The sequence below is a fragment of the Trifolium pratense genome, linkage group LG2 (assembly GCF_020283565.1).
Source record: "Trifolium pratense cultivar HEN17-A07 linkage group LG2, ARS_RC_1.1, whole genome shotgun sequence".
NCBI lineage: Eukaryota > Viridiplantae > Streptophyta > Magnoliopsida > Fabales > Fabaceae > Trifolium > Trifolium pratense.
In genome coordinates, this window is record NC_060060.1 from 52,486,935 (window position 1) to 52,550,318 (window position 63,384).

Sequence of the window (63,384 nt, forward strand, 5' to 3'; positions counted from 1 at the left end):
CCCCTATATATATATATATATATATATATATATATATATATATATATATATATCATGAATTGCTATGGATACTATGTTTCACTTATTCAAGATTAAAGACATATTTATACATTTGTTATTAGTTTTTTTATTAGTTAATCTTTTGACTAATTTTTATTGATTCATGATGCAGGGAACCTCAACACTTGATAAATGCTCCGTCTAAAAAATCTTTTCAAGAAAACCAGAAGTTCCAATCACATATACTTTATATTATGTAAATGTGAGTATGATAATAATTTAAGACTGAGTTAGTATATAACTTCTTAGTGATTCAGATTTTTTACGCTTTCAACATAGCTTAGATTTCTTGGTGAAGCACATGCTACGTAATATATGATTCAAATTTTAAGTTGTTGCATTGCAGAACAAGCTATGTGTAAATTTTTTAAGTATATGAGTGATACATATGAGAGCAATGTTTGTATATTTCACATTTATTTTTTGTTGTATGGCCTCTAAAGCTCAATCATACACAAGAATATCAACATCTAATAAAAAATGAAAGTTTTATTATGATAGCATAACCAATTAGTTTGGAATTGTCAAATATTCACAATTTATTAATGTCACATATATTCTATTTGCTCAAACAAATTCACAATTTATTAATGTCACATATATGACCCGTGCGAACGCATTGATAATTTGTGAAATTTTTTTTTTGTCAAATATTATTTAGGATACAATTTTTCTTTACACTAAACATTTATATTAATTAACATTGTTATCATTTATATTTTTTTCAACGTGTTACTTTAATATTTTATCTATGTTGTGGACTAATGCACGTGAATTACAATTTTTATAATTACATAAAATAGTTTAAATAAAAATCAAGTTTAATAAATCGTTGTTTACAATTTATATACTTACCAGAATAGACAACACAGATCACACAAACGGGTACGGAACGTGCCCGTTTGGCCACTAGTGATACATAAGTTAACAACTTTTGTTCATGATAAAAAATTAGTTTCATATAATTTTGTAATGAATTTTTTTTAGAAAGTATCAAAGCTACAAAATGCGAAAATAAAAAATGAAGACCTCATGCTTACTACTCAAACCTTTTACTACTAGACTAAATGTAGTGGTTTATTTTAAGGAAAATATTGAAATCTTCCCCGTTTTCCTCTTTTTTGATGCATTTAATTTAACTAGTAGTCAGACGGACACGTTCCGTCTGTGTGATCCGTTTTTTCTATTTTACTAGTAAAAAATTATATTCTAGATTTTTCATATACATCTACATTTTTTTTTAAGTAAAGAAGTTATTGAAGTTAAGAAAATATAGAAGTTATAAAGTATAGCAGTTATAGAAGTTAAGTAAAAAAAGAGCAAAAACAAATTTAAAAAACAAAGAAAAAAATTGTTAAGAGTATTTATGGTATTTTAAAAAAAAGGCTGTGTTTTGTTGTTTTTATTATTAGTATATATAGATATAGATATAAATTTAATTTAAAATTTAAATTTCTCAGTTGGTGTTGCATTGCGTGATCATTTTCTGCGTTGAGACCTTGATATGCATTCTCAATAAAATTCGTCTCTGCTCTCTCATTGGTTCTCATATAACCGTTTTTCTCTCTCTCATTTCTTATCTATTCTCTCTTTTTCATTTCATTCTCCTCTATCTCTTTCTCTCTGCGTTGGTTTCCACTTTCTTCTACAACACTATGGCTTCAACTCCACCTCCACCAGATTCTCATCCTCAGCCTTCTTATTCAAGTAACTCCGATGATCTTTTTCCCTTTTACTTGTTGATTATATGAAAATCTTGGTAATTATAATCAAATTATTATAATGATAGGTTTTAGGGTTTATTTACAAACATTTTGAGATTCTCATCCTCAACCTTATTATTCAAGTATCTCCGATGATCTTTTTCCCTTTTACTTGTTGATTATACGAAAATCCTTGGTAATTATAATCAAATTATTATAATGATAGGTTTTAGGGTTTATCATTTTGTGCTTTTACAAACATTTTGAGATTCTCATCCTCAACCTTCTTATTCATGTAGCTCCGATGATCTTTTTCTCTTTTACTTGTTGATTATATGAAAATCCTTGGTAATTATAATGAAATTATTATAATGATAGGTTTTAGGGTTTATCATTGTAGAATTTCCGAAATGTCTGTTGTGCATCTCTCTAATGTATGTGGAATATATATTATTAATTGCTCTGTTATGGATGTGTATGAATGAGAGTGTCTGGTTTGCTTTGTGTTTTTATATGATTCTCTTTTGGTAAACTATGGTAGATATATAGAGTATTAGAAAGAGAGAGATGCTTGTTGTATGAGTTACATATACCTTGACTTAAATATGTTGGAAAACTTTTGCATGCGCTACAAAACTAATAGTGGAAATTTCTGCTTACTAACAGGGGAGCGTTATTTGGAGGCTATTTTACTTGAGGCTGATAAGCTGAAAAATTCTGAGGAAGCTTATCAACTTGTTTTTTCGACTGCACTTGCCACTTCTCTTTGGCATGATCAAAACTTGGGATGGCCTATATTGGAGTTTGAAGGGAGGGATGCGCTTCTGGAAAAAGCCTTGTTATTTGCAAGTGATGTGTCAAGCAAATTTCGTGATTGTGCAATTGAGGAAGCTAAGCTACTATCATCATCAATTGATCCCAGCATTTTTGAAATAGTGAATAATATGAAAGCTTTTCGCACGCATGATTCTTTTAGAGGGATAACACTGTGTTTGAAGAAACTTTTGGATTTTCATTGTAATGAAGATCTCTCTGAATACGATTGGCCGGAGAATATGTTTGGGTTTGATGATAATTGTATTGAAGACATGATGATGAATAGGAAGCTTTCTCTTGAGACATTTATTTACTGTTGGACATGTTTGAAGAAAAACATGGAGGCTTTAGTAAACTGTCTTGGCAGTGAGTTCAATGGTGACAGTGAGATTGACAGGTTTGTATTGAGCTACTTGGGTGTGTGGAATCTGGATGGCACTTATGTTCTGCTCATGCCTGAAGCCAAGTGGGTGGAGGAGCTGGCCGATAAAAGTCTAAAGAGAAATGGAAGTCTAGTCTCAGTTGACTTTGAAGATTTGGTTACTTCTGCTGGGAGAATTTGGATTGAAGAAATGTCAGTTTTTGCAATGACTTGTTGCGACCAACTTGAGAGCATTGCTGATTTTTTATATCAGAAAAAGTATCCTTCTAAAGCTCTTTGCTTCATGACATTTCTGCACATATTTGAGGTGATTCGATTTCTCAAACCGTATCTGCGTAGGCTTCAACATACAGAAGCATTAACAATGTATGAGCAGCTTCGGAAACGCGCCGTTCATGTGTTTTATGTATTGGTCAATCCTTTGGGTTGGGATACATCGATGACCAAAGACATGGCTTTGGCAAGGAAAAGTGAAGCTTGTTTAGTGGTTGCCACAGAATATATGCGTGAAAAAATAAAGGGAAAAAATAGATTGAATGAAAGTGACATGGCACTTGTTGCCCAAATGGTGCTTTCCACTCCAAATTTGAGAAAAGAGGTTTATATAAATCTTCAAAAGAAATTAAAAAACAATGAGGTATGGTATAATTTCATTGGAACATATGTAGAAGAGGTCAGTGAATTAAACCAATTGTTGTCACTTTATGAAGTGGTTAAGCATACCAAGATGTGTAGTAAGTGGAAGGATCAAGAAGAAAGAGTAATGTCTTATCGCCAAATGTACATGATTGAGAGGCTTCTAACCTTAACATCACTTGCCAAGGGTACAAGCTACCTTACTAAGTCAAATTTGGCAGACTTGATTGTTCAGTATGATGAACAATCAAGCTTAAGATTGAGTTCCTTGGGTAGTATAAAAGCTAATCAATTGGAGGACATACTCATGTTCTTTGCCAAATTTTTGGTTGAGTTTACTAAAAACTTAAATTTGTTCCCGGTTGAAGACTTATGTTGTCTTACTTTAAGAGCAGTTGTTTGGGCTTGTTTACTCTATCTTACCTTTGGAGGAGAACACTTAGATTTCTTGAAGTGTATGTTGCTGGATGACAATATAACTTCTCATTTGCCATCAACCTTTAAGAAAGCTTTGGAAATAAGAAGGAAAGAGGATATCATTGATGTAAAAATGGTTGCTAGAGCATTCCAAAAGCTTAACAATCCTTTGATGCTGATTCAAAGCTTAAGGAAAGAGGATAACTCAGTAACTATTTTATATGCTGATTCAGATTCAGATTCAACCTTTGATGCTGGTAGCTCTTGCTTTTGGGATGCTCTGCAGGACTGTTCTTCAAAGATCTCACATATTCAGGTAAGGGACTCTTTTATTTTTTGTTTGATTTAGTATATGTTTGTAAGGGCCTGTTTGATTGTTTAATTGTTTTGTCAATTTAGAAATTTTTGGATCGAATGCTCCCATTGTTGTCTTCGTCTGTTCAAGACCCGATTTGCATAGCCAATCAATGTCAAATGCGGGAATTCACCCGGCTGATAGGTGAAATGGAGCAACTTCATGAAGAAGTTAAACATAGGTGATATAATTAACTTACATGCCAATTTTTTTTAATGCCAATTAGTTTGTTTCTTACTCATGTTATTGTGTTGTGTGTATATACTTTTAGTCCCTGCTGTATGGATTTGGTGGTCAAGATCTCAAAGACAATACTTTTAAGACGATCAAGAATGACTGGCATTTTGGATCAACATATCTTGTTGTGTAAAAAGAATGACGCCGATGAAGAAGAAGAATGGGAGACTGAAACTGATGAAGAAAATGAAGAGGTGAAAAACGATTACAAATACGAAGGAGACTTCAATACTGATGATGATGAATGGTAGACCATGTATATTCTGATAAAACAATTTAAAGTTCATATAAAACAATTTCTTGTGGTTGTATATTCTGATGAATGGTAGACTTCAATACTTTCTAGCTGTTCATATAAAACAATTTTTAGTGATCAATCCCTGCACCGAGTTGGGATGTTTTCCTTTAACTTCAAAATCCCTTAGTATCTTTATTATTTTGTATAATTTGTTTCTATTTTTAAATTTAACCATTTTAAGTTCCTCCCTCAAATATTTTATTGAAATATTTTATGGATGAAAGCTTGGAACAGATGATGATAGGTTGAAATTTGGTGCACAACCAAAATTAGGCAAGTTTTGAGGATGTTGGTTGGAAAATTGATTTGGATTTGGATAATTGTTGGAATTTTGATAACTGTTAGGATTTGGATAATTGTTGGGATTTTGATAGCCAAATGGAAAATTAGAAGAATTTTGGGTGTTGAAATTATTATTGGGATCCATTTCACACAAAAAAAAAAAGACTAAAACTTCAAATTAAACACTAATAGAAAGATAAACAAGATTAAGATAGTGAAAAACTTGATTTTTTTTTAAGATCATTATATTGATCATATATATGTGACTCGTGTGACAAGTATCAAATGGGGTATAACCTATGAGCCAACTTAGTCCAACCCATGTCACCGACAGATTAGCTCAAAAAAATGCTCATATTTTCTTGAGTTGTTTTGATCCGGATCACTTTAACTAAGGAGTCAAAGTGCATCTAATTAATTTAAACTTTTACGTGAGTACAAAATAAATAACCATGCATACTAATAGGACAAAATTGTGAAACTACTTAGATTTTTTTTATCGCAAATGCATGCTAAATAGTGTTTTTAGACACTCTTTAAATCTTTAAATAATACTAATATTTTATAAAAAGAAAATTATAAAATATGTGAAGTCAATCTGAAATGTTCAATATTTTAAATAGACTTTTTAAAAAATGTTCCAAAAATATTGTTCAGCAATATTTTTATATATATTCTTTTTTTTTGAACAAGCCAAAATGAGATATATATAAACAAAAAGTCTTCTTAGCACAAGACGTGCCAAGAACGACCAGATAAAGTTACACTAGAGTCAAAGAAATACAATAACCAAAAGAAACTATACAAGGCCTAGACAAAGCATAGGACTAGACCACCAACTATGGCAGTTCAAAGCTAAAGTACTACTCGTCGCTTTCAACCACCTGTAGGAAAAAATCTTGATCTTGTCCAACATATGATGCACTGAGTTTGTTGAGCCTCTGAACAATCTATGGTTTCTTTCGGTCCATACAACCCACACAACAGCAAGCCATATAAGCTGCATGAAAGAACGTTGTGCTCGAAGACCCCCTGCTGAACCTGTAAACTGAACAAAGTGATCGGAAAGAGTCTGAGCAGTCACCAGAGAAGAGCCAATCCAGGAGCTGACAAGAGACCAAAGGGCACCAAAAGTGCTGCAAGAAAGGAATAAGTGATGAGCCGACTCAACCCCTCTGCAGCCAGAAACACAATGATGGGCCGCCTCAGATAAGATCCCTCGAGTAACCAGGTTTGCTTTGGTAGGTAACCTGTCCCGCAAGAGTCGCCATGCAAAGATAGAAACCTTCAAAGGAACCTGGCGGTGCCAAATAAGACCTGACGCAACATCCAAAGTAACTGCATCCCGCGTCGTCAAAAACAGATATGCTCCACGAACAGTATAACCATCAGCCAAGTCAGACTGCCACTGCCACCTATCGGAAACATGATCCTGCAAAGAGAGGGTAAAAAGTAAAGTCTGACATTCCCCCAGCATCTCCTCCTCCCACGCCCTCAACTGACGCCTCCACACCCACGCCTCCCCTCCAACCCCCCATCCATGCATAAACATCTCAGCCACCGTGGCCGATTTATTTTCTGCTAGATCAAACAGCCTCCCAAACCGCTCCCGCAAAGAGGTCCCATCCACCCAAGGATCAGTCCAAAAGAAAGTATCGGACCCATCCCCCACCTTTCTCGAAACATACTCTCTGAACCACCCTCCCCCTGCCTCACCTCCACCATCCCGAATATGCGCCAACTCCCTCCACCATGTCGACCCACGAGCTCCACCCTCACACAGCCTGCCTCTCTCCACCCCGTAACGACCTGCCAACACTCGGAACCACAAACCCTCTCTATCCACTAGCATCCTCCAACACCACTTGCCTAACAGGGCTAAGTTAAACTCCCTCAACTGCCTAACCCCCAAACCCCCGTACTCCTTACGTAAACAAATAGTTTTCCAGTTAATCCAAGATATTTTCCTATCATCCTTACTCCCCCCCCCCCCCCCCCCCAAAAAAATTTAATCAAAATAGATTCGATAGAAGAAATAGTACCTGATGGAGCTTTAAAGAAGGAAAGAGCATAGACAGGCAGAGAGGTCAGAACGGATTTAAGCAGAACTAGACGACCACCAAAAGAAAGAAAGCGACTCCTCAAACCCGACAAACGATTCTTCAAACGGTCCAAAACCGGTTCCCAAAAACCTAAACGCCTCAGATCACCCCCAATAGGAAGACCCAAATAAAGGAAATGAATCTTTCTCACTTTACAACAGAGAGCTGACGCCGCCTCACCTAACCAAGAATCAGGGATGTTAACCCCAACTAGCATGCTTTTTATATATATTCTTAAAATTGTTGTTGTCTCTAGTTAGAGACGTTGTACCCAAAAAAGAGAGTAGAGACATACGTTTAATTATCATGTTGACTGTTAAATAATTGTATTGGAATTTGGTTGAAAGCAACTATGTTTAGAAAAAGTAAGGTTGCTTTAATTTTTGTTTTTGAAAAGGAAGATTTTGAAGTGAATTTTATTTTTTGGGGTATATAGTGATATTTTTTATTTTTATAAAGAGGGAAAAATTATTTTTAATAAAATGGTCTAATAATAGTATTAAGCTGACACTCATTTTTAAATTAAAGTGGTATGAAATACCTTAATGGTCCGTTTGAATTTGACTTATTTTTTAGTTTACGAAAATAGTTTATGTAAATAAATAAATTTTTAACTTAATTTATAAATTTTCACTAACAAAAATTATGTCTTTATAAGATTTTTTTTCATAAACTACATTAAAAAATAAATTAAATCATACATAAAAACTTATTTATTTACATAAACTGTTTCGCAAAAGCTAAAAAAGATAATTTGTATACATAGCATAGTTTGCCCCGTGCAACGCAAGGGTAGAAATACTAGTTTTGATATTATGTTAAGAAACATAACATCCATGAAAATACGAGAGAAAAACTTAAAATGCAATTAGTGAAAATGTTACGAGGAAAAATTACCTACTAATGAGATGGTTACATCTATACATAGACACTACTAGGTACCAATTACTACTATTTCACTAACACTATCTTATAAGTAACTCATATCTTCAACACACGGTTGAAGAATAAACCACAAAATTAGTCTTTAATTTTATAGGTGTTTTTAAAATTTCAGTATGTCTCATGATTTTAGAAACCTATTTTAGAGCATCCCATAAAATTAGAGACAAAGTACAATAGTTTTAGGCTCTGTTTGGTAAAAATAGTGGTTGGCTGATAAGCTAGCTTATAGCTTATGGCTGATAGCTGATAGCTTATAGCATATGACTGATGGCTGATAAGCTAATTAAAAGTGTTTGGTAAAATTAGCGGTTCAACTAGCTCATAGATGTAAAATGACATAAACGGACATTCCAATTTGTAATAATATTTAAGATATTTAATTAGTAAATTAAATTTATTAATTTAATATATCTTTTATATATTATTATATTAATTTTTATTTGTTGAAATTTTATTTAAGTTTATTTTATGTTATTTTTATAATTTATAAAAAAAAAACAATATATTCAAATAAAAATGGACATGGTTCGTTTCATTTTGCCTTTTTTCATGGATATTAGACTTATTTTGATCTATTTTGGGTTTTATTTAAATTTAAAACAAAAAGTAGTAGCTTATAATATTGTTTTACGGGATGCATCATGTTAAAACAGTCTATAAAAAATGTTACACATTTTTTTTGACAAAAAAAAAAATGTTACACATTGTTTTAATGTTGTTAATATTGTTAGAATTTTTTAGTCAAAAATCGTTATTAGTAAGTTTTAGTTTTTTCTATGGGTACGAAATAGTAAGCCGATATTAATATATATCTAGTTTATTATAAAGGGTAATAGTGGATTTTAGTAAAAATAATAAGGGTACAAATAGAAGAAAAAATGAAAAGCTATAAGTTATAAGCTTATAAGCTACTTGAAATAGCTTATGAAAAATAAGCTATAAGTCAGTAAAATAAGCTATAAGCTCATGGTGAAAAGACCATTACCAAACAGGTCTTTTAACTTATAAGCTATAAGACATAAGCTATAAGTCAGTTTCTATGTCTTACCAAACAGACCCTTTATTCAAGATATGACTAATAAGAATGCTGATATAAATTTAATGTACATAAATAAAAGTTTTAAGATCAATATGACTAATTATTACTTTTTTTATAAAAGCAAAATGTACGGCTAAAATATCCTAACTATATTGTCATCTCAAAAAAGACACATCTTAATGAAATTTATTAAATTAAAATATTAAGGTTGTATAGAAACCTTTGGAGAACTAGATCAAAATTAAAGGTGTGAAAATCTCTCTGCCTAATTAAAAACCTTACCAAAGAAAATCCAACAAAATAAAACTTTGTGAAAAGAAAAAAGAGCATAAAGATATATGACATCTATATATATAAATCCTAGATAGTTGTCCAATTGTCTATCTAAACCCTAATCCAAAAACCAATCAAAACCTTTCATTTAGCCACATCACTTACATCCATTTAATGTGTGGTACTAATTATAATTATAATTATAATTGTTTTGGGTTATTATCCATTTTAATTTTATTATTTTGTGTATTTTATTGTTTTTTGTTCAAAATAGTTAATGTTTTTGCTAATAATCTTTTGTCCATTATTTGTGTATATAAGGAGTTGGTCGATTGTTAGGACTACTTCCTAATGTTAGTAAAAAACAAAATACTAATGGTTGGTATGCCCGGCCTGATTTTTATCATATTCGATTTTGAGTATGAGTTAAGTTGGTTTATCTTTGCTCCAATGAGTTTCAGATTAATATAAATGACAAATTCGATAATGAAGTAGTTTATCCAACTCAGAATCATGCATTATTCAACGCCAATTGTTTTTCATGGTCAATTATATGTTGTCATTTTCAAAGTTATTTTAAAGAATGAGTTAAAAATATTGATAACCAATGTTAAGGAAGAAAATACCAAAGTAACTTCAAATGTGATGTATAAATAAATAAGAACGACCAGATAAAGTTACACTAGAGTCAAAGAAATACAATAACCAAAAGAAACTATACAAGGCCCAGACAAAGCATAGGACTAGACCACCAACTATGGCAGTTCAAAGCTAAAGTACTACTCGTCGCTTTCAACCACCTGTAGGAAAAAATCTTGATCTTGTCTAACATATGATGCACTGAGTTTGTTGAGCCTCTGAACAATCTATGGTTTCTTTCGGTCCATACAACCCACACAACAGCAAGCCATATAAGCTGCATGAAAGAACGTCGTGCTCGAAGACCCCCTGCTGAACCTGTAAACTGAACAAAGTGATCGGAAAGAGTCTGAGCAGTCACCAGAGAAGAGCCAATCCAGGAGCTGACAAGAGACCAAAGGGCACCAAAAGTGCTGCAAGAAAGGAATAAGTGATGAGCCGACTCAACCCCTCCGCAGCCAGAAACACAATGATGGGCCGCCTCAGATAAGATCCCTCGAGTAACCAGGTTTGCTTTGGTAGGTAACCTGTCCCGCAAGAGTCGCCATGCAAAGATAGAAACCTTCAAAGGAACCTGGCGGTGCCAAATAAGACCTGACGCAACATCCAAAGTAACTGCATCCCGCGTCGTCAAAAACAGATATGCTCCACGAACAGTATAACCATCAGCCAAGTCAGACTGCCACTGCCACCTATCGGAAACATGATCCTGCAAAGAGAGGGTAAAAAGTAAAGTCTGACATTCCCCCAGCATCTCCTCCTCCCACGCCCTCAACTGACGCCTCCACACCCACGCCTCCCCTCCAACCCCCCATCCATGCATAAACATCTCAGCCACCGTGGCCGATTTGTTTTCTGCTAGATCAAACAGCCTCCCAAACCGCTCCCGCAAAGAGGTCCCATCCACCCAAGGATCAGTCCAAAAGAAAGTATCGGACCCATCCCCCACCTTTCTCGAAACATACTCTCTGAACCACCCTCCCCCTGCCTCACCTCCACCATCCCGAATACGCGCCAACTCCCTCCACCATGTCGACCCACGAGCTCCACCCTCACACAGCCTGCCTCTCTCCACCCCGTAACGACCTGCCAACACTCGGAACCACAAACCCTCTCTATCCACTAGCATCCTCCAACACCACTTGCCTAACAGGGCTAAGTTAAACTCCCTCAACTGCCTAACCCCCGTACTCCTTACGTAAACAAATAGTTTTCCAGTTAATCCAAGATATTTTCCTATCATCCTCACTCCCCCCCCAAAAAAATTTAATCAAAATAGATTCGATAGAAGAAATAGTACCTGATGGAGCTTTAAAGAAGGAAAGAGCATAGACAGGCAGAGAGGTCAGAACGGATTTAAGCAGAACTAGACGACCACCAAAAGAAAGAAAGCGACTCCTCCAACCCGATAAACGATTCTTCAAACGGTCCAAAACCGGTTCCCAAAAACCTAAACGCCTCGGATCACCCCCAATAGGAAGACCCAAATAAAGGAAATGAATCTTTCCCACTTTACAACAGAGAGCTGACGCCGCCTCACCTAACCAAGAATCAGGGATGTTAACCCCAACCAGCATGCTTTTTATATATATTCTTAAAATTGTTGTTGTCTCTAGTTAGAGACGTTGTACCCAAAAAAGAGAGTAGAGACATACGTTTAATTATCATGTTGTTAGGGGTGAGCAAAATATCTGGTCACGTGGATAAAACCACATCCAAATCCAAAATCATATCCAATTAACCGGTTATTTACAAACAAATATAAACCAGTCTATCACAAAATGGTTGGTCATCCACTTTTATAAATCCAGTTTTTATTTTGGATGTCCAGATTTATAACCATATCCGTTGGATCACAAAAAATGTAGAGATCTAGATAAATACTCCATCTTTCATCACCACCATTTTCTATTAATAAATCTATATAAAAGAAAAAAAAACAAATAAAAAAAAAGGAAACAAAGTAAGAAACAGAACGAGGGAGAAGGAGAGAAAAGCTCTCTCCGCCGCCGCAAATCCGGCCAACCACCACCATCTCCAGCCAATCCGACCAACCACCACACCATCCTCTCTCTCCCCCCCGCTCTCTCCCTCTCTCTCTCTCCCGCTCTCTCTGGTTGTTTATTTTTAATTTCATTTTGCATTCCATCCAACGACGGATCTCATTGCTGCTACTCACTTCCAAGCCTTCCGAACAACCATTCTCAACGAAGGGATCTATAATTTCTACACTACTCATCGAAACCATATCCAATTAAGATTTTAGTGTGAAACATGTTTTCAATGGAATTTTGTTTTGGGTTATTGTAATGTTTATGCAGGTTTGGATTATTAAATCCTAAAACTTGAAGATACGATTCTAGTGGTGGGACAATTTTGTTGGAAGGTTTGAAGTACAGAGAAGAAGATGAAACGTATTAACAAGTAATAAAAAATAAAATAAAATAAGTGGTTACAAACAGGTAACAGGTTACATAGAGAAAACTAGTGGATGATGTGGCAAATTTTAATTGGAGTGTGTTAGAGGAGTGTGACCCTAGCAAATTTAATTGTCTTTTAAATTTCAGGTATGAGATTTTTTATTTTGGTGAGCACTCCGGTACACATATTATGTGGATGTGTACCGGTACATCGTTGATGTGTATAATTTTAATTGGTCCACATATAATGATAATTTAACAAGTCATTTTGAAGATTTCTTTAAATAGAAGTTTTCTAAATTACTCTTTTAATTTACAAAAATTTCAAATTGGGGATTATTGTAATTTAGAAACCTTAAAACATGTTTCCATAATTTCAAAAGAAATAAAAATTCCTTAAACATGTCTCTTTCTCTATCGTGTGTCTTTGTTCTCCTTTCTTTTTTTTTTGATACTTATTTTTAGGGATTTAATATGCGTATATATTTTTTTACATCAATTCTTTTATTTTCTGAAAGTATAGCACCCCTTGAATTCATTTTGATGCCTTTCTTTAAGAACAAAAAATTCTGATGTCTTTCTTTCAATTTCTTTCAATTTCTCATAAAGTTCATATTTTTTTTTTCATATCTCAATTTCGTGGTTTTTCAATTTTTGGGTGTTGGATTTTTTTGTTTTAGGTTATTAGGGTTCATAGAAAATTGTCCTTATTTTTGTTTTTGCTAGTGGGGTTACAGTGAAACACAAAACTGAAGAATTTTGGAACCGAAAATTAGAGAGAATAGAAGTATCATGATAAATTTGAAGTCGGCAAGTGGCTTGGTTTTAAGACAAAAATTTGAGAATAGAAACCGTCTAATTTGTCATGATAATGCATTTTCTTCACTACACTGTATTTTGTTGTGTGAATTTGTATGACCGATACCATGATTATATATTGAACGGTTGCATTTTTGAAGAAAATAAAAGTAAAAAGATGTTGTTAATTTTTATTTAGAAGGGTAGTATTTCTAAAGAAAAAAAATTGAAGATGTTATTGATTTTTGCTTAGAATAGTAGTATTTTAAAGAGAGAAAAAATCAAAGTTAATTTTTTTTATTGATTTTTGTTTATTGTGCGCGACGGCGGAATGACATTAGGGATCTTGTTTTAGTATTAGGTTTATGCTTTATTTATTTTTCTTGACGCAAGGTTTAGGCTTTTTTTTTAACAATATAAAACAAAACATTAATATAATATAAAAACAAACAAATTTAATTTACAAAATATCATTTGTCTTGTTGGTAAGTTATATATTTTGCAAATAAATAATGATTAAGGGTCCGTTTGGATTGACTTATTTTTGAGTTTATGCAAGCAGCTTATGCAATTTTTACGTATTATTATAAGTTTGTCAAGGTAGTTTATGATAAAATAGGTTATAAAAATACAATTTTCACTAGTGTGAACTTATAAAATAACATAAAACATAATTTATATTGCATAAACTGTTTGCATATGCTCAAAAATAAGCTAATCCAAACGGGGACCTAAATCTCAACTAACTGAACCGACTAAAATATAAAAAAAAACTAATTGGACTAACAGTTACTTAAGAATCCCTCATGGAAACCCACTTGAGTTGGTCTAGTGGTGTTGGCTTGGGTCCTTGGAGTATGCTCCTCTCAAGGTGTTAGGTTCGATTCCTTCGTGTGCCAATTTCGGTGGGATAGTTCATACAGAGCAAAAAAAAACTATGGCTTTATATGGGGCCGTGCAAGTGGGCGGTGAGATTGGTCGTCTCAGATTAGTCGGTCCTAGGATCGGATACCGAGTTTCTTTTTTTAAAAAAAGAATCCCTCGTGGATCAATTTTTTTCTCAAACAATCCAATATCACTTAATTGGAATGACACACATAGGATTCAAACTTTCGGCAAGATAATGGTTCAATATCAACTAGTTGGATTTCCTGTGACTCAAAAAACTTAGTTCATATATGACCTGACTATTAAGTCTCAACTAATAATGCCGACTGTGATTAAAAAAATCAAAATTTATAGATCAAACTCTTCAACTTGAAACATAGTTCATATGCAAAACCTAACTAATTATACTTGTTTTTAATTAAGGAATTCAATTTTTCTCAATCAAGTCGTTCAATATAACCTAATTGAACTAACAAATACTTATGAATTTAAATTTCGACAATCAAACATTTCTTTATTGATATAAAAATTTCATTTACAAAAATTTTAGTATTTTTTAAAATGAGATGAATTAAATATGAATTTAATAAATAAAAAAAAACAAGATAAAAGTAACGAATACTTTGACCTAAAAATTAAATTTTGAGCCCCTAATTTTTGGACAAACTTTTTATAATGCTTTATACATATTTTGCAAAATCATCATAAATACACATCGACTTAACAACATGATTAAAATTACATGCATACTAGGTTTGCTCTAGTATGTTAGAGGTCGTGGGATCGATCCTAAGCTCTATTGTAAATAAAAAAAAATTACATGCATAAATAATTTGTGGAGAAGATAAAAAATTAAATTCAGTAACTTTGCAGCGATAAAAAACTTATTTAACCAAATAAAATATTACGAATCACTAAAAATTAATAATTAATATTACGCAAAATTAACATAAATTATTTTTTTGTACAAATAAATAAATGTATTTTAATATATATATATATATATATATATATATATATATATATATTAATGGTTAAACATAAAATAAATATTAATCTTTATAAACTAATAATATTAAATTATTATTTTAAAAGGTAATAATATAGAAATATTAAAATCATCCACTCATAATAATAATAATTAAAAAATTTGTTAAAGTCATACGTTTCTTTCTTTAGAAAATACACAATACTAAAATCATATTATTTTATAGGATATTATAATAATTAAAAAAATTGGAGTAAATATTAAAATATTTGAATCTTGTTAAAAAAAAAGTGAAAATTTGGGTTGGAAGATTTGATACATGCTTTGATTTATTGTGGAATATGATTGATGATTATATTTATGTGATGGATATATTTGCAAATTTTAAAAAGTAGTGTTTAATATAAAAAATTTAATAAAGAAACAAAATCTGCATTAAATGTTTTTGATTTGGTAAACACATCAGCAATATATCGGTACATTGCCACATAATATGTGTACCGAAGAATTCACCTTTTATTTTTATTTTTTTTGTAAATTTTGGTTTTAAAAATTGAAAGAGAAATATCTGGTTTTAATTTGTATTTAGAAAAAAACTGGTTTTAAACCAAATTTAAGAAAATAACCAAATTTAAACCAGTTTTATAAAAATAACCGGTTTGGTAATCATAACCAAATTTATAACCAGTTATGTAACCAGTTTGTAGAAAAATGTGGTTATGGTTATCAATCTGAATCCATTTAAGTGGTTTTGGTTTGGATACGGTTTGATTTGTAAAAATATTCGACCATGCACACCCCTAGTTAGGATTTAAAACCTTATCACATTTGAGTTTCATAACTAAAGTCACATTGTGCCATGAATTCAAACTACCTGGCCTGTGAATGGAGCATTTGGCATACGAAGGGAAGGACAACCTTTGACAGAGAACCGCTCGCAGAAATTATGCAAACAGATCGACGATGAGATGCCTTAGATAATAGTTTGTAACAAGGAGGGTATCCTTTAAAAAACCGAACAAAAAAACCGACAACTCCAAGAATATAACTGTGTCATAAGAGGTAAGAGCCGCTAGCATGCAACCAATCAAAACATGCATTAAGAAAAAAGTTAACTGTTGAATCCCCTAAATAGTGGTCACAATCCAAACCTTATATCAGTTAATAATAATGCTAGTAACACACTGTTTAACAAACACACTCTATCACACTTTCTTTTATTGGTTGAAATTCACATGGGTCCCATAAAAAAATGTGAACCCATATAACTTTTATGGGACCTATATAAATTTTAACCAATAGAAGAGAGTATCTTAGAGTGTGTTTGTTATTGGAGTGTGTTGCTAGCACTCCTCCTCATCAGTTAAATATATGTCCCATGTCGACCCACTTAGTTTAGTCATCCAAAGGGGAAAATTTGGGAAAATGAGACTAAAAAATAAAATAGATGCCGTGTTTCTTTCAAATAGCTTAGTTGTTTACATTAAAAAAGAAAGACGTTGTTAGTCGGTTTGATTTAGATTCATTATAATAATATTTTGAATGAAGACCTATTTTACTTATTGTGAAAATTTAAGAGAACTAATTTAGTCCGCAAGAAAAATAAAAACATTTTTTAGTCCCTTGAAAAAGATACACCGGGACAAAATTATGGTGTGTTTGGTAAGTCCAATAAGCTAGCTTATAGCTTATTGGACTAGCCTATAAGCTTGTTTGAAAAAAATAAGTGTTTGGTAAAAAAAATTTCTCACGAGCTTATAGTTTTTTTTGAGATGTTATTTCAAGTAGCGTTCGAGCTTATAGCTCATAGCTTTTTACATGTTTTTCCATTTTTAAACTTTAATTTAATTTAATTATTTTTTATAAAATAAAAAACTACCCACTAAAAAAAACTACTCACTACATATAAATGTCCTTTTATGTCTTTTTATATTTATCAATCATTTAAAAAGTTAATTTTACCAAACATTTTAATTTCAATCAGCTGGGTTTTCAGTTATCAGCTATAAGCTAGTTTTTTAGCTATCAACTATAAGCTAGCTTATAACTTAATTTTATCAAACAGAGCCTTAGTCTTATGTAAATCGACATAAAAAAAAAATTGGGTTTTTATGAAAACATGTACCCGACTCATCAAGTGGCTGTTTAATGTGTCATGTCGTTTAAAATGGAGAGAATTAAATTCCTGAAAATAACTAAAAAGTGATAATTTAAGAGTGAAATTTCTAGCACTAAACTAATACTTGACAAAAAATATAAAAACTAAAAATTAATAATTTAATCCTCAACAATAATTAAAAAGACGATTTAGTCTTTGATAATCTAACTACTAATTGTTGTTGTTGCCATTCAAAACAAAAATGTTGTGATTGTGATAAAGTCGCCTCATTATAAACGGTCATTTTGGCATTTTTGTTGTAGAAGCAACCATGTAATGGGGATCTCAAAGCCGGAATCGCTAGTAACCGCCGGTCAGCCATACGGCGGTGAATCCGATCCCAGACCTTGTACACACCGCCCGTCACACTATGAGAGCTAACCAAGCCCGAAGTCGTTACCTTAACCGCAAGGAGGGGGATGCCGAAGGCAGGGCTAGACATTTTCTCAATATTTTTTTTTAAGAAGCTAAATTAGCCCACCCAAATTGACGCAAAGAGAATCGAACCTCAAACCTCAAGAGGAGCACACTCCCAGGTCTCAAGCCAATATCAATGCACCAACCCAAGTGGGTTCATTTTCTCAATCCTTTCATAGTACTAGTTTGTTAGACTACAATCGTTTCAGTTTTATGAATTAATACATTAATTCAATTCTGAATTTATGATTATGAAAGCATCAAAGGAGATCATAAAACGCAAAAATTTGTAGGAAATGTATGGTTTGGAATTGAACCAATTGTTAGAAAGATATATGAGATTATATCTGAACATTTGTAAACTCTTACAGTAATAACTCATAACACTTAAATATAATAACTTGTGATACTTATAGATTTGCATCTTGCGCAGCCACTACAACATCATTTTGACGGCGCCTTGTGCTCATGATGTCTCTTCGGCTCTACTATTTTGTGTCCCACGGCCACTGTCGTTGCACCACCACTCTGCAACATCTACTATTTTTTGAATACAACATGTGGGTAATCCAAACAACCCACAACTTACTAGTATAACATCTTGCATCGGTTCATCTGCAAGTGTATGGTTTGAATTTTTTTATGACAAATGTTCGTCTGATCAACATTAACAGTAACGATGGTTCGAAAGATTCCTGCTTGAGCAGTACGCCAAAAAAAAAGAAAATGCCACAATCCTGGAGAACTACAGCAGTAGAAGTAACAACAGTTGAAAATTATCCTGTAGAATATCTTTGACGATAATCTTTTCTCACTGCCCAATGCATATTTACATAGGGCAAAGCGACTTGTTCATTCTCCTATTATAGACTGATTATAAACAGCATTGTCAAACTAAACAAATACAGTTTCAGGTGAAAGCTGCACATATATATCATCCAAGATCCTGACAGTTCTCTCCACTTCTCTAGACATTTGATGCAAACAGCTGAAGATTGATTATACCATGCACCTGCTCTCAACTTACACCTCGGTATATGGCACCAGGTCGAAGATCATCCATATTGTCAATATTTCTATAACCGTCAAGATCTCGTAGACATGTCCAAGCCCGACGTGCCAGAAACTCACGGTAATCATCTTCGGTGTAAAATATCTTCTCTTCAGTATGCACAGGGATACGGTCAGACTCATCATATAGGCATACTTTAATGGCCATTCCTGCAATGATAAAATATTGTTATGTTAACAGCAATTGTTAACAAACTCAACACATTTTGGGTGAAATACAGTTTAAGGGGTCCACAAATTCAAATCTCAATACATGAACTTTTAGCATGTGTTTGGTTATGTGGTGACGAGAAATGAGTTTGATAAAATTTATTTTGAGAGAATTGATTTTGATTAAAATTGAGTTGAACATAATTAATTTATGTTTGGATGTATTCACGAAAAATACATAACACCAAATAATTGAAAAATAATATAAGCAAGATTCCGTGATTAAAAAAACTTAATAATAATAAGCTGGTTCTGTGAGTCAACTTGTAAGCCTAGATCCATATAAGAATATTTTTTTCACAAATGTTCCGTATAAGAAATATTTGGCCATAAATAACAGAAAAATAATATAAGCATGGTTCATATAATTCAAAACATAAGCATGGTTCATATAACAAGGACACTTATAGACAATGATAGTATAATATAAAATAATTGTTCAACAAAAGTGTATAATTGATTTTATTGACCACAGAAGCTACCGATATGAGCTTCAAGAAAATTCAATTTTAGGCTCTAGAATCAATTTGCCTTTATTGAAGCCAAACATAATTTTTATGATCAAATCACGTTTCATACCCAACGTGCAACCAAACAGGTACCAAGTAATAGTAAAGCTCCAAGGCGTTAAAAGTAAAACCATTAAATTTGCATAGGTTAGCTAAAAGAATAAACTGAGCCTAACCTTCATCAAGGTGAAGAGTGTAATTTCCAATAGGCATGTCACGGTCAATGCTTCTGATAATTTGTTCCTCATCCTCCAACCAGAATGCACGTTTAGTTCTCAACCTAAAAGCAGCCCTAATTGCCTCCTTGATGGCTTCGGGAGTGCCATCAATACCTATTCGTCTTGTATAATCGCCCCATTTGACTGATATAACCCTTCCACAGCAAGACTGAGTTTCCCCACCTGCCAAAATAGGAAGAGCAATTAGCAGAAATAAGAAAAGTTAACCTAAAGGAAAAAAAAATTATGCACTAATCATTTATAGAGTTTACCATTTCCGGGAGTTTCTCTCCAATTCCAAGGAGGGACTCCACTTGCTGCAACTTCAGCTGCGGCAATGGCAAGAGGGTGTCCATCATGATCCAAACTTCTTTCAAGATTGAGTGTTGGTCTTCCAGAAGCTAATTGCATAGTATTCGAGAATGATGAGAAACATAAAGGAACTAATACTTTGGATAGAAAGAATGCATGAACATCAAAATGATATCCCATGTATATCTAAATCCTTATACCCCTTTCCTAAATTGGTGAATTCATTTTTCGTTTCCAAAATGATAAAAAAATTGACAATTATTAATGAATACTTAAATACTGATTTTGGCCATTAAAATGATGCAAAGAAAAGATATTTGAATATAAAAACTCATACATGGTAAGAAAAAAGGAGTATGAACTATGCATACTTCCTCTGACTATATGAACAATACCTGGTCATGCATAAACCTGATGAGTTACTACTAATGAAAATTTTAATCGAGACAAACTGATGAGTGATTGCAACAAGCAGGAACATTACTTTTTTCCACTATTTGAAGAAATAATTACCAGCCACGCATGAGCTGAATAAATTAATGGCAAAACACAATAACCAGAACATTCCAACAAAGTACACTAGTACAACATTTGAATTTTCATTTCAATAGGCTCTTCAAAGTAACAGTTCAACCTTTGCCCCACTCTTTTTATCGTAAAATGAAAGGTTTACAAGAAAAATGAACACCAAAAAGGTAGCAGGTCGGCTACGGTAGCGGCTAAATTCCCATGCAATGCATGTGCGTCTAGAAAACAAGACAGGATCAGCTGGTCCAACTGGTTTCAACCATAAACAGGACTCAAGTCCTGTCTGGTCAACCTATTAGATCAAATCTCTGCTAGATTGCTATATACATGTTCTTTAAACCAGTGTATTGCTTATTTTACATTCTTAAATTTGATAGAATAAAATATATATCTTGCAAAATATATAGCTTTTAAAATATTGGCTCGTATGATAATATTGTGATTTGTTTGCAGTAACTCTAGTGGTTTTGCATAAAATATAAAAAGTTCAATATACGCGTGAGATTTTAAATTTGTAAAACATGAACCAGTATTCAACTTGGCTATGGTATTGGGTCAGTGAGTGACTGAAATGAAATGGATGTAGCATACACTAGTTGTTATTTTCCAGTACAGCAATCTATGACTAGAACCAAATCAAATTGTCACATGGCATTAAAATTCTACATGATTCATGAACTGCAAAATATGAAATAATCTTAGGACACAACACAGGTGAACAGTAATAGAGTGGAAAATAAAAAGCTGACTTCAAAGACATACCTTCAACAGGCCCAAAAGAAATGTTGGCATCATCAATACCTGTACAGTAACATAACGAGTCAAACAACTGTTATTGAAGACAAAATGAGAGAAATTGTAACGAACAGACATCCAAATGCCACGACTCGGAATGACAACCAGGGAAAAACTACCAAGAATTCACTTGGGTTGCATGTGATGATTAAATATAATAGGAGTTAAATCCCCTTTGAGAACTTTGAAATTACAGTGATTTATACTCTCCTATATCAAAAATCATAAGCATAGGGAAAAATAGCACAGTTATCAAGCTGAATATCAATTGATATGGGCTGGTGATCACTACTTAAGTGTAGATTATTAACAAAGATATAAATTTAACTTCCAAACAGACTTCCTAAAGCTATAAAGGGGCAACCAAATGCTGCTTCTTTACTCCAGATTTCAGTTTCACAAAGGAGGAAAAATTATCGCGTGTCAAAATCAGTAATTTAAACAAGATCCAGACCTTTCGGAACTGTATTTGTTGGAAATTGGAAGTTGTAGTCAATTAGGCAGATACAAAGTCAATTAGGCAGGTACAAAAAGAGTAGTTAGGTTTATAACAGTCAGGTATTCCGTCGCATTATATCCACTTCGTAAGACAAGAATCATAGCCTAATATTCCAAGCCATAATGTTTGAGAAAAATATCAAATCAGCCCTTCTTTTTTTTTAAAAAAAAAAAAATTGTTGGAATTGGTAGACTACCAACTCTTTGGTTTTTCTAATGCTACATACACATTTTCTTTTACACAGACGGCATATGCATCTGTGCCAAAAGTCAAATGTTGTCAATAATCTGTTGGATTTAAGTTTGATGCCAAACACCATCACTAAATATGCATTGCGCAAAAACAGTTTGAATCAATGTTGTCAATTGCGGATCGCAGAAAAAATAGCGGTATGTTCAAATTCCTCTGTGCAACAATCCTATAGCACTGCTATAGCCACTACAAAATATTTTGTACTAAATACTGTATCGCGGAAAAATGGCGATTTGCTCAAATTCCGCTATGCAACAGCGCCGCTATAGCCGTTATTCAAAAACACTGGTTTGAATCTGTTGGGAATTTCGCCTTCGTTACGGTCCAGACCCAGCCGTCTGATTGCGGCATTTGGGTTGCCTTCATTGCAGCCTACAACACCTTCATTGTGTTGGGTGTGCAGGGGTAGATTTAGTCCCACATTGCTTAGAGATACGGCATGTATCGCATTTATAAAGTTTGGGCAACCCTCACCTTACAAGCTGGTATTGTAGGGTTGAGTTAGGCCCAACCTAAAAATTCTAAGAGAATCCTATCATTATTGCCTCAAAAGTCATATTCTTTAAGAGTAAACCAATAATTCGTCAGTACAAAATTTAGAGAGGTGACGTACCCTAAAAACCCTGGCCATAATAGTCCTTAATGGGTTCAACATTAGTGACTAATATTACCGACATTAATAGATTTTACGGACTAGATTACATTTTTACATTAAAAAAGATTCACTTCTAGCCTGTTTGCTTTAGCTTTTGAGAACTCACAAAGTAGATTTTACGAGAAGAAAGAAAAACTTTCTTTGATAAAAAGTGCATCGGCAAGCAATTTATTCGCATGCTTCCACCTATAATTTTATCAAACAGGCTCTCGTGTTCGAGACACGGAAATGATGCCACGCCACATGTTTAAAAGCCTACGGCCAGCAACTTTTTCGCACGCTTCCAAATATAATTCATATCAAACAAGCTCTCGTGTTCGAGACACGGAAATGATGCCACACCACGTGTTTGGAAGCCTAGGGCCAGCAACTTTTTCACACGCTTCCAACTATAATTTATATCAAACATGCTCTCATGTTCGCGACACGGAAACGATGCCACGTGGCATGTTTGAAAGCCTAAATAAACACGCGAACCCGAATTGCCTGCAGTTGGAATAACATGCTGTTTCACTTCTCAGCCATTAATTAGAGATCAGACGGTTGAGATTACTCGCTAGCAAAATCAACTTCAAATAATCTCGACTCTCAATCCCAAATCAAACGGCTAAGACCAATAACTACGCGCCAACTGCAGACCAGGCCAGCAACTTTTTCGCATGCTTCCAACTATAATTTATATCAAACAAGCTCTCGTGTTCGCGACACGGAAATGATGCCACGCCAGTACGCCACACGTTTGGAAGCCTAAGGCCAGCAACTTTTTCACACGCTTCCAACTATAATTTATATCAAACATGAAATAACACGAACCCGAATTGCCTACAGCTGAAATAACACGCTGTTTCACATCTCAGCCGTTAATTAGAGATCAGACAGTCGAGATTACTCACTAGCAAAATCAAATTCAAATAATCTCAACTCTCAATCCCAAATCAAACGGCTAAGACGAATAACTACGCGCCAACTGCGCGCGAAAATTAAACTTATCTGCCACCAAATCGATAAACACACTTATCTGCCACCAAATAATCATGCACAAGAGCACAACATGACATTGACTAAAAAAAGATTGAGCTACAGCATAAAACTCTTTATCAAATCAAACAGTGCATCAAAATTAAACTTTATACTCAAATAAGCACGATTGCATATAAATAAATAAAAAAACAGAAACAAATCAACAATTATCCAAACAAAGCATCAAATCAATTTTACCAAAACACAAACAAAGAATGGTAAAACTATTGAATTAACCTTTATCAGCAAAGTGCATGTAAGAAGATTCAACTTTAGAAGAAGGAGTAAGACTCTTATACTGAGCACACTTACTCCTCTCTCTTAAGATCTCATCAATCTCTTTATAACAACTCATTTTCCCAGAACCACTTCCACCTCTATCTTGATGATGTTTAGCTTTCTTAAACTCTTTCAAAAGATTCCTCCATTTATCAGTACACATAGTCGGTGACCGATCAAAACCCTTTTCTCTCATCTTCGCCGAAATTTGTTCCCAAAGATGCTTATTCGATTTCGAAGTATTGAAAAGTGAATCCATCTCTCTTCTTAAACCAATCAGACTTCGTGTCTCATCTTGTACCCAAGTTTCAGCTCGTTTTTTAGGAGCTTTGATCTCCATCTCAGGATCTTCACCGCTACTTTCTGCAGTTAGAATCATTTGTGGCGGTGGTGCTTGTTGGAGTTGATGGTGATGGTGTTGTTGTTGCGGTTGCGGTGGTGGTGGATGTGGTGGTGGTGGAAGATCGGCGTTGGTTACAACTTCCATCATCATGTCTCTTGCTTCTTCTTTGTAGAAATCGATTGGACGAGGCTTTTCTGATGATAGATACATTATTGCTTATTTGCTGAATAATCGATTTTGCTGAGTAATCGATTTTGGGATGATGAATTGAATTGAAGAGAAGAGAAAGAGAAAAGACAATGGTTTGTGTTATGTACTAAAAATTAGTTTTGTTGTAGTAAAAAAGGTTGAATTGAAGTAGTAAAAGTTTGGGTTTTGTGTGTGTAAAAATATTGTCAGCGTTAAGTAAAAGTTTTTTCGTTTGTTTGATGTGTAAAGGAGGATGAGGTTGAGTGAGACTTGAGATGGACGTGTCTGTCTCTTTTTTATATTCAACTAAATTAATTTAGATATTTTTTATCATTTTTTTAGGATAATACTACCGATAATGTTTTTTTTAGTGTATTATTTATTATTAGACTTTTGCCATTTTGTGAAAAATAAATAAATTAGAGTTTTTTGTTGTCAAAAAAAAGAAAGAGTTTTGTTGAAAAAAAATCAAATAGTTTAGCTAAAGTGGTAAATGTGTTTTAATTAAGGAAGAGTTATTTGTGTTAGAACTTTGCTATTTATAGCGAATACTATTATAATGAATTCATTGTGAAAGAATTGTGAAGTGTTACATTTTCTACTTTAGTGGAAAATATGGGTGGGTTTATGTAAAATCAAAAAAATTGTTGTAGTTGCTTTTGTTATCGTCGTGTTTTTGTGAAAGTTTTTTTTGTGATATATAGTGTTTTCATTTGTTAAAATCTGTATTTGAATATTTCATGAAATAATATTTTGGTGAGAACTGGAGGTTAAAACCAACAATAAAAAAAACTAGTAAATATATACGATTTTATAGAGCGATCCTCAAAGACTCACGTCACAAAAAAACTTATAATATTTTAATGTTCCCTTCTCTTATTCATTGTTCTCAATGGACAAATGCACACAAGAAGATTGCAAATCTGAAGAGAGATTATCTCAACGGTAATGTGTTATCATTTTTTTTCGGGTCATCTCTTCACCATAAATAGATTAGTCAATACTAATAAAATGTACACCATGTATATAATATATATCAACACCTCTTTCCTTCCCACTCATTCTCGCATTGACTTGTGCGTATAAAGAAAATATGGCTAATTAGAAACTTAAAAGGGGATAATTCATTTTATATGCTAGACATAGTTTTAGGTGGAGATTAATCCATGTTAAATGATAAAGTCTTTTGTAGTCATAGACAAAACACCTCAGTTTTAGCCACATCTTGTTAAAAATCTACACTTTATTTAAATGATAAATAAATTATAAAATTTGGAAAAACGAAACCCCTCTTCTGCATCTCACCGAGCAACTATTTTCTCATAAAACCAATCTTGTTCACTCTCTAGTCTCTACCATGAATGTTGCAACATCCCAACCTCCTCAAGCCAGAGTAAACAAGAATGTTGAATTATGTGTTGTCCTAGTCGGAAGCGGTGAAATGGTTGCTTGAAGGAAGATATATAGCTAACATTCAAGTCATCAATAAAGTCAAAGAGAAGAAAAAGAAAGAAAAAAAACACACACAACACAATATTATTCGATAGAATGTAACTTAGATTTAATTATGTTCGTAATTTTTTTTTAAGAAGCCAAATCAATATATTAAAATAAAAAGTTAAGTACAGAGTGTGTCTAACAAGAAAAATTACAAAGTAGTAAATATGTTCATGTAGAAAAACAATATGATATTTTCCATAACTAAAATCCATAAGAAAAAAAAAACATAACTTAAAAATTCGACGATTTGCTGCTGCTCTGTAACAACGACGGAGAAAGAAAAAACATCATGACATTCACGTTCAACTCAGTGGTACAACCACCAGAACCTCCAGACAAAAGAGGAGATAGTGATAATCATGCCAATGGAAAAGTAGTGAAAGAGATGGTATCTTTTAGAGATAAATTGCTGGGTAATCAAATCTTAGCAGAAAGAGAAAAAGTGGATCTTTTAGCAACAAACAAAGCAAAGGTTGAGCTTGTTCAAGGGAATAGGCTTATGCCCATGCTCCATGTTAAAAATTCTGTGATTGATGAACTCAGTGAACCATGGAAGGATGCTCTTATTGTGAAACTATTGGGAAAATCCTTGGGTTACAACACCATGAAGGCTAAACTTGAGATTGTGTGGAAACTCACAGGAGGTTTTGAATTGATGAACGTTGGTAACTCTTACTACATGGTTAAGTTTGATGGGATGGAAGACAAAAATAAAGTGATTAATGGAGGTCCTTGGATCATCTCTGATCATATTTTGGCAGTGAGTCAATGGTCTCCAACATTCAACGCCACAACTGCAACGATAGACAAAACTGTGGTCTGGATCCGAATACCGAGTTTAAATCTTGTTTATTATGATGAGAGCCTTCTTTGGGCGCTGGGATCTATGGTCGGTACTCCTATCAAAGTAGATCTTCATACTCTTGAAGTGGAAGAAATAGTCACAAGAAAGGCGGGGGTTTGAATTGTGACCCTTTTAAAAATTTAATCTTGCACTACATAATTGATCTCAAGTGTATACTTGGATAAATGTTAGTTAAATATAAAACAGCTTGTTCAGAGAATGTTCTCTGCTGTGTTAGGAGAACGTTCTCTGCTATGTTTGGAGAATGTTCTTTGTTGTGTGAGAATTCAAAGTGAATGTAAATTAAGTGGTTTGTGTGATGTGTGTTTACAGAAAATAAATAGTTAAAGGTAAGAGAGATTCACACACAAAATTTATACTGGTTCACCCGAATCCTGGGCTAGTCCAGTCCCCACGCCTGTGAGTTTTCCACTATAATCTAGATCCAGATTACATAAACTTCCCTTTGATCTAAGCCCAGATCAAAGACCCTTTATAATCTAAAACCAAGATCACAAAGTATCCAGCTATATCCAGCTGATCTACCTTTGCAAGGTAACCTCAATCAATTATACCCAATTGACTTGAGAAAATCCTAATGATTTATCAATGGTTTCTTGGATCTAAGCTTTTAATCACACCTAACCGGTTGTGAAGCTTACAAATGAATTACACTCAAAATACTCATGAAATATAGATCCTATTTTTCTAGAGGGCTTGGAGTATGAGTGAAAAAGAAGAGACAAAGATACAACCACTTAAAAGTGAGTTGTGTAGCAAAGTGGTCTCTTGAGATATTTGCTTTGTTGAAACTCAAAGGTTAGTTTGAGAAGCAAATAAAAACACTCAATATACCATAAGTATAGATGAGAATGAAGATCTTTGAGTGTGAGTGATAAAAGAAGAGTTTTATGACTTGTTGACAAAAACAAGTATTGATGATTTGTAGCTTGAACTCTTGCTCTTCTTGTGCAACCAACCATGTTATTTATAGATGGAGATGTCCCTCTGTAGTTTGAACATCAATTATAACCGTTGAGAGTATAGAAATAGTTGTTGTGAGAGAAACAAAACAGTCCATGTGAATCTGTCATTTAGATGTTTCAGGAGATCGTTCTTCTGATGGTCTCTGACCGTCACATTGTACTTGATGGCAAAAATATTCTTTAGCCAACTGTCAATGAGTTGTTTCTGAGTATATATCTGTTGCAAACATATTCCCCATGTGTGGAAATCAGATTGGGATGCCTTTGGATAAGATTGCCACATAAGTGTAAAAATCTGGGAGACCATTCTTCTGATGGTCTCTGACTGTGACATAGTACTAGATGGTAGAGATATTCGTTTTGCCAACTGTAAATGAGTTGTTTCTGACATATATCCGTTGCAAATATATTCCCCATGTGTGGAAATAAGATTGGGATGCTTTGGATAAGATTGCCACATAAGTGCAAAAATCTGAGAGACCATTCTCCAGAATTCTGGAGATCATTCTCTGTACTGGTGTAGATAATCCCCATGTGCTTAATGAGTTGTTGCAAGTTGTCAAACAGCTGTAAACACTCAACAAAGGCATAGAGTAGCAACTGTTCACTTGTCCTTCAAAGGACACATGAATAGTAAAGGAATTATTCTTTTATGGGAGAATGTAGCAACCCATGTCATAGTCTTTGTACTTGATTCAGTATTGAAGCTTTCATTGGTCTAAATAACAGCACCAGTTGTCCATGAGGGAATCATAAACCTTGGCAAGAGATATGTTCATATAACTCCTTGAATATGACAACAAGAGAATGTTCTCTAGTCATAATTCATTCGTTGCCTTATATGATTTATTCCACTGCTATGAGCCTTGGAATAACTCTCGTATAAAAGTTCATTCTTGTCTTGTACCAAGTTGACTTTATGAAAAGTGATTATCCTTGAACACGCAAACTTGGGAGACCGTTCTGAGAACGTTCTGCTGACTTATAAATAATTCAGCCTTTGAAATGATTTCTTCTTCAAAGTTGATTCTTGTCATTGTGCTGAACTGATATGAATGCTCTTGAGTGAAATAAACATGTTCATGATGAGAACATTGTTTCATAAGAGTTGATAATATTTCTTTTCTATATGAGAAGACAATATCTTCTTTGGTCAATCAACTTTGAATTCTTTTGTTGTTGCAAAACTTTCCACAATTTCTCTATGATGTTTTGCACACATCGTTGCTTGTTCAATGAGTATCTTTAGGATTATATAGTGGAGGCGTGAGTGTACTCATCATTGAGAGTGATTAAAACTTTTATGCATTGTGCATAAGCTCCTTTAAAAACCTCGTGGAAGATCATTCTCAAATATTGTCATCTTGACAAGCTTTGGAAGAATGATACTTTGAGTAGCTTTTGACGATCTTTCGTACATGCATCATTCCTTTTGATATTAATTGCAATTGTAATTCTTCAAAGCATGTAGTACAAAACTCAATGTAAGTTTTGTCACACAACATCAAATATATTCTTTTGTAGCTTGTGATGCAGGTTTTTCCATCTTGATTCTTCAACTACGATCCTCTTAATCTTCCTTGAATATTTAATTCCCATTGTAAACCTTGTGGTGAAGATGAAGACTATTAACCATGAAGTTCACTTTCTTGCTTGAACGTTCAATGAATCATCGTATGATTCAAACAACAGTCTTTAAAAATCTTCATGAAGCTTGTGATACTACTGTTGTAATTATCTGATGATACTCCAATTGTTTCATTGTTTGAGTATATAAAATGCACTTGTTGATGTGAGCGGCCTCTAACTCGTCCACTTTTGTCATTATCTGTCTTTGAACAAAAACTCAAGTGCAACCATCAGTAGATCACCATTCATAAAACTTAACATTTATTCCATAAAGTTTGTTGTCATTAAAACACATATCAAAAAGGATTTTGCTTCAACAACTCTGAAAGTGGCTCGGGGTAGATTCGCTAGAATGTGCGTTGAAATTGATCTCACGAAACCGGTCGTTGGTCGAGTTGGTATTAATGGGGATTGGTACCATGTGCAATATGAAGGTCTCCATATCATATGTACACAGTGTGGATGCTACGGCCACGTCTTGCAAGATTGTTCAATGAAAAAAAAAAACAGTGTACCGACGGAGAAAATGAAAAATTCCGACGAAGTTGACGGCGTCGGAGGTGCTACTGTTACCGGAGAAAAATCGGTGGAAAAAGAAAACGTAAATCATAGAGTGATTAATGTTGAGATCTCTGCTAATTGGGTTCAATACGTTGGGGAATTAATACCTGATTTATTGCATGGAGAATGGATTAAAGTTGAGAGAAGAAATAGGAACAAGCAAATGAATGCACGCGGTTTTAATGGACAGGCTGGTATTGGGCAAAGTCAACAATCTAAAAATCATATTCTTAACATGGTGGAGAAATTAAATAAACAATATACACCCCATAAAAGCAACGTGAATGAAAGTGGCTCACCTAGTTACAAAAACAAAAACCGGTCAAGAAAAAAAGGCCTAGAAATGATCCAATTGGGCCAAGTAAGACAATTCCAAAAGAGTCATCTAATGTGTATAAGGGGGGTTATATAGCAACCCAAGGCAAAATGGGCCTTGAAAAAGATCAAGTGGAGCGGTCCATTGATAAGAATGGAACTCATCTTGAGCATGAGCCTAGAACTATTGAGAAGCATCACGGCAATACGACCTCAGTGCAGCACGACAACATGAAAACTCAAGCTATTCCAAATGAAAAGGGAAACACGGGAGTGACTAAGAAAAGTGGGGATAATATTGGGGGAATAACCCATGACACCAATATGCTTTTAAACTAATGTATCCTTTTTTTAGGAGTATTTTAGTTTTTACTTCTTTTTGTTTTTTAATGATTGTTATTAATTGGAATTGTAGAGGGGCTCAAGGGATTAATTTCCGGCGAGCTCTTAATAACTTTTGCAGGAAGAACAAAGTTGACATAATAGCCTTACAAGAGACACGTTGTAGTGGGACTACTGCCAAAAAGACAATTAAGAAGTTGGGTTTCAAAAATCATGTTATGGCTGAAGCAATAGGCTTCTCTGGGGGTATTTGGTTAATGTGGAACAGGTCAGACATTCAAGTCCAGTTAATTCAAAATGACTTTCATTTTCTTCATGTGCAGGTAAGTGAGAAAGATATGGAACCATGGCTTCTTACGGTGGTTTATGCTAGCCCACGAGAGAATGAGAGACAAGATACTTGGCAATTATTCAAACAGCTTGCTACTTCTATCAACACACCGTGGCTTATGATGGGAGATTTCAATGAAATTGCTTATCCTAATGAGAAGAAAGGAGGTGCACCAGCTGATGTTAGAAAATGTCAGACTTTTAAATTTTAATAGTTGGATCAATGATTGTAACCTTCTTGAAGTCACAACCGCAGGAACACGTTTTACTTGGAGAGGTCCCAAGTGGAATGGGAGGGATAGAGTTTTCAAGAAACTTGACCGTGTCCTTTGTAATGTTGATTGGAGACTGAAGTACCACGAGGGTTTTGCTAAGGTTCTGCCGAGAGTTCAATCTGATCATCATCCCATTATTGTGTTCCTTAATGGGGAGGCTACTACTAATAGAAATCGCCCCTTCCGCTTTGAGACAGCATGGACTTCCCATGATGATTTCAATGATTTTCTTCATTCAAAGTGGGAGAAAGATAGAGATATTGTGCAAAGCCTTCACAATCTTACAACTCATCTCAAAAAGTGGAATAAAGAGACTTTTGGAGATATCTTCAAAAGAAAGAAGGAGATTCTGGCAAGACTTAACGAGATTCAAAATAGTTCCAACTATGGTTACATCACATTTCTTGAGAAGTTGGAAAAAGAATTACAAGATCAACTCGTTGTTACCCTTTATCATGAAGAGTGCCTCTGGTTTCAAAAATCTAGAAGTCAGTGGATCACAGATGGAGATCGAAATACGAAGTATTATCATTCCAAAACCATTGTCAGAAGGAGACGCAACAAAATCATTTCTCTGCGCAATGAGGATAGAACTTGGGTTGATGATCCAGAAAGATTAAAAGATTTGGTTCGAAAGTTCTTTATCAACTTATTTAAAGAGGATGAAGAGGTTCATGATCCAATTATTTCTTGGACTACTTACCCAACGAACATGGAAGCTCACCATAATGCCTTAAGTGCCACAATCCAGTTTGTTGAATGTAAGGAAGCTCTTTTTGATATGGGGCCTATGAAAGCTCCTGGAGAGGATGGTTACCCTGCCTTATTTTTTCAACAATGTTGGGACACTGTGGCCGACTCTCTTTTTCAGTATGTTAATCAGGTTTGGGTTAATCCTTCTCTCATCTCTTCGATTAATAATACTTTGCTTGTGTTAATTCCTAAAGTTGATAGGCCTGAATTTGTTTCTCAATTTCGTCCAATAGCTTTGTGTAATGTTGTCTATAAAATTATCACTAAGGTTATTGTGAATAGAATTAAGCCTATGTTGGATGGGATCATATCTCCTTACCAATCCAGCTTCATCCTAGGACGCACCATTCATCATAACATCATAGTAGCTCAGAAAATGGTGCATTCTTTGACTAAGATGAAAGGTAATAAGATGTTTATGTCCATTAAAATTGACCTTGAGAAGGCTTATGATCGTCTTAATTGGAAATTTGTGGAAAATTGTCTAGATTAGTGTAAGTTTCCTCCTAATCTCATTAACATTATCCATCATTGCATTTCCTCTTCCTCTTTCAAAATTTTATGGAATGGTGAGAAAACAGATATGTTTACTCCTTCGAGAGGCATTAGGCAAGGCGACCCTTTGTCTCCTTATCTTTTTGTCATTTGTATGGAACGATTGTCTCATATTATTGCTGACCAGGTGGATGCTCAATATTGGAAACCCATGCGGGCAGGTAGGTACGAGCCTCAAATATCTCATCTTCTTTTTGCTGACGATCTTCTTTTGTTTGTAGAGGCTTCTATCGAGCAAGCACGTTGTATTATGCATTGCCTTGATCTTTTTTGTCAAGCTTCTGGACAAAAGATCAATAATCAGAAAACTGAAATATATTTCTCTAAGAATGTTGACAATCAACTCAGGGAAGATATTTTAAATCATACAGGTTATAAACAAGTGAACAATATGGGCAAGTATTTGGGAGCGAACATCAGCCCAGGCAGAACTACTAGGGGAAAGTTTAATAATATCATTGATAAAATTCAAAACAAGTTGAGTGGATGGAAACAACAATGTCTGAGCTTCGCTGGCAGACTTACTCTATCTAAATCTGTTTTAAGCTCTATACCATATTATCATATGCAGTATGCGAAACTCCCTAAAACCCTTTGTAGTGAGATGGAAAAAATTCAAAGGATCTTTTTATGGGGAGACACCGACCAAACTCGGAGACCTCATCTAGTGGGATGGGACGTTTGTTGTCTTCCTAAGAATGAGGGTGGTCTGGGTATTAAGAGACCTCAGTATATGAATGATGCTTTTCTGATGAAGATGCTTTGGAATCTGATCAACAATCCAAATGATCTCTGGTGTAAGGTCCTTTATAGCAAGTATGAAAGGAACAAAGACCTTAGGATAACCATAAACTCTCAAACTTATGACTCTCCTTTGTGGAAAGCTCTAACAGGTGTCTGGGAACAATTTCAGCAGAACATTGTGTGGCAGTTGGGTGATGGAAATAATATCAATTTTTGGCTGGATAAATGGACCCCTAGCGGGACTTCTCTTATCTCCATCACTAATCAAACTTATATCGACACGACCATCTCTATGAGGGATGTGGTAACCGCTTCAGGAGATTGGAATCATAATTTTCTTACTTCCAACTTACCATCTACCTTTGCTTTTCAGGTTATTGCTCTTCCCGCACCTAAGGAAACTGACGGAAAGGACAATATTGGATGGGGAGGAACCAACACTAGAAATTTCACACTTCAAAGTGCTTATGAATCTTGTAACAATAAAGCTCAACCCATCGAGGGAGATTGGAAGGCCTTGTGGAATTGGAAAGGCCCTCATAGAATTCAAACTTTTATGTGGATGGCAGCTCATGAGAGGCTGCTCACTAATTATCGTAGGAGCAAATGGGGTGTTGGAGCTTCTCCAACGTGCTCTGGATGCGATCGAGACATTAAAACTATTATTCATGTTTTGCGAGATTGCCCCATAGCAACCCAAACATGGATAAGGCTGGTCCCTTCAAATCAAATATCTAATTTTTTTTCTCCTCTTAATTGCAGGGATTGGATCTTCAGAAACATCAACCAACAATTGTATGACACTCAGGGTAAAAAGTGGAAGACAATTTTCATGGTGGCATGTTGGTACATGTGTATGTGGAGGAACAAAACGATTTTCGAGGAAGATTTCCAGCGTCCGATGAATACGACTTATACTATTCTCAAGATGGCTGAAGACATTGATAACTACACTCATCATCCTTTGAATCCTCGCCAATGTGACACTATTTTCATTGGCTGGAAAAAACCTCAAGAAGGGTGCGTTAAACTTAATTGTGATGGAGCATACAATGATTCTTTGGGTCTAGCTGGTTGTGGTGGTCTCTTTCGGAACTCAGATGGCAGATGGCTTAAAGGATACTCTCACAAAATTGGAACTTGTGACGCTCTATGCGCTGAAATGTGGGGTATGTACTTGGGAATGCAACTAGCTTGGAGATATAATTTTCACCATCTTCAAGTGGAAAGCGACTCAAAAAGTCTAATTGATAAGATCACCGGAAAAGTAAAATTCAATGGCAGTCCGCCCACCTTGATTCGTCATATACAAAAGCTTTTAAAATTGAACTGGCAGGTGCATTTCAATCACACTTTGCGGGAAGGAAATCGAAGTGCTGATTGGCTGGCCAATTTTAGTTTTTCTTTGGATTCGTTTAATACTTATGTTATGGAGACCCCTCCGAGTGTAATCTCTAGTCTCCTTTTTGATGATTTTTTTGGGGCTTGCATGCCTAGGAATATTTATGTAACTCTGTAGATCTCTGTATCTTTTTTGGGCGTTAGCCCTCTTTTATCACACAAAAAAAAAATCAATAACGAAGAGGGTCATCGTGGTGGCGAGAGATAGCGAGGATTAGGGAGGGTGTTGGTGAGTCAGGAGGGAGATGGTTTGGGGAGCATGTGGTTAGGAGGGTTGGGGATGGCTCTGATACTATCTTTTGGACAGATCCCTGGTTGGATGAGACTCCTTTGTGTGAGCGATTTGGTCGTCTTTACGTCTTGTCAGAGACCAAGTCGTTTACGGTGGCCGAGATGTTCACTCTAGGTTGGGGGTTAGATGGGGCAGCGTGGGTGTGGCGGAGGCTGTTGAGGGCTTGGGAGGAGGAGATGTTGGGGGAGTGTCAGAGTTTACTTTCTAACATGTCATTGCAGGCACATATTACAAACAGGTGGCAGTGGCAGCCAGATCCTGATATAGGTTATAGTGTTCGGGGAGCTTATGAGCTTTTGACTACCATTGATTCAGTTACTATAGATGATGCGGATCACCTCATTTGGCATTCTCAGGTCCCTTTGAAGGTCTCCATCTGTGCGTGGCGCTTATTGCGGGACAGGTTGCCTACAAAGTCAAACCTGATTTCTCGAGGCATTCTGTCTTCTGCAGCACATTTATGCATTTCTGGATGTGGGGAAGCAGAGTCAGCTTATCACTTATTCATCTCATGCCGCTGTTTTGGTTCCCTTTGGGCTTTAGTGTGCACTTGGATTGGCATCCCATCGACGAGTTCTACTTCTATTCGGGATCATTTCGTTCAGTTCACTTATTCAGCTGGTGGATCTCGAGCACGTCGGTCTTTTCTGCAGCTTGTTTGGCTCGCTAGCGTGTGGGTTATTTGGACAGAAAGAAATCATAGATTGTTTACAGGCTCAATTAGTACTCCTCTTCAGATGATGGACAAGATCAAGCTTTTTTCCTATAGGTGGTTGAAGATGACGAGTGTTACTCTAGTTTCAAACTACCATAGTTTGTGGTCTAGTCCCTTGTTATGTTTGAGTCTTGTATGATTTTGATTGTGTATTTCTTTCTTGGTCTCACTGTAAACTTTGGTAGTCTATCTTGGCACACCTTGTGCTGAGGAGGCTGTTTTGTTAATATATATATATATATTTTTTTTAGACCTAGTTGGGTCTAAATTAGCAAAGTGCACCTTTTCAGTTGGACCAAAATACCAATTCTTTTTAATTAATTAACCAAATTACCATCAATGGACGCGGATCCAGTGTCTCGCGCGTACCGCAGGACCATGGTTACAGGCCGTTAATTTCCATCAGACAGCCAAGATCTGATCTCATCAAGACTGTCTGATCAATCAGACAGCCCATATCATCCGAATCCATCAGATTCCAGCGCGTGCACCACACTGGATTACACCCTGGAGAGAGAAGAATCTACTTTTTATAAGCAGGACACGTGTCGCTGTCTGATTGGCTGGGCGTGATTTTTTTCCATTTAATACTTTGAACTCAATTATTTCGTTGTAAATTAATTTTTTATTTTTATTTTTATACCAAAATTCATAATTTTTTTTTCTCTACAAATAGAGACTTGGTTCGTTTGATTTGGACACAGAAAAAAAAACTCAATTTTTCACTACCTTAATCTCATTTTTCACTGCCTTACATCAACTCACTGAAATCATTCTACCAGGAAAATGGTTTCAGAGTACAAATCTCTGAAACCATTCTACCAGCTAAATGGTTTCAGAAGCAAACACAATTAATAAATTACTCACTGAAACCATTCTACCAGTAAAATAGTTTCAGAGTACAACTATGTGCAACAATTCTACAAGCTAAATGGTTTCAGAAGCAAATAACTAATAATCAACTTATTGAAACCATTCTACCAGCAAAATAGTTTCAGATTACAACTCTCTGAAACCATTGTACCAGATAAATGGTTTCAGAAGCAAACACAATTAATAAATTACTCATTGAAACCATTCTACCAGTAAAATGGTTTCAGAATACAACTATGTGCAACCATTCTACCAGTAAAATGGTTTCAGAAGCAAACATTAGTTTTTAATTACCGTTTTATCTCATTTAATTAACTAAAAATAGTTTCAGGTCTCCAAAAATTTCATAAAATATACCAAAAGTTCCAGAATATTATCTACTATTTTCCTGGTATAATGGTTTCAGTGAGTTGGTTGAGTGGTGCGTGTTAAATTACAACACACAAGTAACGTATTTAGTAGACAAAAAATGAGATTAAGGTAGTGAAAAATTGCATTTTTTTTTCGGTGTCCAAATCAAACGAACCAAGTCTCTATTTGTAGAAAAAAAAAATTATGAATTTTGGTATAAAATAAAAAAAATAAAAAATTAATTTACAACGAAATAATTGAGTTCAAAGTATTAAATGAACAAAAATCACGTCCAGCCAACCATTGTGTGACAGTCTTGATGAGATCAGATCTTGGCTGTCTGATGGAAATCAACGGTCTGTAACCATGGTCCTTCGGTACGCGCGCGACACTGGATCCGCGTCTATTAATGGGTATTTTGGTTAATTAATTAAAAAGAATGGGTATTTTGGTCCAATTGAAAAGGTGCACCTTGCTAACTTAGACCTAACTAGTGTCTAAGTTAGAAAACCCCTATATATATATATATATAGGCAAAGTCTATGGTGCACAAGTGTCTTAAGTTGTGCACCATGCACAAGTCACCAAAAACACTATAACGAATACGAATTTTACAAAATCCACCGTTGGATAGAAAATTTATATCGTATAGATCATCCATAAATTTTTTTAAAAAAATTGAAAATCATTTGATATGTTATTGAGACCCGTCAAAATTAACGGTTTATGGATTTTTATTCAATACCGTTAATCTTGATGGGTCTCAATAACATATCAAATGATTTTCAAAAAAATTTAAAAAATTTATGGATGATCTAAACGATATAAACTTTCCATTCAACGGTGGATTTTGTAAAATTCGTATTCGTTATAAAAATATCGAAGACTTGTACACCATGCATCACTTAATCAAGTGGTGCATGTTAGACAAAGCCATATATATATATATATATATATATATATATATATATATATATATATATATATATATATATATATATATATATATATATATATATATATATATATATATATATATATATATATATATATATCATTTTAGCTTTTTCAAAAAAAATATGATATTTTCCCAAATTTTTTTTTGAACGTAAATGATATTTTCCCAAATTTATTTCCCAAATATTATGACTTTGTTCGTCGTGCATGCACCAAGGTATTTTCATTTATTTTTCAATTCTAGTTGATTGATATATCTCTTTCCTTTTAATATATTATTATTATAGCTTAGGGTTTAAAGCCTTTGAGTTGGGGATTTTTAGGATGCGAGAGAATTTGAGTGTGTTGTGATGAAATTAAACCCTCAATGACATTCATTTTCTGTCCACCCATGTTTGATTTTAATTTTCTCAGGCTTGTGTTCATAAGTATGTTAGGATATTTCGTATTATGTTTCTATCATGTTGTTCATTGATTTGTGTGTTTGAGATATTTTATATGGTTGCTAGCTATCTTACATTCCTATGATTGATACCTTGTGTGTCTTGTTTCAAATTGATGATACCTTGTGTGACTTATATAGTATAGTATAGTATAAGATATAGAATTCAAAACTTTGATTAAATAGCTAAGTGGTCCCTAGACATCCAAGTGCTAGGAATTGGGTTAAGGAATCAAATGAAGCTATGATGTACGGGTACTCCATTTGAGGGAGAGTACCAGTACCGGGTACGTACCCTACCCGTATCTTAATTTTCGCCCATACACGTACAGTTTTTCTAAAAATGGCGTACCCAGTACTGGTACCTGTATCGTACCCGCACCTAGGCAACGTTGAATGAAGGTGATCGATCATTAGGCTTATATAATAATTTTGGGTACTGCCAGATTAGGAGGACAAGAAAGAAGTTCCTTCCCACTGCCATGAGGAAGACAAGAAAGAAGACGGGGAGGGAACCACCATAATTAGGAGGACGAGCAAAACCGTGATAGGGATGCTGGCTGGAAGGTCATAATACTCCTATTGGTAAGGGGTAAGTTTCATTTTAAAATCATTAACTTATCAATTTTAGTTTTAGTGTATTTGCAGTTTAGTTTTTAAAACAAAATTAGGGCAGTTTAATTGATATTGGAAAAGCATAAACAAAATAGAACAATACGAACGTGGACACGCATCTAAAATTGGAACTTATAAAAGAGATAGTTTATTTTGTAGCACTCAGAACTACAGACTTGATGCTTTTGGTTATGGTCTAGTTGTAGAAGACGATACATCTGCTTCTACACGCGTCTTGCAAGTTTCCTTATTAGCATGGTACTATTGTAGGTATACATGATCATGTATCTTGGTTAGTGTATGTAGCTATCTTACATGGATAATTAAAGTAGGTACTACTATATGTGGTTTGAGTTCTCGTAGTGTTATTTTTTTTCTATAAATGTGATTCCTTAGTTCCACAATTTGAAGATCATGACATCTCCATTTATTCGCCTTGTTACCTTTTACTTTTGTTTCCGTTTGAGCTATATGAATTACTTTATTATTGTCAATTCCCTTTTGTTGTCTCTTGTTTGTTTGGTTTGGTCATTTATTCATTCATTCATTCATTTCTCTACTTTGTTTACTCACACAAATAGTGATTGGATTTAACTAAAGAAAGAATAATTTCTCATTTTACGCTGCTGTTTTTGTAAGTCCGCTTCCTTTTCGTAAGTCCGTTGCTCCTTTTCTGTCTCTTTTCTATGTTTTGTTTTTTGTTGTTGTTTGATTTGGTGGTTGGGCTCCGGTTGTGCTGGTTGTGTGCTGTTTGTAATTGATTCGATTGCACGGTTGTTGTTTCTTTTCCCGCTTTAGCATTTTTGTATACCTTTCTTTCTCTTATATGATTTGCTTTTGTTGGGTGCTGTTTGTGATGGTTTCACAGTGCCCATGTGTAAATGTGAATGGGCTAATACCACAAACCCAAGAGGCATTAAGACACAGTTATCTCATGCAAATGCATTTTTTACGCGTGTGTAAAAGTTCTGATTTCATTTGATAACAATTGATGAACCATCATCACACTAAGTAATCCATGCATATATGAGAGATATTAGACTTGTTTTGGACGTTTTTAAGTGAATAAATAAGAGAAATCGACACATAAATGGGAGTAACTTGAGATCCAAGAAAACCAGAAAAATTGTGAAACAGGGGATTTTGAACTACGCCGGGGGCGTGAGGCCTTCACGCGCGGCGTAATTATTGTTCAGCAATGGAGTATTTTTCCCTGTCAATTACGCGCTGCGTGATGCTCTATCACGCGCGGCGTAATTCCATCTCCAAGAAGCTGTGAATTATCCGTTGATCAAGCGCGGCGTGAGTCTGGACTACGCGCCGCGTGATGACAATGTTACACTACGCTGAGGGCGTGAAGAAGACTAAGCGCGGCGTAATTGTGGAAGATTGGAACCCTGAGTTTATCTGGAGACCACGCGCGGCATGGGAGGTTATGCCGCGCAGCGTAGTTGGTCAAGGAGCAACCACGCGCAGCGTGATGGATCTAACGTGCGGCGTGGTTGCGATTTGTATATAATGTTTCTCAGAATTTTGAAAAAGGTTCGGATTTTGGAGGCAAAATAGTGACTGAAAGGCTGAAGCATTGGTTTTCTCTGCAAGTTCCTGTGATTTTGAAGTGGGGATTGATCAGTATCAAGACATCCAACACCATGGAAGAAGTTTCAAGGAAGTTGGAGCTGAAGATTGATCAAAGATTTATGGGAAACTAAGTCCCTAGTGAGGTTGGTTCTGGACTTCTGGTTTGGAAGCTAAGCTATGTAAACTCTATGTGATTTCCTTATTGTAACGAATTTCTCTTGTAATGCTATACAATGAATTTCGAGTTTAAAGCCTTCTTACAATTGATCATTGTTTAGATTGATTCTTGATTTTGATTATGTATGAAATATGAATTGGAATCTGATATGAATTCATTGTGCACTAGTTGATTCTTTTGAGAATTTGGATGAATTAGTGTAATTAGGAATTAACGAACCGTATTGACTTCTTTACTTGTAATTTCCACCAAGAGATTGGGAAATCACAAGTAAGGGATAGGGCGAATTCATCAAGAGATTGAAGTTCGTCACAAGGTTAATTCAATTGTAGCATTGAGAAATTCGTTGCGTTGTGGTAAAATTACATGCCGTTTGCACCGTTTAGCATACCAAAACATCTTACAAACTGAATTTCAAAGAATTTTCCCAATTATGTGTCTTAATACCTTAATGTGTCCGGATATGATTGAATTGATCGAATTACCACAATCCTCGTGGATCGATATTTTAATTACTACTTGAACGACAATCGTGCACTTGCGAAAAAGTCATCAACAATGTAGGAGAATGAACGAAAAAATGCAGCAAATCGGAGAAAGCTAAAGATGAATTATTCACTAGGAACCAAGTTGATTGCAAGGACACAAGATGAGTTGGTATGATTCACTTAATCTATTATTTATTGTATACATAATTAATTGGTATAAGGAGTATGGGTTCACAGGCATAGGCATATTGGCATAAGGATTATGGGTTCTACTGATAACAATTTAATTTTGTTGCATTTCAAGGTTAATTGTCTAATTACAATTGTAATTTTGTTGCTTTGTCATAGCATAAAGTGTAATTCTAGCCAATAAACTATCTTTGACAAAAAAAAAAACTCCACAGTATTAGAATACACTTCAAATAAATAGTGTTTATGTAGCATCCCTAAAATGTCTTTTTTTTATGTGTTTGCCTAAATACCATTTATTTAATGTTATGTCTATACACTGGCGGATCCATAGCCCGGCCAGCCCGGGCATTTGCCCATGTTCTGGTAAAAATAATTGGTATTTTTGGGGTTAGTTTAGGGCAAAACTGATATTTTTCAGTGCAAAACCAAGATTTTGCCCATACTTTATAAATTTTCTAGCTCCGCCACTATATTTACATAAGACTTTTTTTTTGAAACGGTATGTCTATAGAAGACTTGCTTATGTGCATAACTAAAATAGTCTTATAGTATAATAAGAAAAAGGCTTAATTAATAAAATGGTCTCTTAAAGATATTTTTGGTTTCATATTGGTCCCTTAAAGAAAAAAAAAGATCTAAATAGGTCCCTTAAAGAAAAAAAAGGTCCTAATAGGTCCCTTAAAGACATATCCGTTAATCAGTTTGGTCCTATTTAGACCTCTTTTTAGGGACCAAACTGATTAACGGAGATGTCTTTAAGGGACCTATTCGGACTTTTTTTTCTTTAAGGGACCTATTTGGACCTTTTTTTCTTTAAGGGACCAATCTGAAACCAAAAATGTCTTTAAGGGACAATTTTATTAATTAAGCCTAAGAAAAATGTCTTATACTATTCACAAATTTATTTTTCTTCGTATCTCATTTAATTTAATGGTAAAATTATTGGTGCACGGATGTAAGAGTATTGTTAGTGTTTTCCTATGAAAAAAGATAACAAATAAATAAACATTTTCCGAAAACAGTCCCAAGTTTTAAAAGATATATTCTATAATTCTATCACAAATCATTAGATAATTGTTAAGAAAACGGAAACTGAAACTAATAACGTAGAAAATAGCAATTACATATAATTTGTGATTAAAAAATGTTTTATATTATATCTAAATTCAAATATCATGATTCATGGGAATAAAGGAACAAGGGGATGCTTCCAAAGTATAAGATAACGTGTGCATTAAAATTGACCAAGATATATTTCTTTATTTTCTTTTTAACCGCAAGAATAAGGTCTTGATTTTGATTAACAATGCAGTTACATCCGTCATTTTAATTCTCGCCTCAGGTGAATCTGCACAACAACTCAAAGCTAAGGCTAAAATTTCATGAAGTTCTTTCTAATGTTGTGAGACTAAATTGTAATCCACAACTTCCATAACTGAATTGACCATTGATTTGCTAATCCAAGTTTTCAAGGTTAATTCTCTTCCGGAAACATTTCACTTGTTGGCTTCTTTCCAATGAACATTTCCATTAGCATTATCCCATAATTGTACACATCTCCTTTAACTGAAATGACTCCTGTAGATCCATACTCTGTATGCAAATGTTAATCATTAATATAAATTTGTTTTTCACCATTCAGTCAACATATTTCATTACATTTTATTTAATTCAATTGTGAGACTTATTAATTCAATCGTAAAAACAAGTTTGTATATGGTTTAAGATTTGACTCACTTGAAGAAATTCATTTATCAAATAACTTACATACTTGACTTGAAGATATATCAGGTTATTGGCGGTTAGAGCTGAGTATATAAGTCAATGTTCGCAGGCCGATCGGTTTAATTTACAGCCCACACGGACTTATGATTAAGTTTTTTTGGTCGGTTTATATTTTTGTCAGTGTGGGTTGAACTGTCAAAATCGTGGATTAGACGGATTAAATATGTGGGTTGGCCCATTTAACCTATCTTTTTATTTTTTACATATATTAATTACATTTTTATCATTTTATAAATTCTAATTTCACCCATGTCCAAATCCAATACTAAGCCTTTTCCTATATAAAAAGTTTAAACATTAAATATAAAAAGAGAACAACGCATTCTTCTTTTTACCTTCACCTTGAGACAACAACTCATTAGACATGTTCTTCTCATCTTTTATTTAGTCTTAGATAGATACCATGTAAATTTATATATTATTGCATGCATGCTTATTTATTTTTTAAAAGGTCATGCTTGCAATTTGAATGCATACTTATAATCTTTCTCACTGATCTCTTTTTCTTTATCTTGTTATTTTTTATGATTGAGTAAAATAATAGCGTTATATACAAGAGTATTAGACTCATAAAAATGTCACATATTAAATTTTTTATTGTAAAATTATACTGCAGATTATTTATCTTATTTTTTGTAACACTTTGTTGTTTTTTTTTTGTAACATTTTGGTCGTTTATATTTTATTTGTAACATTTTGATCCTTTATCTTTTTTATTTGTAACACTTTAGTCCTTTTTTTAACACTTTGGTCCTTATCTTATTTACTTATAAAAAATAAAGGACCTAAATGTTACAAATAAAAAATAATAAGGACCATAGTGTTACAAAAAAAAAGACCAAAGTGTTACAAAAAAAAAAGATAAAGGACCAAAGTGTTAAAAAAAAATAAAAATAAAAGATCTGCAGCGTAATTTTGCCTTTTTTATTTATTACTTATGAGATAAAATTATTAACAGTAATCGTTTTCTTAAGCTTTTAAAAAGGAAGAATTTTTATAATATCAATATTTTTGTTTTTTTTTTAAAAGTGATTTTTTTTCGTAATAGTCTGCGGGTCAACCGTGTAACCCGTGGACTAATGCAGACCGACTCAAACCAACTTATCATAATTCGTTTTAATTTGTTGACGGGCTAGCCCGACTCGTTTAAAGTGTAGTTTTATGCAGGGCGGATTAAATGAGGCGAGCTAGCGCATGTACCCGACTCTATGGGCAGTTACCACTTATTTTCATGGGAATGTAAAATTCCCCATCCTTTAACACGAGAGTAAAAAGTGGAAAAACCATGTGTAGATTGTATTTCTAAGAATAAAAAGTTCTTGGGCATAATTTATAAAAACTTGAAACAAACATAAAAATGAAAGATTTTCAAAGTCACATTCCTTGAAATAAATTTGTAATCCAAGAAAGAACCACTCCATAAAAGTTTGGATAATTTGCTAACAAGCTTTGTTGGAATAAAGTTCACATTGGTGTGTGAATTGAAAATAAAATTGAGTCTCTTATCGGGTATTATTGTGATTTATTTTCCATTAATTTGTAACGGTTAAGTTGATGGGAGAATAACTCTATTTTATGGCTATACTAAGACAACTTGCCATAGTTTTCGATGTTCTTTTTTAGTCGATACCAATATATATATCATTGAACAATGAGTAGATTCCTTGAAATATATAAAAAATGAGATACAAGCATGGCTACAAAATTTAAGCCAGCCATCTCTCATAATAAAGATGTATAAACAACAAGCACTATTTTTTCACCAATGGATTTCATGTTATCATGGCTGAAAAATAGGTTAGCTAATAGCAAGCTTCCTCTAGGATCATGACAATAATTGGTTCATTCACAAGACACAACAAAATAACTTGCTAAACGATCAAGTAGATTTCCACATATGTCATTGGAAACTTGTTCCTTTTAATAGTCTTTTCAATGTGGTTGTGGATATGGTGCTTCCGACTTGATACTACTCTCTTTACTCTGCTCATACATTCAATTGTAGGAATGTTACACCTAGTAGTGAGGTTAGTTACATCTTTATATTTTCTAATACTCATGATTCATTCTCTAATTATTCAATTTCGGGATTGCAATTCAATTGTAGCGATAATTGATTTGATTTGCTTATTAACTGAGAATGAACCTGCCTATTAGTAGCTTCTACAGTAATTTAACTTTAGAGTTTAGATGATACATCTATCGTGGATAAATATGATAAGTGAATGAACTTTTTAGACTCATTATTTGGTTTCTTTAGTTGGATATACAAATCATGATGATTTGCATTAATTTTTATACCTAATGAATTGTTTAGACAAGAACAAATCTTTATCTTGTTAATCGTAAGCATGCGACCTTTTTATACTAATACTTGTATTAGTATTAATTTGGTTAAGAGTGATCAAAGTATCACTAGTTCCTTTAAATAAAGAATGGTCTTAGTACCATTATCCCTTTGATTTGAGAATGATCTTAGTATCATTTTGGAATGACCTCATTGTCATTATATTGATTGATATTGAATCATCAATACATGTGGTATTGTAGTACCACATGTGGTATCGTAGTACCGTTGATTCATAGATTGATGTCGTAGCATCAATTTGAGTGGTATTGTAGTATCACTGAATCACCGATGAATCATAGATTGATGTTGTAGCATCAATTCGAGTGGTATTGTAGTACCATTCAAGAAGGTGTATTCTTTGACCGATTTCTATAGTGCAGTAGCATATCGGTATACAGTTGTAACTAGGCTGTTTTATCCTGGGGACGGCGTGGTTGATAGTCTGCTTGCACAATTTTGGGCAGTGCCACGAAACGTCTTAAAGAGAGCGACCTAGTCCGCGACTCAACCCAATAATCTCTTTGGTGGTTGTAAAAATTATTTTTTAACGGTTTTTTAAATCCGAAAACAACAAGCTTCTATGCTCTTTCAATATATGTTGCCTACCTCAGTAAGGTTTTTGGTTCTATCCATAATGACGTTTACCACTAGTAAACAATGTAGTTCAATAGCAACGGTATATCACTGGTCAAAATTTATGGTCATATAACTACCGATGACTTTTTAGATAATGGCATGCTAACATATATCCTAAGATCACATATTAAAGTATTTAAATATTGAGTTTTCGTGAACTTAGCTTAGATGGTAACGACATCGTATTTTATATGCAAGAATCGAGGTCCGAATTCCGGACATCCCACGTATCCATCATAAGGGTAAAATTTGTAGTTACCAGGCTACCTGATAAAATAAAGCTAAACATAAAAATTTTACATTTAATAATATAAAAATAATAATATTTAAAAAGTTGAATGAACAAATTTTTTAATTTTTTTTTACATTACTTCCTTTACATATGTATCTTTAAAACACATTTTTGTATTTTTCTTTAGATAATCAGCCCAACCAAACATTTCCTAATTGGGAGTCAGGAAAAAGGGATCAGATGAGGGAGCAGAAATGAGGTGTACTATATTGGAAATTCAAGCTAATCAAAATGGCCAAGATTTTAGGACAGGAGCTAATAAAAGTGGCATAATAAGGTTTACTAATTTATGTATAATATGTCCTTAATTAGTGCGAATAACCTTTTTCCAAAAATATTCGTTGATTCACATTAAAGAAAATAATAATTAACCTCATATATCCTAGCTAATAGCTAGCTATAATAAGTAAATGATGTGCATGAAATACTTCATATAGTTGTCACATTTAAAATTTTCTCTAATCCAAAATAACACAAAATATATCAAAATATGGATTCAGGCATGTCATGGGCTGATCAATGGGACACCAACCCAGACCCTCCAATATCATCAGAGAAAGACAAGAAAAAAAACAAAGATGAATCAAAGGTAAGCAAAATTGGAAAGTCTGTGATGAGCCTCAAATGGGTGAAAGAACTACGTAAGAAAACTCAAAAATGATGAAAATATTGTGATTGCATTTATTATTTATGATGTCACCCTTGTCTATTTGGAATTTAATTTGTTATAATGTAATTGACAACTTGACGTTGGCCTTTTTTTGTGTTAGAAAATTGGCTTATTGAAGCAAATGAAATTCTACCTTCATTTTCTTTGTTTTGTTTTCCAGAATTTATCAATTATTATTTGCAATTTTATGCAGCTATTGCCTTGAATATTGTTAATTACATGATTAATTTTGTTAAACACACAAAGAGACGATAACTAATGAATTATTTTGTTAATATTAATTGTGATTTTTTAAATGTTTTTTGGGTGATACGTCACAGAATGATAGTTTGAGTTTTTTTTTTTTTTTTTTTTTTTTAACATTATAGTTTTTTCATTCATTCATTTTTTCTCGTAACAACAAATCGAACATAGTCATGTGTATGTTAGTATGATCCGGGTTCGATTCCCGGCAACGACGTTTTTTTCCCTTGGTTTTTGTTCCTTACGGTCTAGTTCCCCAAGGTTCTGTTGTATGTGTCTTAGTTATCATATTTGTATAAAAAATAAATTACTAAAAATGGTAACAATATGTATGGTTAGACTTACTTTGAAAAACCTTTTTTTTTTACTCAAATACAATAATATTCATTCTTTCTTTCATTCAAATTTATAGGGAATACATCAATCAAAATCATTACATATTTAATTTCGCTAAAAACTAATAAAGATGAATTTGTAAACAGACTCACAGGATTCGAGTTAATAGGATGAATTCGCATAAAACGGTCTAATGTCTATGATAAAACCTACAATTGTTATGAAAAACTTCAAATGTCCATAATAAGGAAAATGCTGCACACAACGAAAACAAAATTCGTGAAATACAGCGAACATGCACATGCTGCATAAATTTACAATTATATCCTCCCATGTTTTCCACTAAAAGGGATGTTGAAAATTTGAATACAAATTAATTAAAAAGCAACAACAACCTAAATAACAAAAATAGACACACACTCATCAAAATAAATATTTTTTATTTTTTCATGCGTATGTGTTTGTGTCTAAACCCTTCCTTAATGAACGTTGTCTGAGACTTTGAGATCACACTCCCAATAACAATCCGCAACCTATTCGCAAGAACCTTCGCCAAAATTTTGTAAAGGCTTCCAACTAACGAATTCGGCCGAAAGTCATTAAGCCGTTGAGGATTGTCAATCTTCGGGATCAAAGCGATAAAAGTAGAGTTAATGCCTTTTGTCAATTTACCGTTCCGATGAAAATCTGAAATAAAGCGCATGACAATATATTTGAAAATGTTCCTTCTTGTATTGAATTTATTTGATTAATGATAATAGTTAAGTTTGCATTGGTAAAAAAAAAAATTAAGTTCGAAATAATAGTGATAGAGCGTGCGTGGTTTATGAATTCTCCTTAGGATAAATCGTTTGGAAGAACATGAGTTCCATTCTTTTTTGGACTAAAAAACAACAATATTCTTCACTCATTCAAATCTGTAAAGTACATCAATCAAAATCATTACATATTCAAAGTCATTGAAAACTAAAAAGAACGAATATGCGAACAAGTTCACAACACCCGAGTTAATAGCATAAAACAGCCTAATGACAAAGCCTACAATTGATATGACAAAATTCAAATGCACGTAATAGTCATGTATCTGGATCTGTAACGTTTAAAACTCTCAAGTTATTGAATCTGCACTAAATTTGGATTGAAGCAATTATGAACAAAACAAATATCGCACTAAGACATGAAATCAAAATAATTATCATACCAAGACGAGAAGATAAATCAACACAAACACCGTACAAAGATTGAAAATTAAAACTAATAACTTTGCACTACGACGAGAAATCATGAAGAATCAAACTTAAAGGAAACTTAAAAATATATGAAAATCACTTATTTAAGAAAAAAGAAATAAAAAAAAAATCAACAGGATGATTCCGAATCTAAATTGACCCTAAATCACCCCAATTGAGTGGATGAACAAGAAAAGAAACAAAGATAAATTAGGGTTATGATGAGAGTGGCGAATAACCCTTTTTCTTTTACTAGTTTTGTAAATTGAGTTTGTTTCTTCGTAAGAATAATTATTGGCTAGATTTTATTTATCTCCGAAATGTCACGACCTCTTCTGCTAAAAATTGGGGAGTTAACACAAAAAAATTGAGCTCAAGTGATCAATGAACTTTAATACATGAATAAAACAATTATTGCTAAAACTACACCTGTGAGGATAAATTTTTTTTTCCACTACCAGTTTAATCTGGTTCGAGGATCAGTTCTGACATCAAGTGATTTCAACCCATCCGATCGTAATTACGGAGGATCGAACCATAATCCTTCCTACCAAGTTCAACGCCAATCATCATTAAAATTGGCGAGATTAACTCTGTTTGCGGTTGCAGGGATAATTATTGGTAAAAAAATAACAATAAATGCATTAAATATTATTGCGTGTCTTCTTACTATATTTCCGGAATTTCAAAATTTACGTCATAATCTCCTCATTTCATTTTCCGCCCAATACAAAATCTCCCTTCGCGCTCGCCAAAGGAGAGAAAGCAAAGACAAAACAACACACACACACAGCTGGGAAAATGACGGAAAACGAAGGAAAACGTGAGAAAATGGAAAACACCAAGAAAACCAGAGGCATCATCGCCTTCACCGGAACTGCCGCAGTGCTCGCAATCGCCGTTAACCTCGTTATCACCGCCATCAAACACCAGAAGCAAAAAAATGCAAAGAAGATAGGTACTTACTCAGATTTTCTTTCACTTTATGCATTTGTGTTGTTAATTCATTCAGAAACTGTTAAGAATTGAGATTGCTTTACTGAATTTACTTGTTTGAAATTTGTAGATCTTGTTGGTTCTAAGGTTCGTGTTAACCTATCTGCATCTCAGATTGTTAAATTAGCAAACCAAATCATTGCTAAGTCAAATGAGGTTCATAATTCCGTTGCATCCGTGCCTCTCGATAAGGTATTATCATCGATTAATGCCTCACTGATTTCGACATTTTTGTTAATTTTTGCTGAATTGAAGATTCATAATAACCTACAGTAGTTCTTTATCTGCAAAATGATTTTTGAAATGCTGAAATCTTTAATTCATGGTGAAATTTTTCAATTGGAATTGTTGTTTTTAGTTATTTTGAAATTTGTTCTTGCTGTTTGTTTGTATTTAATTTTCCCTCATTTTTTGTGCTGTTTCCTTATGTGGATTTTGTTACTTGTGTTGGTAAATACTGTAGGTTACATATGCAAATGTTATATCGCCTCTAGCAGAACTTCAAGCGCAGCAATTTCCATTGATTCAATCTTGTTTGTTGCCTAAGTTGGTATCTACACGGGAGGATGTGCGTAAAGCAAGTGCAGAAGCGGAGCGAAGAATTGATGCTCATCTTGACATATGCAGGTTCGCTGCCATTGATTTTTAGTTTCTCACACTGTTTGTGATTTTTGTCATTATGCACTTTTGGTGTCGCAAAAATGTCTTAAAAGCTGAGGGATTAACATGGGTCGAGTTTGACAATGATTGTTTATTGCCTACTGTCACTGGGTTCTAAGTTTGCTGGATTGTGTGGTGTTTATTTTTCTTTTGAAGATCACATGTCTTTCACTTGATGGATTAAAAAACTAAATAATGTGTTATTTCCTTGCAAGCGGAACAGCAAACGTGAAGACATATATCTTGTCGTTAAATCATTTGCAGTGAGGGGGGACTGGATAAATGCTGAAACCAAAAGCTTTGTTCAAATTCTGGTAAGAGCTAAATAGTTGTTTGGATGAGTCCTTTTCTTTCTTTCTTTTTTTGGATTTTTTTGAAAAACTAATGAATCAATTGGTTACTGTTTGTATATACACTGTATTGTATATGTATTGCTAAAGTGATTGTTGAGCTGCATCATATGTTAATTTAATTGCTTATTAAAAAAAGGCTAATTTAGTTATCCACGACAACCATGAAATCCAGATGTTGATTCTTTCCTAATCAGTGACAGGTGAGAGATTTTGAGCGAAATGGATTGAACCTCAGTGCAAGCAAAAGAGAAGAGTTGCTGCGTATAAAAGCTCAGATTGATGAGTTAAGCATTATATATATCCAAAATCTCAATGATGCTAGCGCATTTCTTCCCTTCAATGAGGCAGAGTTAGCAGGATTACCTCCAGAGTTTCTCAAGGTTCGATATATCCTTCTCCCATCAATCCACTTGACAAGTGTATTCATGTTTCTGAAAAAATTGCTTTCCCCTTTTGCACTGGGGCCCAAGACAACTATTAAATGCTTGCATGCTAGGTTTTAAATAGCGGTCGCGTCACGGTCACGGTCGCGTCAAGGATTTCGCGATTTCGGCTGTTACGGCTGTTGCGTTGTGAAATACGGTCATCGCGGTGTGAATAAATCATAATATCGCACAAATCTTATTAAAATTATTTGTACTATGATATTTGTATAACAACTTAAATATGAGATAAATGTAAAGTTTTGAACTTGGAAAGAGTTAAAAAGATACAACACTTTATAATTTATGTTCATATTTGTATCAAAAATGTGATTTTTATGCATTTCTATTGGAAAAAATAGAAATCTCTATCTATTAGCATTTTGTCGCGGCCGTATTGCGTTTCTTTGCGGCTGTATCGGTGTTTCGTCGCGGCCGTAACGGCGTTTCGGCGTGATTTTTTTTCACCATATAAAAACGGTGAAAAACGGTAACGCTAGGCCCCAATACCTTTTTGTCGCGGCCGTTTTCGCGGTAACGGACCTTTATTTAAAACCTATGTAAACTACTTTTTTAACTTCAAATTTATGGCTTATATTATTTTAAATCTAAATCCATTGTAGTCTACTATTTGTTGAAATATAAATTGCACAATTGAGTTGAGTCACAAAATTCTTTTGTGAGTGGGCTGGGAATGATTGCTTTCTCCTTGGACTGTGAATTCCTAAGTGGTATGTGGAAGCATTCTGCTGTATTTGTGTTTGGGACAAAATAGTGGAAGTAATGGGAAGGGAATGGACATCCATAATATATTACTCGAGTCATGTGTTTTGGGGGTCCTCTATTTAAGAGGTGGATGTGGCATTGAATAACCTGACCCACAATTTTCCTCCCTCAGAGTTGAATGTTTCCTCCAAATCATCCTTTTGCACGAAAAAAGCAAACCAATAAATTGATTTCTGTTCAATTCCACTTTATTCTGTGTCCTAAACTAATGGGACAATGTATATTCAATTTTGTTTGACTATATAAAAATCTGACAAGAAGATAACTGCCTTTTCTCTCCTTTCGATTGAAAACCACTTCATCCCATTCCAATCTAAAATCCCAATATAGGCCTAATTATGAACTTATATGACTATGAAAAGAAGAGTTCAAAGGAATAGAATTTTGAGTAATTGAAAGAATAAATAAGAGGCAGTGTAGATATTAAGATCAAGAATTTTTTTAACTGATTGGATTACCTAAGGGCATGCTAAGTGCACAACAGACTGGTTTTCTCTCCTTGTCTTGTGCAGATTGATTAGGCTATTACTCCGGATAAACCTTCATGCATGGCTTTCTATGTAGCCTAATTACTGCTTTTACATTTCCTTCAGTTAACCATTTTTGTTTTCTAGTTATTATATACTTTAAGAATAAATATTTTCTCCACAGGGTTTAGATAAATCTGATAATGGACAATTGAAGATCTCGTTGAGAAGCCATCACGTCACAGCTGTACTTGAATTTTGCAAGGTATGGTGAATGGCGTATTAGCTAATAGTTTCTTATTTATTAGTATGTGCCATGTTGTCAATGTGATTAAGGTTGTTCTGGCACCATTTTTTTTAATAGCCAAATATTATTAATAAACCAAATTGTGTACAAGAAGTACCAAAGAGGTATAACAAGAGGAACAGAATACATGTTTTAAGGTAACACCCCAAGTCAGGCTAGACCAACTAAACTACCCTCTAATATCGAAACAATAGGAAAGGCTGATAATTAAAAGAAGCCAAAATCCATTGTATTCTCCTTAATAAAATACTATTGTTGTTTGTAAGGGTTTGTGTTTTAAAATTTTGAAATGGCTGTGTCCAATACTTTCCAAGGGAATTTGACTTGGAAGTTATAGATCAGGAAGCTGGAATGACTACCTTCACTTTGTGATTTTTTATTTAAAAAATAATCTTTTAAGAAGAGCTGTTTCATCTTTTTGTCAGAATGAATGTTTAGATTCTCATGTAGGCTGCAAAGTTAAATGATTAATTGTGGTTCTTACTTTGCAATCTTATTATTGATTATTGATACTGTTGTGAATTCGTCAATAAAATCACACCAATAAAAGAACTTGATGTGTGGAGCAATAGAACGGCAACCAATAATTAAGTGGAATAAGCAATAATAATAATAACCGATAAACAAGATAAAGGAGAAGAAAGAACACAATATTTGTTTACCCAGTTCGGTCCAATAATGACCTAGTCTGGGGGAGAGAGCAGCCCCTCCGTTCCACTATATCAAACGAGTAACTTTACAAAGAGTTCCAATTGAGTTACAAGAATTAATCCTAATTCTACCCAAATCCCGAATCTCTTCCTGTGGCCAAGAGACTCAATTTGATAAGTGTTTCCCAAGGTGTACCACAAAGATAGTTCTCCCACCCTAGAGTTATACCAAGAGAAAACCTTTTTTTCCTCTCTAAAACCCTAGCCCTTGTTTGGTGGCAAACCCTAATCCTTGCCTCTACATCTCTACTCTCTTGAGTTGCTCTCTTTCTCTCTTTTATCTTGACATCAGCCTGGAGAGGCACACAATTATTATTCTTATCAGAAAAGTATCCTTCTCTTCTTGGTACATTTTTGTGTATGTTGTTTAAGGAAACTGTACTGACAAAGTCTATAATTCTATGAACCTATATTGATCACATGAAGGTAGGAACTACAAGAAGGATGGTATCACGGGCGTATGGAAATCGATGTGGAGAGGCCAATCTTTCTATTTTAGAAAGTCTGGTAATTTTCATTATGACATTATTCTTTAAGAATTTCAGTTATTATTAATTTTTTTTTTTGGTCAAGAGAATTTCAGTTATTTACTACTATCAAATATTGCTGTTGTATTTTTGAGATATAAATATACAAGTTATCTTGTAATTGGACCTTGTAACAGGCCATTGACCTGCTAGTAGCAACCTATTATTATTGTACTTAAACTACTAATTAGAGTTTGGGAAAGAGATAATAGTCCCAATTTAATTTTGTCGTTCTATATTTTCACACAACTTACCAATGATAAGGCAATTGAATTTATTAGACTTTAATGAATTCATTTCAGTTTCCAATTTGTATACGATTATTAGTTTATTACAAATGGTTTTGCAGGTTAGTATATAGCATAAAAATTTGAACCGTTTACGGGGTCCGTTTGAGCATCTTTCATTTAGTGTTATATTATTCTTGATTTTGCATTGATTCTGGATGTGTTTGCAGTTGCACTCTGCTGCCAAATTTATTTCATAATTTGTTTATGTTGATATTCCATTGGCATGATTCAGGTGCAACAGCGTCATAAATATGCTCGTTTACTAGGCTATTCGTGCTATGCCGAGTATGCTGTCGATGTTAGAATGGCAAAATCACCAACAAAGGTTTGTAATTTTTTTTGTAGAGATGCATACTGTTTTTCCCATCAGAGACTAGAAATTTAGTTAGATATAACATGAGTTGCATCTCTTTTGAGTTTTCTTAGTCAATAGAAGAGGATTTCATCTGAACTTCTATTTTTAAGTTGTTTTTTTATATATTTGTCCGGGCAAAGAAGGAAGTAAATTCAACAATGTATCATCCCATCAAGCCCATCAAAGCACACACTTGCTTTTATTTCCTCACTTTGCTCATCTTTTCTCTTCTACAAGGTGTTTAAATCATTATAAGCCACATTTGTTGTTTTGGCAAGTTTAGCCCATGCTAGCTTGCAACATATATAGTTGAAGGATATGAAACATTACTAGTAACCACTTATTATAATTCGAGTACAATTATGCATTTTTATTCGTTAAATAAATATTGGAATTAGAAATGAATATGCTGTCTTGCTTTGTCATAAAGTAATTAGTTGGTTGCTTGATGTTTTTTCTTACACTTTCCCTGAATCTAATATCTTATTCTGTTTTTTTTTTTTTTTCCTTTTCCTTTTTCTAAATTTTATCCAGGTGTTCGAGTTTCTGAATGACATATCAATACGTATAAATGACTTGGCTATAAGAGAACTTGATATCTTGAAAGATTTGAAGGTTTGCACATTTTTGGTGTATTGGGTTTGATTTAATTGATAAATCTCTTATTACAAATTCATTTGTGATATCAGAAGAAAGAGGAAGGGGAGTTTCCATTTGGAATCGAAGACCTACTGTATTATGTAAAACGGGTTGAAGAGCAGAATTATGATTTGGACTTTGGCGAGATCAAGCAATACTTACCAATTAGTTTAGTTCTATCTGGAATCTTCAAAATTGTCCAAGATCTTTTTGGTAACTGAAATATATCATCAAGAATCCATTTTGCAATTTTGCAGTTTGATTTAATTGTATGCAGGAGAATACACATTAATAATCATTCATGTTACTTTCTGGGCAGGTTTAAGGTTTGAGGAAATTGCAGGAGCTGAAGTTTGGCATTGTGATGTTCGTGTATTTTCAGTATTTGACTTAAGTTCAAGTGAACTCTTGGGTTATTGCTACCTTGACTTGTTCTCAAGGTTGAACCTTTTTAACTATTTGGAATTTCTTCAATAATTTGTTTGCTAGTGTAAATTGAAGTTAGGTTCATACTTCATCTTGTTGCCTTTTACAGGGAAGGAAAATATGGTCACAGTTGTGTGGTTCCTCTCCAGAACAGTGCATTAACAATCAATGGGACACGACAGGTTCTTTTTAAGTGAATAAAATAAATTTTCATTTTGCTTCAGAAAAAAAATTCATTTTATAGATAGTAGACTATATATATATATATATATATATATATATATATATATATATATATATATATATATATATATATATATATATATATATATATATATATATATATATATATATATATATATATATAGCTTATAACTATGATGGTTAATATCTGGTTTAATCGGGCACTTAAAGCTGTCCTTTATTTTCTACATATATCAGATAGAGACAGCTACTTATTAACAGAAAGACCATGCAATGAGCACCAAAGAGAGGCTGTAATCACAACCCTCTCAAAATATACTACCAGGGTGTTAAATCTCCTTGAAATTCATGCATTTTGTCATGCAACACACAATTGGAGAGAAATAATTCACACCACAATAAAATTTTACCTTTTTAAATCTTGACATACTGTTCCAACTTCCAAGTTCCGATGTGGAAGAATCTATACAATTGTATGGATAAAAATATGACTCTCTTTCGATCTATTAATTTTTCCCCCTCTTTTCAATGTTTACACAGATACCAGTTGCATTGCTATTATCTCAGTGTCAAAAGGATTCTGACTGTAGTCCTGGATTATTGCGGTTTTCTGAAGTGGTCAGTCTGTTCCGCGAGTTTGGCCATGTGGTATGTTTGTTTTGTATCCATGAAGCATGCTTTACTGATCAGTGTTGTATTTTCATCTACATGATTTGCATTATACTTGTTTGAGTTTGGTATAGAGGGGAATAAAATGTATGATTGTATAATTGAGATTCTTTTCCGAAAATTTACATTTATCCCATTCTTTGTAGTCGTCAAAACTGGTACAGGATGGTGGAAGGTGTAGGATTGAAAAGATGAAAATTAGGTTTCTTCACGAGAATTAGGGTAGAATAGAAATTAGGGGACTGAAAAATTATCGGTTATTTTAGGAAATGACCATGTGCATTATGCTGGAAATATGAAAGGGTTAATTTATATTGTCCGCTGAGGGTGCTGCAATTAACTAGGCAAAGTTAAAAAGTTTATGACATAACTTACGTATAATGGTAGCAAGCATTACCTCATATGTACTACCCTGGGCAATGGTATCTGTATATGGATCTGGCAGCAAAAGGTGCTTCAAGTAAACTGTCTACGTCTGTGTGTAGAGGAAGTTTTTTTACATGCAAGATTTTTTTTTCCCGTTAGATGTGTTTGCTTGTATTTCCAGACACTAACCCCTTCCCCTTTCATTGCCTCGAGCGACACACCTTTGTTAACAGGGATGGGTGTGTTGCTTTTGTCTCGAATTTTATGATTAGTTATTGTTCCACCTCAGTTGTTATAATAAGATTCATTCAGTCAACAGCTTAAATTTTAATACAAATTGAGTCATATCCTTCTGCAGAAGGTGTGGGACATTGTAATGATAGTTTATTTAGTTTTGTTTGCACATTGTTACATGGTTTATTATATTCTGAAGCCTTTTTTTTTTTTTAATAAAAACAACTAGGTTCAACACATTTGCAACCGTGCTTCATTTTCTAGAGTTTCTGGAATACGTGTTGATCCCGACTTTGTAGGAATACCTGCTCAACTTTTACAAAACTGGTAAAAAAATTGAGCCGTTCTTTGCTATTTTGATTGACATTTATGCGTTTCTTTTTTATTACACACAAATTAATTCTTCATTTGTACTTGTCGGAAATGTAGCTGTTATGAAAGCTTTTTTCTGAAGTTGATTTCTGGATTTCATCAGGTGAGTTTTTCTAATTTTTTTCTCCATGATTTTCTGAATCATACACACTTAACTTCCATTTTCCTTCTTAATATAAGCCGCCATTGTTTTTTGAGTATACCTCAATCTGAAAACGTCTACTTAATGCTTCTATGAGGCTCTAATTTGTTAATTTGTGGCTTGCAGGATATCACAAAGCCCTTAAAGGATGACCTATGCAAATCAATTAAAAGATGGAGAAATTCTTCCTCTGCACTTAAATTGAAGCAAGAGATTCTATACTGTATGCTGTTTTTATTTTTCAGTACAACAACTGAACGTCTTAATTACCAGTTTGTCCTTATGCTTTTACCTATAATGTAGGTTAGATGAGTAATTGGTGTATGGCAATTGATATGGTAGTTTTTTATTGAAAAATTCAAAATGTTTGTTATCAACGATATGTTTGATCATCGTGGACTCTTTAATTCCTTATGATCTTTCAATTGATTCTAAGAGCCAGCTCTGGCAATTATATTGCTTTTGGATAGAAAGCGGGACATGGTGTTGACAGAGCAGATTATACACTGAATAGTTACTTTTCATTTAACTCGAAAACTGCTTTATTTCAGGCCTTTTTGACCAAATCATACATTCTGCGGATAATATAGACATTCGTGAGTTATTCAAGCATCTTCATTCCAAGGTAAACGAATTTAACATTAGTTTCTAATTTGAAGTTCGACGCTTTTAATGAAGGGTGTGAAAAGATGTTCACTATAATTTGTATCCCAGATGATGTTAGGTTTGCCGGTATTAGAAGGAACCAATCCTGCTTCATGTTTTCCTTTTAGCGTTGTTGGTTATGAGGCAGCTTGCTACAGCCGTATATGGAGTGAGGTATTAATTTGCTATATATAATATATTAGTCTTATTTCATGATAATCCCACACATGTAGTTTTTCTAAGGATTGTTGTTTGTGAGAGTCTTCCTTGATCAATGCGTTGAATAATAAAAAATGAATCATAAAATGTTTCAGGTTTTTGCCGCGGATATATTTGCCTCAATATTTTGCAATGGTGTTTCAAACCAGCTTCCCGGCTTGCAATTTAGGAACAAGGTAATTAGTGACAATGGCATTCCAATTTTTCTCCAGAAATATATTAGCCATATTAGTATTGTCACTTTACAAATCTGTATTCCCCTTCATGTTGCATTAGAAGGTTATGTTGGTGATCTCATTATTAAAATTCATTGGTCCACAACTTAAAAAATATACAAGTAAATTCTAACAGTGAGAGTATCAATATAATTGTCTCCTGTTGAATTCCAACGTAGTAGTATGTATGACTGATCAAGAAAGAATTCAAACGTACGAGGATCCAAATACCTAGAGATCACATGCTATAATGCATTGTTTCCTGAATCAGATATCAGAGATTGTTGTTAGAAGTGTTGTATTTATTCATGAGCTTGAGTTAATCTTTTTTGCAGGTATTGGCCCCAGGCGGAACGAAGGATTCTTTTGGAGCAATATCAGACTTTCTAGGAAGAGAACCATCAGTTAAAGCTTACATTGAGAACAAAACCATGTATACTTTGTAAGGTTTTTTCTACAAGTAGTATTTGTTCATTACCAGTATTTGGAGCATCCATTATCCAGAAATAATAGCTCAGTGTAAAATTGAGTACTTTTATTAATAAAATTATTATAAAATAGTTATTATTTAACTAAAGTACCTTTATTTTTACCTCATAATTCAGCTAAGTGATTAACTAATGCAGTATCTCTATTTTGAATTTATATACATAATACATTAAAAATATTTGCGTAAATAATTTATAAAAGTGACACTGTTGTAATATGAGAAATTAATCTCAGTTTAACTAATATCTTTATCAATAACTAGTAATAGAGTATTTGTATTGAAACCACATATTTATTTGAATAAATATTTATAGCAGAACCATTGAACACGTTATAACGCGTGTTTGGTTGGTAAGAATCTCTTTAAACGTAATGGATGGATTGGCAAGGAATGAACTCCGAAGTTCGAAGAAGATTCCTCCGGTTGAGGTTTGTTAGAGTGGAAAGCGAGTTGTTGAGGACAAAGATTCTCAAGGTATACTTCGAGACAATAACCCTGCTCTTCCTCCGGACATAAATATAAATAAAAAAATACTTTAAATTTTGGTCACTAATATAAGTAAAAGTTTACTACTTTTAAACTAATTAATACTACTATTCTAATATACCATTATTTAATTCTATTTTATTTTATGCATTTGTTTCACTTTTATACTTTTCAAAATGGGTAATATAGTAAATTTAACTCATGTGTTGCATTAAATCAAGAAAATTAACTACACTTAACTAAATTTCTTAAACACCACGTAAACAATTTTTTTTTATTATATTTGTGTCTGGATTGAGTACTTTATTTACCAATAAAGACAATTTATTTGAAATTGTTGATTTTTTTAATGTGTTTTAAAGATTATGAATTGATAAATTAAAAAAAAGTTTATATATTTGGTTGATTATATCTTATCCGTATAAGTGTTTTTAATTGATATAACATGAGTGTTTTTTAGGTTTGAATTTAAGACTTGCAATTGTGTGAGTATTAGTAATGTTTGTCACTTTATTTAGATTTGAATTTGAAATTTTATACAAATTTATGTGTTTCAGTGGTGCTTGTTACTTTATTTAAGACAAAAAAAAAAATATAGGTGCAATACAAGTTAACATATATTAATATTACCCAAAAATCGATATGAAAATAAACCTCTAAAAACAATAAAATGAGATGATATTTTCAAGTTTAACAAATGTTTTAAGTTTGAGCATTGATAAAATTCATAGAGAGTTTGCTGCTAACTTGATCTCCATGTGATTTTTAGGATTAATTTTTACATTGCACGGAGAGAAAACTTGATTTAAAAATAAAATATGGTGATTTGTGTAAAAAAAATATGGTGATCAGTAAAATATAGTGACAGCCTGGCTAAACAATGAGCCAAAAATGTCAAAATATAAATTGCCATTTGATTGACTTGTCTCTTGATTTGTTTTTGTCGAGAGAACACAATTCTTAACTGAAATTTTTGGTGGTCAAATAGTGTTGTCTACTTGGCTGCTGAAATTCATTCATTATTTGATATATTAAAACTTTGGATGCCAATTCATTCCATGCATTTTTCTGCTAATTTTAAATTGGTCGAAAATCACACATTGCACTGACTTGACTTCTTCTTGAAGAAGAATAAAAAAAAATGAATCCTAAGAATTAAAAATACAAAATTCCCAGGTCAACAAACAACAACCACTAAGATAACAAAACCGTGTTTGCTTTGTGTTGGTGCAGTAAACATTTCTATTGTTTCTTATTTTATTCTTATTATTACTATATCAGTATGAAGTTTTGACTATTGTAAGTGATGATTAATTTTCATCGGAGAATTTGTAGAAAACACAATGTTTCCTTTTATTATAAAATTAAATTATTATTAGTATATCTATAAATATAAATAGTATTCTCTCATTTTTTTTCATTTTTTTTTCTGCAATGTATGTGCTTCTTCCCATTTTCCCTCTATTTTCTAATTATTATATACTATGAAACTCTATATTTTTCAAGAATTTAATGGACGTGATAAATTTTTGGGTTATGCTAAGTTTTGTTTATACGTGTCTTAGAACATTAATTAAAAAAGAAAAGAAAAACTTGACAAAAAAAAAAAAGAAAAGAAAAAGAAGCTTTGCATAAGAAATAACAATTTTAAACTTCCAACAATACCTGTCAAAAAAAAAAAAACTTCCAAGACACATATAAGGGTTTACTATTGCAATTATAAGATGGAAAAAAAAAATAATATTAGTATCACTTTAATTAGTAAATTTTTTCTTCTTCCACAACTTAAAAAATATTGAACAAATTAAATACATTATTTTTCAACGCAATATTTTCATATATATATTTTTGGACCGTGAATCAATCATAATTATTAAATCACATGTTAATAAGTCTTGATAATGTTAATATTTTTTAGTTGAACACTTTCATTTAAGTTTGAACTCAGGACCTTTGTATGAGTTTCATAGATATTAGTCACATTATATCCAAAAAAATAATGATTAATAATTTTAATTATATTTGTCAAAAAAAAATTTAATTATATTTGTTTTATTGGTAAAAAAATAAATTATATTTGTTTTAAAAATCATACATTGAAAAATTAATAACTTTAGTTGAATTTAATTACCAGACATCAATGCTCTCATAATTCCTTCTTAAATTTAGTACATTTTTAAAAGAGTTTAGATGGTTATGGATGGCGTTTGTAAAAAAAAATTATGGATAACAGTGTTGTGTTTTTAGGTCTATGAATGTAGTGTTTAAGAGGGATAGTTTTATCATTCAAAACGTTAACGGCGCAACGCAATTTGTTGTTTCTTTTTGTCTTTCATTCATGTGTAATAATTATTTTGAATATATATAACTTTATAATAAATAAAAGGACAATTGCATCTAGGGGTCTTTAAGTTTCACATTTGTAACAATTAGGTCCACGAGCTACCTTCCCTTCTGCCCTTTGTCTAGAAGCACTTCGCTTGAGAGAAAGAACGGTCATACTACTAGGGAAATCATAATATCTTGAGCCAATAAACCGCGCGGAAGGTAGGAAAGATGACAATTGAGAGTCTTCCATGTGGATTCCTTCAAAGAGAAAGAGAGTGTGTGTATTTCCGACATCAATGCAAGTAAAATGTCTGCAATTGCGGCCTTGTAGTACCTTGCTACCTCTTTTGTAGCCGCCCCCTGCATGCTTGCTCATTCGCAAGATTTTTAGGTAACAGTTACGTTAGTTCGTCCTTTAAGTAACAAATAGATCCTTTAAGTTTCTAACATGTTTCACCGTCACCCTTTCAGTTATTATCTATTACAAAAACTTGTTGCACCGTACTGTCCCAATTACCTTGTTGCTCTGTGGCCATTAACGTTGACTTCCACCATGGTAGATATTTTGTTGAAAAATGAACATATATTGGAGGTGATTATCGAGAAGGGTAACTGCAACGAGTTAGAAATTTAAATTATCTATTTGTTATTTAAAAGTTTTAAAGATCTAACTGCTAAAAATGTAAAACTCAAAGGACCTTTAGATGAATTTAGCCTAAATAAAAAATGATGGATTTTTGTGTTTGTTTTGTATTGCCGAAATTTGATGAAATATATTTTTATATAGAAAAACTCTTTTCAAGACATTTTTTTACACGGAGAATACTTTTATATCATTATTCTCTTTCTCGTTCTAGTTTTCATTCGTTGTTAGCTCTTTCTC

At 33.5% G+C, this 63,384-nt stretch overlaps 6 protein-coding genes and 1 long non-coding RNA gene across 10 annotated transcripts; 6 read left to right on the top strand and 1 right to left on the bottom strand.

Moving 5' to 3' along the window:
- The first annotated feature begins 118 nt into the window (after positions 1-118).
- LOC123905473 lies at positions 119-5,015 on the top strand. Of its 2 annotated transcripts, none has more exons than XM_045955089.1 (4): positions 119-262; positions 2,430-4,330; positions 4,414-4,550; positions 4,641-5,015. In XM_045955089.1, the coding sequence occupies exons 1-4, from the start codon at positions 193-195 to the stop codon at positions 4,855-4,857; spliced, it is 2,325 nt and encodes a 774-aa protein (XP_045811045.1). In that variant the 5' UTR covers positions 119-192; the 3' UTR covers positions 4,858-5,015. The 2 variants fall into 2 exon arrangements, with proteins under 2 accessions (XP_045811045.1, XP_045811046.1); XM_045955090.1 differs by lacking the exon at positions 119-262 and adding an exon at positions 1,525-1,767.
- A 13,607-nt stretch (positions 5,016-18,622) lies between these two features.
- LOC123907830 (trihelix transcription factor GT-4-like) lies at positions 18,623-25,000 on the bottom strand. Of its 2 annotated transcripts, none has more exons than XM_045958220.1 (5): positions 24,160-25,000; positions 21,464-21,502; positions 20,134-20,262; positions 19,820-20,044; positions 18,623-19,074 (listed from the first exon to the last, which is right to left on the bottom strand). In XM_045958220.1, exons 1-5 carry the CDS (start codon positions 24,752-24,754, stop codon positions 18,872-18,874), a joined length of 1,191 nt encoding a protein of 396 aa, XP_045814176.1. In that variant the 5' UTR covers positions 24,755-25,000; the 3' UTR covers positions 18,623-18,871. The 2 variants fall into 2 exon arrangements, with proteins under 2 accessions (XP_045814176.1, XP_045814178.1); XM_045958222.1 differs by having other exon boundaries at positions 24,235-24,969.
- Positions 25,001-26,522: 1,522 nt separating this feature from the next.
- On the top strand, positions 26,523-32,761 carry LOC123904920. Its single transcript, XM_045954521.1, has 4 exons — positions 26,523-27,140; positions 30,150-30,454; positions 30,984-31,408; positions 31,497-32,761. The coding sequence occupies exons 1-4, from the start codon at positions 26,523-26,525 to the stop codon at positions 32,759-32,761; spliced, it is 2,613 nt and encodes an 870-aa protein (XP_045810477.1).
- A 2,600-nt stretch (positions 32,762-35,361) lies between these two features.
- On the top strand, positions 35,362-36,114 carry LOC123904921. Its single transcript, XM_045954522.1, has one exon. The coding sequence runs from the start codon at positions 35,362-35,364 to the stop codon at positions 36,112-36,114; it is 753 nt and encodes a 250-aa protein (XP_045810478.1).
- A 2,698-nt stretch (positions 36,115-38,812) lies between these two features.
- Positions 38,813-43,055, top strand: LOC123909891. The gene is made up of 3 exons (XR_006810032.1): positions 38,813-39,190; positions 41,537-41,629; positions 42,995-43,055. It is a non-coding gene; the product is annotated as an uncharacterized LOC123909891 (long non-coding RNA).
- Positions 43,056-47,127: 4,072 nt separating this feature from the next.
- LOC123910142 lies at positions 47,128-47,616 on the top strand. Its single transcript, XM_045961195.1, has one exon. The coding sequence runs from the start codon at positions 47,206-47,208 to the stop codon at positions 47,374-47,376; it is 171 nt and encodes a 56-aa protein (XP_045817151.1). The 5' UTR covers positions 47,128-47,205; the 3' UTR covers positions 47,377-47,616.
- Positions 47,617-49,910: 2,294 nt separating this feature from the next.
- Positions 49,911-59,797, top strand: LOC123910196 (probable thimet oligopeptidase). 2 transcript variants are annotated; one of them, XM_045961278.1, is made up of 20 exons: positions 49,911-50,151; positions 50,260-50,381; positions 50,653-50,816; positions 51,073-51,163; positions 51,403-51,582; positions 53,062-53,142; positions 54,321-54,401; positions 54,944-55,036; positions 55,601-55,681; positions 55,756-55,918; positions 56,025-56,145; positions 56,241-56,313; positions 56,876-56,983; positions 57,834-57,931; positions 58,034-58,079; positions 58,245-58,341; positions 58,670-58,743; positions 58,833-58,937; positions 59,078-59,158; positions 59,533-59,797. In XM_045961278.1, the coding sequence occupies exons 1-20, from the start codon at positions 49,995-49,997 to the stop codon at positions 59,641-59,643; spliced, it is 2,127 nt and encodes a 708-aa protein (XP_045817234.1). In that variant the 5' UTR covers positions 49,911-49,994; the 3' UTR covers positions 59,644-59,797. The 2 variants fall into 2 exon arrangements, with proteins under 2 accessions (XP_045817234.1, XP_045817235.1); XM_045961279.1 differs by having other exon boundaries at positions 55,759-55,918.
- The last annotated feature ends 3,587 nt before the right edge of the window (positions 59,798-63,384 follow it).

Coding starts and splice junctions, on each gene's coding strand:
- LOC123907830 (XM_045958220.1), bottom strand. CDS start 24,754: ATGTATCTATCATCAGAAAAGCCTCGTCCAATCGATTTCTACAAAGAA. Junction 20,045..20,133: donor GAGAGAAACTCCCGGAAATG/GTAAACTCTATA, acceptor CTATTTTGGCAG/GTGGGGAAACTCAGTCTTGC. Junction 19,075..19,819: donor CACTCTTCACCTTGATGAAG/GTTAGGCTCAGT, acceptor TTATCATTGCAG/GAATGGCCATTAAAGTATGC.
- LOC123910142 (XM_045961195.1), top strand. CDS start 47,206: ATGGATTCAGGCATGTCATGGGCTGATCAATGGGACACCAACCCAGAC.
- LOC123904921 (XM_045954522.1), top strand. CDS start 35,362: ATGTTCACTCTAGGTTGGGGGTTAGATGGGGCAGCGTGGGTGTGGCGG.
- LOC123904920 (XM_045954521.1), top strand. CDS start 26,523: ATGACATTCACGTTCAACTCAGTGGTACAACCACCAGAACCTCCAGAC. Junction 27,141..30,149: donor TGGTCGGTACTCCTATCAAA/GTAGATCTTCAT, acceptor ATATGTACACAG/TGTGGATGCTACGGCCACGT. Junction 30,455..30,983: donor AATGGACAGGCTGGTATTGG/GCAAAGTCAACA, acceptor TTGGAATTGTAG/AGGGGCTCAAGGGATTAATT.
- LOC123910196 (XM_045961278.1), top strand. CDS start 49,995: ATGACGGAAAACGAAGGAAAACGTGAGAAAATGGAAAACACCAAGAAA. Junction 55,682..55,755: donor ATATCTTGAAAGATTTGAAG/GTTTGCACATTT, acceptor TTGTGATATCAG/AAGAAAGAGGAAGGGGAGTT. Junction 59,159..59,532: donor GCTTGCAATTTAGGAACAAG/GTAATTAGTGAC, acceptor TCTTTTTTGCAG/GTATTGGCCCCAGGCGGAAC.
- LOC123905473 (XM_045955089.1), top strand. CDS start 193: ATGCTCCGTCTAAAAAATCTTTTCAAGAAAACCAGAAGTTCCAATCAC. Junction 4,331..4,413: donor CAAAGATCTCACATATTCAG/GTAAGGGACTCT, acceptor TTGTCAATTTAG/AAATTTTTGGATCGAATGCT. Junction 4,551..4,640: donor CATGAAGAAGTTAAACATAG/GTGATATAATTA, acceptor ATATACTTTTAG/TCCCTGCTGTATGGATTTGG.